Raw genomic sequence first — 72089 nt, forward strand, 5'->3', positions numbered from 1 at the left:
AATTTTTGAATTACTTTTATATATTTAAATACCCTTCGGTTGTTTTCGACGATTCGCGAACAATTATATGTAAATAGATACATATATACTATAACATGAAAAGGTAACAATGTATTAATTGTTTGATACCGTACATTAAACTTATTGGTTTAAATATCTATTTGAATGTATATGATAAGTTGAAATATTTATTATTAAAATTTATTTATAAATAACTTCCAATGTGTATTTAAAAACTGATTTATGTATATTAAAAAGATATATACATATATATAATAAACGATAGTAACATTCGTTTATTGATTCAATTGATATTTAGATAAGTTAACTAAAGCGTTTAAGATGAACCAGTTAAACACTAATTTGTTACAGTGTTTTCAAATTGCCACATTACTCAAAACGCTACAGTGTTTTCGAAAATCACTATTTGCTACAGTGAAATTTGACTTTGCTACAGTAACTTTGCTACAGTAAAACGCTATTATAAAAATGTATTTTAACAAATAGCGAGACGATGATTTATAGAAGTAAATGACCAAAACACTCGAAAGTTTAAGATACACTTTGAGTGATATAATTAAGGGATAATTTAAGGCTATTGATAAGGCTAAAAAGGAACATATATTTCATAGCATTATCCCCCAAGAAAGACAGGATTTTAGTTGTAATTGTTCCATATTCAAGTAATATTCGTTTATATTTAATAAGTGCGAAGACAAAAGGCGAAAACGAAGAATTGAAGACGGAAAGGTCCAAAATGCTCAAATGTACAAGATACAATTAAAAAGGTTCAAATTATTGATGAAGAACGTCTAAAAATGACAAGAGTACAAGTTGCGGAACGCAAAGTACACGATATAAAATAGTACGCAAGGACGTCTGAAAATCCGGAACCGGGACCCGAGTCAAGAAGAAACGCCCGACGCAACGGACCAAAAATATCTAGTCTACTATGCACAAGAATAAAATATAATATATAAATAATTATATTAATTATTTATATATTTATATTTATTTTATATTATGTCGACAAGCTAGGAGCCAAAACAATGTGAGCTGTCCCTGGTCCTCATGCGAGTCGCATGGCCAGAAGGCCATTTCCATGCGAGTCGCATGACTCCAGATTTCAGGCCAGGTTCTATAAATTGCAACATTTTCTGCCGAGTAAAGAAAGAAAAAAAAAACACACACATACATATTACTCCGTATTTATTTTATTTATTATTTATATTATTATTATTATTATTATTATTATTATTATTATTATTATTATTATTATTATTATTATTATTAAGATTATTATTAATCTTATTATTTTTTTTATTATTAGTGTTATTATTTTTGCGATACAAAAATAATAATGTACATCAAATATTACGACGGAGTGCTGTCCAAGTAATTTTCAAAATGAGTTTTCGAGCAAGCTAGAGCTAAGGAAATTATGGGTTATTGCCAAGGAGGTTATGGGTAATGTTCGGGGGTATTTTTTGTGAATCAAACCTCGTGTTTATCATCTCCGATGCGTCTACGTGCTTTTCTGCAATATTGTATATCAATATTAAACAGTGAGTTTCATATGATCCCTTTTTCAAACTATATTTTTGGGCTGAGAATACATGCGCAGTTTTATAAACTGTTTTACTAAATGGATACAAATACTAAAACTGATTTTGTGCGAGTTTCATTGATCCCTTTTTATACATATTTTTGGGCTGAGAATACATGCAAATGCTTTATTAACCGATATACAATATTTATATGCGTGAGTTTCATTGCTCCCTTTTTAATTGCTTTTGCAATCTATATTTTTGGGCTGAGAATACATGCACTTTATTTTAAACGCAATGGATACAAGTACATACTAAATTCTACACCGAGTTTGAACCGAAAATCCCTTAGCTTTGGTAACTAGTAACTGCCAGTTATAAGAACTGGTGGGCGCGAGTAGTAGTATATGGATCCATAGGGCTTGACATCCCCGTCTGTTCCAGGTATAGAAAGAAACTCTAGCCTGAACTATAAAACAGACGTATGCTATTTGAAGTTAGTACACGTTGGATTGCGTGTATTGTACATGTTGGTTGCATGTTAAACGAGGGGTACTTATTATAAACGTTAAAGTTTAGTTACCAGGGTTCTCAACTTTGTAGAACCGATTGATAAACGTTTCGGATGAAACAACTGAAATCTTGTGGTCCACCTTTTATGTAAAACCTATTGATAAACGTTTTGAATAAAACAACTGAACTTTTGTAATCCACATTGATATACGGATTATGTGTAATATTAAAACTATGAACTCACCAACCTTTGTGTTGACACTTGTTAGCATGTTTATTCTCAGGATTCTAGAAGTCTTCCGCTGTTTGCTTATACGTGATACAAGATATGTGCTTGAAGTCATACATGCTATATACAAGAAACTTGCATTCACCAAACCATTACCATGTATCTTATTTTGACTGTATTGTCAACAGATGTATTATTGTAAACCATTTAAATGGTGATTTTCTATACGTAGAAATCATCAGATGTTAAAAACCTGGAATTTATATATTCATTTATGAAATACCTTTTCAAACGAATACAATGTTACAAAATGTATCACATAGAGGTCAAATACCTCGCAATGAAATCAATGAATGACGTGTTCGTCCATATGGATTTGGAGCGATCGTCACAGTTGGTATCAGAGCGTTGGTCTTAGCGAACCAGAATTTGCATTAGTGTGTCTAACCGGTTATTGTTAGGATACATTAGTGAGTCTGGACTTCGACCATGTCTGCATGATAAAAGTTGTTGCTTATAATTTTTTTTGTTAGAAATTACCTGCTTATCATTCCTTGTGTGGAAAATTACATGCTTATCATTTGTAGTCTAGACACACCTTATTGCATGGATTGCATGACTAGTGTATAGACAAAATGAATATCTTAGCGTATCTGTTACTGTTACCTTTACTTGACAGTTTCCGAAAGTTTCTCCGTAATTTGCGGATCCTTTGTACTATATAAAGGTATTCTATGTAATTAGAATATCATCCGATATCCGAAAATCATTTCACATCGAAAATTATTTATCTAACCATGTAAGATGAATTATGCAAGTAATTCGGGTTCTTCGGATTCCGATATGAGTTTCCACCTGAGTTCCGAAAGCAGTTTAACCGGAATGAATCAACCAATCAGTCACCACCAATTCTGGATGAATTGGGGATGGGTTCGTAATCAACTTAATCGATGGAGACAAGAGGAAGGCGATCCTTTCCACCAACCGAATTCACCTCTTGGTGAGGAACCTGAGGCACTTACCGGCGAACCCGTTCGAAACACTATCTTTACCCTAATTTCCAGGATATTTCGCAACGATTATATGATAACTAGAATTTTAAACTTTATTCATCCTCTCGTACCAACCGCCAATCATCCCGGAATAATAGAAGAAGTTAATGAGCTTCGCGCTCGAGTTGTGGCTTTGGAGAATATGATGCACAATTTGCAGGCATCACAGGCAGCACCGGTAGCCCCACCAGAACCAGCAGCACAACCAACAACAGTACCAGTACCACCAACAACAACATCCGCACCATAAACCTTAACCTCATAATCTGTCCCACGAGTATCAACCTCATACGCACCGTAGGCACCGAAGAATACTAATAACCATAAACGATGAAGTATTAATTCATAACTTCATTGGAGAAATATCCTGCGACGATTATGTAATCTTTAATATAGAAGAGATTATTCGTTTCTAGTTCCAACCGAAAATCAAATGAGTTTAATAACTCATTAAATCTATATTACATCTGAAGGAAATATACATACATATATTTTCATAAAGATTGTAATTGAAAATCCTTTTGTACAAACTGTTAATGATGAGAATATTTTAACGGGTAGGTAATACCCTAGAAATATATAAATTCCACATTAATATGTTACACTATACATTCTTCAATTCTGATTCAGCAATCATTAACTATACTGCTCAAACCTATAGATATACGTATCTGTTCATCGCAGAATAACCATTTTCATTCAATTTCATATTCTGATTTCGATAGATCAGAATCCAAGTCAAGATTAAACGAAAAACATCACTCTTAGATTCCTACATCTTTCAAAACCATGCTTCGAAACCCATGCTTTGAATTCAGAACAGTACTAGAACATCATATGATTATATTTTGCGTTCAAACCCATCGAAATTCTTGGAAACACTTCAACTAATGAACAAACGAGAAGACAAACCAACTACACGATATCTACGAGAAGAAAGATTTGTACTTATAATCATATATCTGGAAAGCTCTCGAAACCTAAGTAAAACTTTAACACGTATCTGTGATAAATCCTTCGGCATTATTATTACTGAAAGTAACCTTGCAATTCCTTTTTAAAAGTATCCAGTATTATCACCCATTCAACTAGTCAACGACGACCTTTCAGACTTATAACTTTGGCATATACGTTTTTGTTACTGGGGAACCTTTTATGTTCCACCATATTAGCAGTAAATGTACCAGCGACTCCGTCACTCTGCTATTTGAAACTCTCCGGAAATCACTATATATACATTGAAACCCTATCATGTACTCATCCACATCTTGTAACAATAGTTGCCATTCCAACTATCGGGAATTTGCAATCAGTATTTTGAAATCTTGCAGCACGTCTACGCCAACAGTTATATGTGTACATATAACGTCTACCTCCTCGAATTACATACTTCGAATGTGAAGTTTTTGAAAAACACCCCAAACTATGAAACTAGTTCTCTGAAATTGGAACAATGCTGATGAAGCAGCAAAAACTGTAAACGACCTTAACAGTCAAAAGTTTGATGATAAAGAATAATATGGTGGTAAAGCTGAGAAAAAGAGAAGGTTTGAAACTGGAAAACGGATTGAGCAAAGTATGAAGGAGGGTTGTGGATAAATCACAAAGACTAAACCTGCCTTCAAAGAATACAAATGATTCAGTATCTGCTGAAGTCATTAACGAATACCTTGCTCCTGATACTAAACCCCTACGGACAATATTCTTCATCATCCTTCGATATTAGAAATTCTAAGATATTATCATATCTTTCATTATAAATATCTTCGATATTTCTGAAGATATCTTCATAACTATTATCATCCGAAATTATTTATCTCTTCACGCTATCTGTGTTACATCATAAAAGAAACTATTTTAGTTTCTAATTTCTGAAAATTTTGAAAAATGGATGTTTTTGAAGTAGTGTTGGGAACTGAAGCATGAGTTAGTATAATATAATGACACTTGATCAACGTGATTATATTACAGTAAGTCATGCTGAGTTTCTAATAGAATGTGATAAAGGTTCACAGATCCCACCCTCATAATGAACCATGTTACATAACTCTTTCATTCTATATAATCTCTAAATATATCAAGAAAATATATTTCTTGATGATTCGGTCTTTTCCGGATATTCTGGTAATTTGACAAATCAAGATCGTGCCATTACGATTACCTTCTTAGAACATTAACTATGTTCATTCTGAAATGTATAGCTACGAATTCTGGACCAGTATCCGCTTGACTTAAGGTCGGGAAGAGAAAACGAAAGCATGAAGCTCCGAAATATAATGGAAAATAAAAGCCAGATAAAAACACATAAATTTACAAACCGTGTATATCAATGCGTATAGCAATATAAAGACACGGGAGAATGATAAATACAACTATCCCTAGAGCATAATAGAAATAAACAGATTCTTCTGGTGGGAGCTGGAAAAGAAGGATGAGTGTGGCAAACGTCAATATTAGGTCAAGAACCAGAACTGGATTAAACATTTTCACAATCTTTTGAATGTATTAATTGGGAAAGAAAGTAGGTGTGGTGAAAATAAATGAAACGGAAGAGGTCAATTTATAGCGAAATATCAGACATAGCAATCGAGGTAGATTACGCATTTAATCAAAGGAAATCATAATTTCCTTAATTCCCGAAGAATCAAATCTTATTTAGATAATGAAGATTTTCTATTCCTTAAATTCCGGAAATCAATCGTTACTACATCAAGAGATAAGACGCATCTCTATTCTCCATTTCACTCAATTACGATAACTTCTCTTATAAGCTCTGAGTAATTGGATTGTTTTATCCATATTACTCAACGGTAATAAAATTCTATTTATCAACTCATATTCGTCATGAAAAGATTTTTATTGTTAGCCATGACGACCTCACTCAAATTTCGGGACGAAATTTCTTTAACGGGTAGGTACTGTGATGACCCAGAAATTTCGACTAAATTTAAACTTAATCTTTGTATGATTAACATTTCCGACACGATAAGCAAAGTCTGTAAAACTGAATCTCAAAATTTTTGAATTACTTTTATATATTTAAATACCCTTCGGTTGTTTTCGACGATTCGCGAACAATTATATGTAAATAGATACATATATACTATAACATGAAAAGGTAACAATGTATTAATTGTTTGATACCGTACATTAAACTTATTGGTTTAAATATCTATTTGAATGTATATGATAAGTTGAAATATTTATTATTAAAATTTATTTATAAATAACTTCCAATGTGTATTTAAAAACTGATTTATGTATATTAAAAAGATATATACATATATATAATAAACGATAGTAACATTCGTTTATTGATTCAATTGATATTTAGATAAGTTAACTAAAGCGTTTAAGATGAACCAGTTAAACACTAATTTGTTACAGTGTTTTCAAATTGCCACATTACTCAAAACGCTACAGTGTTTTCGAAAATCACTATTTGCTACAGTGAAATTTGACTTTGCTACAGTAACTTTGCTACAGTAAAACGCTATTATAAAAATGTATTTTAACAAATAGCGAGACGATGATTTATAGAAGTAAATGACCAAAACACTCGAAAGTTTAAGATACACTTTGAGTGATATAATTAAGGGATAATTTAAGGCTATTGATAAGGCTAAAAAGGAACATATATTTCATAGCATTATCCCCCAAGAAAGACAGGATTTTAGTTGTAATTGTTCCATATTCAAGTAATATTCGTTTATATTTAATAAGTGCGAAGACAAAAGGCGAAAACGAAGAATTGAAGACGGAAAGGTCCAAAATGCTCAAATGTACAAGATACAATTAAAAGGTTCAAATTATTGATGAAGAATGTCTACAAATGACAAGAGTACAAGTTACGGAACGCAAAGTACACGATATAAAATAGTACGCAAGGACGTCTGAAAATCCGGAACCGGCACCCGAGTCAAGAAGAAACGCCCGACGCAACGGACCAAAAATATCTAGTCTACTATGCACAAGAATAAAATATAATATATAAATAATTATATTAATTATTTATATATTTATATTTATTTTATATTATGTCGACAAGCTAGGAGCCAAAACAATGTGAGCTGTCCCTGGTCCTCATGCGAGTCGCATGGCCAGAAGGCCATTTCCATGCGAGTCGCATGACTCCAGATTTCAGGCCAGGTTCTATAAATTACAACATTTTCTGCCGAGTAAAGAAAGAAAAAAAAAACACACACATACATATTACTCCGTATTTATTTTATTTATTATTTATATTATTATTATTATTATTATTATTATTATTATTATTAAGATTATTATTAATCTTATTATTTTTTTTATTATTAGTGTTATTATTTTTGCGATACAAAAATAATAATGTACATCAAATATTACGACGGAGTGCTGTCCAAGTAATTTTCAAAATGAGTTTTCGAGCAAGCTAGAGCTAAGGAAATTATGGGTTATTGCCAAGGAGGTTATGGGTAATGTTCGGGGGTATTTTTTGTGAATCAAACCTCGTGTTTATCATCTCCGATGCGTCTACGTGCTTTCCTGCAATATTGTATATCAATATTAAACAGTGAGTTTCATATGATCCCTTTTTCAAACTATATTTTTGGGCTGAGAATACATGCGCAGTTTTATAAACTGTTTTACTAAATGGATACAAATACTAAAACTGATTTTGTGTGAGTTTCATTGATCCCTTTTTATACATATTTTTGGGCTGAGAATACATGCAAATGCTTTATTAACCGATATACAATATTTATATGCGTGAGTTTCATTGCTCCCTTTTTAATTGCTTTTGCAATCTATATTTTTGGGCTGAGAATACATGCACTTTATTTTAAACGCAATGGATACAAGTACATACTAAATTCTACACCGAGTTTGAACCGAAAATCCCTTAGCTTTGGTAACTAGTAACTGCCAGTTATAAGAACTGGTGGGCGCGAGTAGTAGTATATGGATCCATAGGGCTTGACATCCCCGTCTGTTCCAGGTATAGAAAGAAAATCTAGCCTGAACTATAAAACAGATGTATGCTATTTGAAGTTAGTACACGTTGGATTGCGTGTATTGTACATGTTGGTTGCATGTTAAACGAGGGGTACTTATTATAAACGTTAAAGTTTAGTTACCAGGGTTCTCAACTTTGTAGAACCGATTGATAAACGTTTCGGATGAAACAACTGAAATCTTGTGGTCCACCTTTTATGTAAAACCTATTGATAAACGTTTTGAATAAAACAACTGAACTTTTGTAATCCACATTGATATACGGATTATGTGTAATATTAAAACTATGAACTCACCAACCTTTGTGTTGACACTTGTTAGCATGTTTATTCTCAGGATTCTAGAAGTCTTCCGCTGTTTGCTTATACGTGATACAAGATATGTGCTTGGAGTCATACATGCTATATACAAGAAACTTACATTCACCAAACCATTACCATGTATCTTATTTTGACTGTATTGTCAACAGATGTATTATTGTAAACCATTTAAATGGTGATTGTCTATACGTAGAAATCATCAGATGTTAAAAACCTGGAATTTATATATTCATTTATGAAATACCTTTTCAAACGAATACAATGTTACAAAATGTATCACATAGAGGTCAAATACCTCGCAATGAAATCAATGAATGACGTGTTCGTCCATATGGATTTGGAGCGATCGTCACATGCATTCTGGTTTTACTAGGACTACTTCCCATCCTTGGTCTTGTGGAACATAACCGTTATGGCCGTTGATAAGACAACGTGTTGTAACGTCGTCAAAGGGACGAGGGTTACGTAATGTCCAACAGTCCCGTAACAATCTAAAAACCTCATTTCTTACCCCAATTATCGACTCCGTCACTTGTGGGAACGTTTTGTTTAATAGTTGTAGCCCGATGTTCTCGTTCTCACTTTGGTGAGAAGCGAACATTACTAATCCATAAATATAACATGCTTCTTTATGTTGCATGTTAGCCGCTTTTTCTAAATCACGAAGTCCAATATTCGGATATATTGAGTCAAAATAATTTCTTAACCCATTGCGTAAAATAGCATTTGGGTTCCCCGCAATATATGCGTCAAAGTAAACACATCGTAACTTATGGATTTCCTAATGTGATATCCCCCATCTTTCGAACGAAAGCCTTTTATAAACCAAGGCATTCTTGGAACGTTCTTCGAATGTCTTACAAACTGATCTCGCCTTAAATAGTTGTGCCGAAGTATTCTGACCGACTCTAGACAAGATTTCATCAATCATGTCTTCGGGTAGGTCTCTTAAAATATTGGGTTGTCTATCCATTTTGTGTTTTTATACTGTAAAATAGACAAGAGTTAGATTAAAAAAAATACTTATTAATACAAGCAATTTTTACATATATCATAAAGCATAAGCACACTATATTACATATATTACACCACACGAATACAACTATCTTATTCCGACTCGCTCGTTTCTTCTTCTTCGGTTTTGGTTCATTTTGCCAAGTTTCTAGGGATATATGATGTTCCCCTAATACTAGCTATCGTTTTCCACAACGGTTTAGAAAAACCTGGTGGTTTAGAGGTTCCCGGGTCATTGTTACAACTTAAGGACTTCGGGGGTTGACGATACATATAAAGTTCATCGGGGTTGGAATTAGATTTCTCTATTTTTATGCCCTTTCCCTTATTATTTTCTTTTGCCTTTTTAAATTCAGTTGGGGTAATTTCTATAACATCATCGGAATTCTCGTCGGAATCCGATTCATCGGAGAATTGGTAATCCTCCCAATATTTTGCTTCCTTGGCGGAAACACCATTGACCATAATTAACCTTGGTCGGTTGGTTGAGGATTTTCTTTTACTTAACCGTTTTATTATTTCCCCCACCGGTTCTATTTCTTCATCCGGTTTCGATTCTTCTTCCGGTTCCGATTCTTCTTCCGGTTCCGACTCTTCTTCCGGTTCCTCTTCGGGAACTTGTGAATCAGTCCATGAATCATTCCAATTTACATTTTACTCTTCATTATTATTAGGTGAGTCAATGGGACTTGTTCTAGAGGTAGACATCTATCACATAATATCAAACGCGTTAAGAGATTAATATATCACATAATATTCACATGTTAAAAATATATAGTTTCCAACAAAATTTGTTAAACAATCATTTTTCAAGTAAACACGGTCGAAGTCCAGACTCACTAATGCATCCTAACAAACTCGATAAGACACACTAATGCAAAATTCTGGTTCTCTAAGACCAACGCTCGGATACTAACTGAAATGTCCCGTTCTTATTGATTAAAAACGTTCCATATTAATTGATTTCATTGCGAGGTTTTGACCTCTATATGAGACATTTTTCAAAGACTGCATTCATTTTTAAAACAAACCATAACCTTTATTTCATAAATAAAGGTTTAAAAAGCTTTACGTAGATTATCAAATAATGATAATCTAAAATATCCTGTTTACACACGACCATTACATAATGGTTTACAATGCAAATATGTTACATCGAAATCAGTTTCTTGAATGCAGTTTTTACACAATATCATACAAACATGGACTCCAAATCTTGTCCTTATTTTAGTATGCAACAGCGGAAGCTCTTAGTATTCACCTGAGAATAAACATGCTTTAAACGTCAACAAAAATGTTGGTGAGTTATAGGTTTAACCTATATATATCAAATTGTAACAATAGACCACAAGATTTCATATTTCAATACACATCCCATACATAGAGATAAAAATCATTCATATGGTGAACACCTGGTAACCGACATTAACAAGATGCATATATAAGAATATCCCCATCATTCTGGGACACCCTTCGGATATGATATAAATTTCGAAGTACTAAAGCATCCGGTACTTTGGATGGGGTTTGTTAGGTCCAATAGATCTATCTTTAGGATTCGCGTCAATTAGGGTGTCTGTTCCCTAATTCTTAGATTACCAGACTTAATAAAAAGAGGCATATTTGATTTCGATAATTCAACCATAGAATGTAGTTTCACGTACTTGTGTCTATTTTGTAAATCATTTATAAAACCTGCATGTATTCTCATTCCAAAAATATTAGATTTTAAAAGTGGGACTATAACTCACTTTCACAGATTTTTACTTCGTCGGGAAGTAAGACTTGGCCACTGGTTGATTCACGAACCTATAACAATATATACATATATATCAAAGTATGTTCAAAATATATTTACAACACTTTTAATATATTTTGATGTTTTAAGTTTATTAAGTCAGCTGTCCTCGTTAGTAACCTACAACTAGTTGTCCACAGTTAGATGTACTGAAATAAATCGATAAATATTATCTTGAATCAATCCATGACCTAGTGTATACGTATCTCAGTATTGATCACAACTCAAACTATATATATTTTGGAATCAACCTCAACCCTGTATAGCTAACTCCAACATTCACATATAGAGTGTCTATGGTTGTTCCGAAATATATATAGATGTGTCGACATGATTGGTCGAAACATTGTATACGTGTCTATGGTATCTCAAGATTACATAATATACAATACAAGTTGATTAAGTTATGGTTGGAATAGATTTGTTACCAATTTTCACGTAGCTAAAATGAGAAAAATTATCCAATCTTGTTTTACCCATAACTTCTTCATTTTAAATCCGTTTTGAGTGAATCAAATTGCTATAGTTTCATATTAAACACTATTTTATGAATCTAAACAGAAAATGTATAGGTTTATAGTCAGAAAAATAAGTTACAAGTCATTTTTGTAAAGGTAGTCATTTTAGTCGAAAGAACGACGTCTAGATGACCATTTTAGAAAACATACTTCCACTTTGAGTTTAACCATAATTTTTAGATATAGTTTCATAAAAAATCATTTTCCCAGAATAACAACTTTTAAATCAAAGTTTATCATAGTTTTTAATTAACTAACCCAAAACAGCCCGCGGTGTTACTACGACGGCGTAAATCCGGTTTTACGGTGTTTTTCGTGTTTCCAGGTTTTAAATCATTAAGTTAGCATATCATATAGATATAGAACATGTGTTTAGTTGATTTTAAAAGTCAAGTTAGAAGGATTAACTTTTATTTGCGAACAAGTTTAGAATTAACTAAACTATGTTCTAGTGATTACAAGTTTAAACCTTCGAATAAGATAGCTTTATATGTATGAATCGAATGATGTTATGAACATCATTACTACCTCAAGTTCCTTGGATAAACCTACTGGAAATGAGAAAAATAGATCTAGCTTCAAAGGATCCTTGGATGGCTTGAAAGTTCTTGAAGCAGAATCATGACACGAAAACAATTTCAAGTAAGATTTCCACTCGAAATAAGATTGTTATAGTTATAGAAATTGAATTAAAGTTTGAATATGATTATTACCTTGTATTAGAAAGATAACCTACTGTAATTAACAAAGGTTTCTTGATCTTGGATGATTACTTGGAATGAATTTAGAAAACTTGGAAGTAAACTTGCAACCTTGGAAGTATTCTTGATTTTATGAAACTAGAACTTTTGTAATTTATGAAGAACACTTAGAACTTGAAGATAGAACTTGAGAGAGATCAATTAGATGAAGAAAATTGAAGAATGAAAGTGTTTGTAGGTGTTTTTGGTCGTTGGTGTATGGATTAGATATAAAGGATATGTAATTTTGTTTTCATGTAAATAAGTCATGAATGATTACTCATATTTTTGTAATTTTTTGAGATATTTCATGCTAGTTGCCAAATGATGGTTCCCACATGTGTTAGGTGACTCACATGGGCTGCTAAGAGCTGATCATTGGAGTGTATATACCAATAGTACATACATCTAAAAGCTGTGTATTGTACGAGTACGAATACGGGTGCATACGAGTAGAATTGTTGATGAAACTGAACGAGGATGTAATTGTAAGCATTCTTGTTAAGTAGAAGTATTTTGATAAGTGTCTTGAAGTCTTTCAAAAGTGTATGAATACATATTAAAACACTACATATATATACATTTTAACTGAGTCGTTAAGTCATCGTTAGTCGTTACATGTAAATGTTGTTTTGAAACCTTTAGGTTAACGATCTTGTTGAATGTTGTTAACTCATTATTTATTATAACAAATGAGATGTTAAATTGTTATATTATCATGATATTATGATATATAATATATCTTAGTGTGATATATATACAGTTAAATGTCGTTACAACGATAATCGTTACATATATGTCTCGTTTCGAAATCATTAAGTTAGTTGTCTTATTTTTACATATGTATTTCATTGTTAATACACTTAATAATATATTTACTTATCATTTAACATAATTAACCAAGTGTATCAATATCTTAATATGATTCATATGTACCTAGTAAGACGTTGTTATAACGATAATCGTTATATATATCGTTTTCGAGTTTCTTAAATTAATAGTCTCATTTTTATGTATATAACTCATTGTTAAAATACCTAATGAGATACATACTTATAATAAAATCATGTTAACTATATATATAACCATATATATGTCATTGTATAGTTTTTACAAGTTTTAACGTTCGTGAATCACCGGTCAACATGGGTGGTCAATTGTCTATATGAAACCTATTTCAATTAATCAAGTCTTAACAAGTTTGATTGCTTAACATGTTGGAAACATTTAATCATGTAAATATCAATCTCAATTAATATATATAAACATGGAAAAGTTCGGGTCACTACATAAATTACTTCAGTATTAAAATGTTGTGTTGGTTGAATGTTGGTTAATGAACTAAACGACAAACTTAAGTATGATGATTAACCAAAGAATATATTTTGATGATGACACACACATATGCATAAGTGATGACTAACATCTTAACATAAAACATGCAAGGTCACTAATCCATACTTTATCTTGCAAACGACCAAGTCAAACATAGGTTAAAGAATGAAATTAAAAGTTCAGTTAAACACGCGGTCGAGGTACAGTCGAGCACATAGTCAATCGTGAAACCCCAAACTGAATTGCAACGCAGTTTTATGAAAACAAGTTGCACGGTCGCCACCACGGTCAACCGCAGTGTGACCGCAGTTTTCTCTGTTACTGATTTTGACCAAATAAGGTTTGACTAGTTCCCGGCATCTATAATTCATGAAACCTTTCTCAACATGCTTAGAATAGATGCCCTCTCCATACTCAATTGAGTTTTGGTAATAAAAACACCAATTTTGATTAATTACACCTAATGACATCATAATGACAAATTAACCAAGATTAGGCATAACACATAAGTGTTAATCAACAACTTGTGATCTTAATTCTTATCTAGATATCCTTAGTATGATCATCAAGTACCAACACACTTAAGCCAATGTCACCAGAACAATAATTGTTATTAGAAATGACTTAGTGATTAATTAAGGCTAAATGAGGAACAATGCTCTCAAGGTTAACTAGTAATGACTTTTAATCCTAAAATACACTTAGATACATTTAGGATGGTCACCAAGTCCCAACTAGAGATTGCTCTTACCTTGTGAAAGGACCCGTTCATATACATTATAAACGATTCACAATAGTTGATTACATCGCGAGGTATTTGACCTCTATATGATACATTTTACAAACATTGCATTCGTTTTTAAAAGACAAACTTTCTTTACAACGAAAGTTGACGGCACGCACACCATTTCATAATACATCCAACTATAATTGGCTTTATAATAATCTTGATGAACTCAATGACTCGAATGCAACGTCTTTCAAAATATGCCATGAATGACTCCAAGTAATATCCTTAAAATGAGCTAATGCACAGCGGAAGATTTCTTTAATACCTGAGAATAAACATGCTTTAAAGTGTCAACCAAAAGGTTGGTGAGTTCATAGGTATATCATAACAATCATTTCAATATATTAATAGACCACAAGATTTCCGTTTATAAATATATGTACACTCGCAAGTGTATAAAAGTATTCTATAAATTGTAGGCACCCGGTAACAAGCCTTAACGTTCATGTTTTACCCTCTGAAGTACACCAGACCAGGTGTGTTTAAAATAACCTCGAAGTACTAAAGCATCCCATAGTCAGGATGGGGTTTGTCAGGCCCAATAGATCTATCTTTAGGATTCGCGCCTACCGTACATAGACAAGTAGTTTAATGTTACCAAGCTAAGGGTATATTTCTGGTTTAAACCCACGTAGAATTAGTTTTGGTACTTGTGCCTATTTCGTAAAACATTTATAAAAGTTGCGCATGTATTCTCAGTCCCAAAAATATATGTAAAAAGGAAGTAAATGAAACTCACAATACTGTATTTCGTAGTAAAAATACATATAACGTCATTTAATAAGTGCAAGGTTGGCCTCGGATTCACGAACGTATCAATATTGAGATTCAATATTGCAGGAAAGTACGTAGACGCAACGGAGATGATAAACACTAGATTGACCTCACAAGCATACCTATGAACCATACCCATCACCTCCATAGCTATAACCCATAATTTCCTTAGCTTCGACTCATTCAAATAAACTATTTTGAAATCACTCGGACAGCACTCCGTCGTAATATTTTATGTATACTAATAATATCTTGAAATAATACAGAGCAAATATATATATATATATATATATATATATATATATATATATATATATATATATATATATATATATATATATATATATATATATATATATATATATATATATATATATATATATATATATATATATATATATATATATATATATATATATATATATATATATATATATCAATTGAGAGAGTTTAGAGAAATATATTTTCAAGTTTCTATGAAATAATGAAACCTATTGAATTCTATTTATAATAGATTTTTGAATTATAAAAGTGAATTATTAAAGTATGAATTATTAAAGTAAATTATTAAAGTGAATTATTAAAGTATGAATTATTAAAGTATGAATTATTAAAGTGAATTATTAAAGTATGAATTATTAAAGTGAATTATTAAAGTTAAAGTAAAGTAGAAGTAAAGTAAAGGTAAAGTTAAAGTATAGTAAAAGTATAAAAAACTATGTATGTATAATACACGTATAAATATATATAATATTAATTTAAATCGTTATATATATTTAATGAAATAAAATATAAATATCGTTATATTTATTATAATGGTTAAGTAATGAGTTGTCAAAAGTGATTCTAGATATTTATAAAAGTTATATACGTTTTAATAATAAAGTTCTTTTTAAACTGAAAACGTCTTTGTACGTTTGAAAATAGATTAATAGAATATTATGGAAACCAATTCTCCACTAACTTTTGTCTAACTTTCGTAAATGACACTTTTTGTTTTTATTTATAAATAGCTTTACAAATTATTCTGAATACCGTTAAGAGGAATAGATTTTCTCAAATCATAGTGGACCTCTCAACAGAGACTTGTAATTATAATTCAATGTTTCTGATAATTCAATCATTTAATATATATTTTTTTTGTCGAAAATCATATTGAAACAAATACGTTCGTGTAAAGTATTATACGTTTAATACTTTATTAATATTCTCAAGTTATAATATATATATATATACATATACATATCTATTTATATATAACGGTTCGTGAATCGTCGGAATTTGGTCGAAGTTATAATGAATGTATGAACACAGTTTAAAATTCTTGAGATTTAACTTAACAAACTTTGCTTATCGTGTCAGAATAATATAAAGATTAAAGTTTAAATTTGGTCGAAAATTTCTGGGTCGTCACAGTACCTACCCGTTAAAGAAATTTCGTCCCCGAAATTTGATAGAGGTCGTCATGACTAACAATGAGAATGTTATTATAACGATTATAGAGTTTTATCATGTTCAAGAAGAATGGATAAAATAATTCGATTACTCGAAGCGTGTGAGTGAAGTTATCGTAAATGAATGAAATAAGATAATAGTGATTCGTCGTATCTTTTGACGTCATCACGATTGATCTCCGAAAAGAAAATCTTTGTAATCTATATTGGATTTGATTATTCGGCGATTAAGGAAATTATGATCCTCTTCGAATTAATGCGATAATCCATTTTGATTTCTCTGTCGGATATTTCACTATAAATCTACCTCATTTGTTTTCTTACAACTGACACCTTCTCAACTCATATTTTAAAGTATTTGTCAATATGCTTCATCCAGTGCTGATTCTTGATATACTCCTCACTTTCATATCTGTCGCTCTTCTTTTTCATCTGCCTCCGGAAGAATCTATTTACTTTTACTATACTCTTGGCTTTATAGTGTTTTTAGTTCTCCCGTATCTTTATATTGCTATATGCATTGATATATACGGTTTGTGATTTCTGGGTTGTTGTTGGGTTTTATATCTTCCCTTATATTTCAAAGTCCTTGCTTCTTCTATAATCATTGTCATCCACAGTTAATGCTCTCTTCTATTTGCTATGATTTATACTCCCATTTCTAGTTCGGAGCTTTGTCCTTTCGTTTCTTCTTCTTGCGATTAAGCACTGATTGTAATGGTCCAGAATTCGCAGATATAAATTTCGGAATGAACATTGTTAATGTTCTAGGAAGGAAATTGTAATGACACGATCTTGACTTGTCAAATTACCAGAATACCTCAGAAAAGGACGAATCATCAAGAAATATTTTCTTGATATTTCGAGATCAAAGAGAATACAAGAGTCGTGTAACATAGCACATGATGACGTTATGATCTGTGAATCATCATGTTCCATTTAGAAACTCAGCATGAATTACTGTAATATAATCACGTTGATCAAGTGTCATTATATTATACTAACTCATGCTTCAGCTCCCAACACTTCTTCAAGAATATTCCTATTTTAAACTCGAGTGTTTCAGAATTTAGAAACTAAAATAGTTTCTTTTATGATATAATACAGATAGCACGAAGAGGTAAATGATTTCAGATAAGAATAATTATAAAAATATCTTCAGAAGTATGGATGATATTTATAATGAAAGATACGATGATATCTTAGAATGTCTAATATCAGAGGATGATGAAGGATATTGTCCGCAGGGGTTTAGAGTCAGGAGCAAGGTATTTGTTAATGACTTCAGCAAGTACTGAATCATTTGGATTCTTTGAAGGCAGGTTCAGCCTTTGTGATTTGTCCACAGCCTCCTTCATACTTTGCTCAATCCGTTTTCCAGTTCCAAAGCTTCTCTTTTTCTGAGCTTTGCCAATATACTATCCTTTATCATCCAACTTTTTACTGTTAAGGTCGTTTACAGTTTTTGCTGCTTCATCAGCATTTTTCAAAATTTCGAGAACTGGTTCGCAGTTTAGGGTGTTTTTCAGAAATTTCTCATTCAAAGAATGTAAGTCTTCGAGGTAGACATTGTGTGTATATGTAATTGTTGATGTAGACATGCTGCGAGGTTTCAAAATACTGATTGCTGATTCTCAATAATTGGTATGGCAATTCTTGTTATAAGGTACGAATGAGTATATGATAGGGTTTCGATAATTATAATGATTTTTTTTTTTTGGAAAGTCAAAGATCAATGAAGTTGTTGGTAAGTTTATTGCTAATGTGGTGAATATAAACGATTCCCCGGTAACGTTGGCGAAAGGGCAACGTATCTATCGAGGTTATAATAAGACTGTTTTGATTGAGAAGTCGAAGATGACTTGCTGGAGCAGTGACAAAACTGTCTATTTTGAAACAGAATTGAAAAGTTATTTTAGCTAGTAAATGCCAAAGGGTCTAACACGGATACGTGTCGAACTATGAAAGGACCCGTCCTAATCCACCTGGACGAAGTTGTCAACATTTGGTCCCATTGTGATGATCGGCTCCAAGTAATGTCCTTATATTGAGCAAATGCACAGCGGAAGACTTAATTCGTACCTAAGAATAAACATGCTTTAAAGTGTCAACCAAAAGGTTGGTGAGTTCATAGGTTTATCATAACAATCATTTCAATATGTTAATAGACCGCAAGATTTCATAATCATAAACATAATACACTCGCAAGTGTATGTAAAGCATTCTAAGTGGTTGAGCACTTGGTAACCATACTTAACATTTAATCAACATCGCATATTCCCTTTATTATGAAATCTCACTACACCGTACCAAGTGTAGTCACCAAAACGAAGTACTGTGCAACCGTTGAATACTGGTCGTCCAGTCCGGTTGGGGTTGTCAGGCCCGATAGATCTATTAACAGGATTCGCGTTTACAATACCCATGTAAATAGTAGTTACCAAGCTACAGGGAAATATGCTAGTGGTACAACTCAACGTAGAATATATTTTTAAGTACTTGTGTCTATTTTGTAAACATTTATAAAAGCAGCGCATGTATTCTCAGCCCAAAAATATATATTGCAAAAGCAATTAAAAAGGGAGCAAATGAAACTCACGTTTGCCTTGAAGGTATTTAATTCGACTTGGTCTCCGATAGATATCACGAACCTAACCATATATATAATATATCAACATATTTTCTTTTTAAGTAATCGTTACATATATATATATACTTTTAATATTTTCTTAGTCCGTAGTTAGCAGTCCGATATTAGTGGTCCACAATTAGTTGCTTAAATAAAATAAATAAAGACCCCATTATATTCGTATTGATCAAAATTAATCTCGATCCATGGTACCATGTTGTCAAATGACGTGTTGCGTATATAAAGTACCGTGTTGTCAAATGATGTGTTGCGTACAATCATGAGGTCTTATGATTAATCTTCTCGTGTTGTTTACGGGTGATCCTGAAATATATAAAATCAAATCATAAGTAATTATATATAAAATATCATATTAATTAGAAAAGATATGATTAATTTACTTTTTCTCCAAATATTTTCGTAGCTAAACTATCTTCGGATACCCAATCTTGTTTTAGTCGTAGTTTCTTCATTACAACTCCGTTTTTGTTTGTTCAACTTGCCACTTCCTTGGATTGAGTCAAATTTTAAGAATATGAACTGAAAATACCTTAGTTTGTATTCGAAATCATAGGTTATAGGTCAAACTTTGGTGAAACTTATGAAAGTGATCATTTTCCATCATAAAAACAACATTTAATGATCATTTTTCTAAAAATACTTACACTTTGAGTTAAACCATGAAATTTTTATGTGTTAACATATTCGTAAGAAATATCATTTTTCCAGAACATGAACTTCCAATTGAAAGTTCAAGATGGTTTTTAATTATCCAACCCAAAACAGCCCCCGGTTGCACTCCAACGACGTAGATTCATTTTTTAAGATGTTCTTTGTAAAACCAAGTTCTATCTTGTTAGGTTAGCATATCATTATGATATATTAAAGGTCTTGAAGTGTTTTAAAAGTCAAGTTAGAAAGATCTATTTAGTTTGCGAACAAGTTTGAAATCATTCAAACTATGTTCTTGTTGTTAAAATTTTATACCACAAAATAAGATAGCTATATGAATATGAATTGAATAAGATTATGAACAAGGTTACTACCTCAAGTTACTTGGACAAAGTTATTGCAAAAGATTAGAAATAATCTTGGAATCAAAGAGTGGTGGAGTTAGATCAAAAGGTTGGAAGTAAACTTTTTCAAATGGGTGGTTATTTTGATATGTTCTTGAAAGAGTTTTCTTATGGTGTTTAAGGCTTGTAATTGAAGCTAAATGATGGGGAAAATGCTTGGAGATGATTAAGTATGAAGTTAGGAGTATTTTGAGAGAGAAATTAGGGTGTAGGTATGAGAAAATGGAGTGAAGAAATGGTGTTCATTTATAAAAACGTTTTTAGTTTATAAAGAAAGAAAAGGATTCCTAATTTTGTTTTCTTACTAATAATTCATACTACTTGACAAATCCTAGTTACCTCATATCTAGGGCAGTAATAATATTGATTAGGATGTTGATTTGATGTGTATATACCAATAGTAAATACGTATAGAAGCTGGTTATGATACGGGTACATATACCCTAGATATACGTATAGAAATCTTGAGGAAACGGAACGAGAATTCAAATATAGCTATCTTTTGTGAATATACTTATATTGTTTTATGTATTTAAGTCCTTAAAAAGTGATTAAATACATTATATATACGATACATGTATAAGCATTATAGATTATAAGTATATATATCAAAGAATGTTACGTATAGTTATCGTTTTGAAAACTTAAGTTAGTAGTTTCAAAATATACTTATAACTCATTGTCATTAGTACAAAATGAGATGTTAAACCATCCTTAGATCATGTTAAATATATATAAATACATATATATATACAAACGTATAATTACCGTATGTTATATAGTTCGTGATATCATCGGTCATATTGGACGGTCAAACGTTGTGTAAAACTCTTTTCAAAAACACAAGTCTCAACAATTTGAATTGCTTATCATGTTGGTATGGTTTAATTTATGTAAATATTAATCTCATAAGTATAATTTGGTCGGAAAATTCCGGGTCATTACAGTACCTACCCGTTAAAGAAATTTCGTCCCCGAAATTTGATAGAGGTTGTTATGGATAACAATAAGAAGGTTTTCATGACAAATATAAGGTGATAATGGAGTTTTATCATCATTGAGTAATGTAGATAAAACGATTCGATTATGCGAAGAATATAAATGAGACTATCGTAAAAGAGTGAGATGAGTAAAATATATTCGTCTTAACCGATGACGTAGTTATGATTGATTTCCGGGATTTAAGGGATTTAAAGAGAATCTTACGTAATAAGATTTGGTTCTTTAGTGATTAAGGAAATCAGGATCTTCTTTGATTATATGCAATAATCTGTTTCGATTGCTCTACCGGATATTTCACTATAAATTCACCCCTTCGTTTCCTTATTTTCCATGACTCACACCTTCTATTCTTTCTCCCTTGATTCTTACTTTAAAGCATTCATCTATATGCTCCATCCAGCCCTGATTCTTGATATACTCCTAACTTTTATATCTGTCATTCTTCTTTTTCATCTACCACCAGAAGAATCTATTTACTTCTACTATACTCTTGTGTTTATAGTGTTTCTAATTCTCCCATGTCTCTATATTGCTATCTGCATCGATATACATGGTTTGTAATTTTGGGGTTATTATCGGAGTTTATATTCTTCATTATTTTTCGGAGCTTCATGCTTTCGTTTTCTCTTCCCGACTTCGAGTCAAGCGAGTAATGGTCCGGAATTCATAGATATGAAATTCAGAATGAACATAGCTAATGCTCTAAGAATAAAATGGTAATAGAACGATTTTGATTTGTTAAATTACCAGAATACCCTGGAGAAGACCGAGTCATCCAGAAAAATATTCTCTTGATATGTTTAGAGATTAGATAGAATGTAAGAGTCGTGTAAATGGCACATGATGACGGTACTGTGAATCATCATGCTTCATTAGAAACTCAGCATGACTTACTATAATATAATGACGTTGATCAAGTGTCATTATATTATACTAATCCATGCTTCAGTTCCCAAGACTACTTCAAAACATTCATATTTTAAACTCGAAGGTTTCAAAATTTAGAAACTAACACAGTTTCTTTTATGTTGCAGATATTACGGAGAGATAAATGATCTCAAATAAGAATAGTTGTGAAAATATCGCCAGAAATATGGAGGATATTTATAATAGAACATACGAGAATATCTTAGAATTTCTAATATCAATGGATGATGAAGAAGATTTGTCTGTGAAGGTTTAGAATGAGAAATAAGATGTTTGCTAACGATTTCAGCAGGCACAGAATCATTTGGATTCTTTGAAGTCAAACTTATTCTTTGTGATTTGTCCACGGCTTTCTTCATAGTTTCGCATAATCCGCTTTTTGGTACTAAATTTTCTATCGAGCGTTCCTAACACTTCTTTCTTTATCATCAAACTTTTGGCCATTAAGATCATCTACAACATGCTTCTTTGTCAGCATTTTCAAAGTTAACTGATCTGGGTCATCGGTTATCAAACCGAGGTAGTTTCAGGAGAATTGTGTTTTTAGAATGATTAATCGCTGATGGTAATATTGTGGAATATAAAAGGTTCCCCAGTAACAATAAAGAGTACGCATATATATCGCGGTTATAATAAAGTTGTTTCGGATGAAAAGTCAGAGTTGACTTGCTGGAGCTGTGACAAAATTAGCTACTTTGGAAAGGGATTGCAAAACGATCTTCGGTAATAACAATGTCAAAGGAACTAGAACAGATACGTGTCAAACGTTTACTCAGTTTCCGAGGGTTTTTCAGATGCATAACTATATGCATCAATCTTTTCTTCCGTAGATGAAGTGCGGTTGGTTTATCCTCTCGATTGAGGTGTTTTTAAGAATCATGAAAGATTTGAACGCTGATTGTAATCGTCGATGAGGTTTAAGATGAAATTGATGATGTAGCGTGAGGGTACGAAATAGTATTATTTTTACTAGGAAATACTACAAAATATGACACAAGTTTTATTAATTTACGGATTGGGATATACCTAAACCTTGCTACAACACTATAGGCAGTGTACCTAATCGTAGAGTAGTGTAGTTTTTAGTAAGTCCGGTTCGTTCCACAGGGGGCTGGTGATACTTACTATATTTTTAACAACTATATTTATACAAAATATATATAATTATATAAGTAGTAATATATTATAAAAGGGGAGTTTTACCGTTTAATGACCGGTTTGTCGATTCTATATTTTAAGCGCAAAGATAAATGACGATAATTAAAGTGCGTAAAATAATGACAATAAATAAAATGACAGTAAATAAAATTGCGAGTAATAAAATGACAGTAAATAAAGATACGATGAGAAATACAATAAAAGAATTATGCTTATTTAAACTTCCGTAATCATGATGTTTAACGTTTTGATTTTAATTAATTGTTACTCGGGTTAATTGTCCTTTGTCATGGTTTATTTGATACCTATCTGGTTTTTGTCCATAATAGTCCATCGGTCATAAATATAAAGTGCGAGTGTCCTCGTCAAATTACCCTTATACCCGAAGTCAAATATTCCAACTAATTAAGGATTTAAACTGTGACGCAGTTATCACTTCTGTCAACAATTACACCAGTTATTACTGTATGTAATCCACCCCTGTTTTGATTAGATATGAACATTAATTTACCCACTTGATCAGTTTGAATAATCAATTACCCAACCCGAATAATTAATTAAATGATTATAATAGGACAACGTCACTAAATAGGACAACCATAATCATTATTAATTATTAGGTTAATTAATTTGAAGATAGGTTCGACAGACTCCAATGAGTTGTCACTCAATTAGACAATACCCCCCATCTATTAATAGTCAATAGTCCAATTTCCACAAGTGTCGGTCTTTTGCCCAAACCTTAATTATGGTACAAAATTCAATAACCCCGTCTTAATATTTTAGCCTAACATCACGATTACTTCGGCTCAAATAAGCATAATAATAACTTAGTTACGAGACATTAAATTAAAAAGGAAGAACATAGCTTACAGTGATGATTAATCGCGTAGTGTTACACGGACAGAGTTCTGACTTAAATCCTTACAATATTCGCTAACATACCATTATTATTATTATCTAAAATTAAAATTAAAATTATAATATATATAAATATGTTTACAGAAAGATAGAAAGAGAGAATTCGGATAGATCTATAATCGATATTCGTTCTTTTATAGACGAATTTTCACTTATGACCCCTTAACTATGCTCAATTAACAACTTTTTATTATTTAATATTATTCTTATTATGAATTATTTAAATATTATATTTTATTCTTGTGCATAGTTGACTCGTAATTTTTACACCGTTGCGTCGAGCGTTGAGAGTTGACTCATGTCCCGGTTCCGGATTTTCGAACGTCCTTGCGTACTATTTTATATCGTGTACTTTGCGTTTTGTAACTTGTACTCTTGTCATTTTTAGACGTTCCTCATCAATAATTTGAACCTTTTTAATTGTATGTTGTACTTTTGAGCTTTTTGGACCTTTGTGTCTTCAATTCGTCGTTTTCGCCTTTTGTCTTCGCACTTATTTAATATAAACGAATATTACTTGAAAATGGAACAATTGCAACTAAAATCTTGTCTTTCTTGGGGGATAATGCTATGAAATATATGTTCCATTTTAGCCTTATCAATATCCCCACACTTGAGCGTTGCTTGTCCTCAAGCAATATAGTCTTGAAAAACACTTGAATCACTTCTTTATTCTTCACACTTTGTACATCAGTGACTTCAATACGGCGATATGAACAATGATAGTAACAATGTGGTTAAAGGTGGGTGTGTCATCCACAGTTGCCTCGGGTTTAGGTCAACGACACTTGCAATCAAATAGCCGATTTACTTTCGGTTTCCAAAGCAAAGTGCACATTTGAAAGGCGGTTTACAGTCCCACATGACTATAAAAATTTAGATCCTTTAGGAAATAGGATCTTTATGAAAATATTTGATTTTTTGAAAATTCAATCTAGCTTTTACCCTAGAAAAGTTTTCTGATTTGATCCACCATTGGTGTTGCAAAATATATTTATGGATATATATTTTGGCTAAAAACATTTAGGTTCGTGTAATCCACTGTTATCCCGGTATCGGAAAGCACACATCCAGTTTACTTGTTCCGTATATTACCTTTCGGCAAACTACCGTCCGGTTGTAAAGGAAAGCGATGAACAAGAAACTGTTAAGGCAATGTCCCGTGACATGCAGATGATTATGGTCTTTTAACGTGTCGGATGCTAGAACTATCCTTGGTAGGAGCGATAGTAAAGATCATCCTATGATTTTTCGGTCTGGCACAAGGTCCTGTCTCCGACCATGCTATGCAACCACCGTTCTTACGGTTGACACCCGATTTGGTTCAGGTGACCTAATGAATTTCAGGTGAATTCCTAGGATTTTACGTTCAATGGTAATGAACGCATTGAAAATGGATTTTCAGAAAACAAATCGATTTGCAATTTTGATCAAAATATTTTCTCGTTCAAGCTCGAGTTTAGATATCATTGAATTCCATGAGTTTGAATTCTCAATCTTTAAGGTTAATCTCTAGGATTGAGTAATATCAGTCTTAAAAGCTGATTTTTAATCTTTAAGGAGATTATCCTTTCTGGGGATCTGATTCATTAGTCTTATCAAGCTAATTTGCACGGTGCCCCTCATTGTACGAGATAAATCCTTCTCATGGTTAGGATAAATCTGACCACATGGCGACCCTGTTTGATGCTGAGGTCCGTGGATTTCCAGCCGATTTTAGTGATGACTTTTCTAGATTTTTCGTCAACCTACAGCTGGTCTGGACGACAACTTCTTGACCTAAATCAAGAAGCGTGTGTCTTTTTCGGAAGACTTTACTTCCTTCAAATGATGGAATTGATTCATCGTGTAGATCCATCTTTCTTTCAAAAGTATTATAGTAAATCGGGTAAAACTGATTAGTATCATCCAAAACAAAAGTACCTGCAATAATCTTGTACAAAGATATGTGATAGATAGTTTTTAATTGAATAACTTGGTACATTCTCCCCACACTTAGTTTCTTTCTTTGCCTTTTTATTCTCCTTTATTCCATTTTAAATGAATTCAAGCATTTTAGGTTGTTTCTCAATTTATGTTCTTTCCGAGGTAACGATAATTTCGGTATTATCACCTAGTTTTCACCGTTCATAAATATGTATAAACATGATTTTGACTTCATTTAATTGAAAATTTTTCAAATTTTCACAAAATTTGGCAAATAAACCAAGTATAAACCTGAGAGAATTTATAACCCTTCCCCATACTTAAGATCATGCAATGCCCTCATTTGCATGAAATCAGACTATAATTTAAATTCATGAGGGTGATTAGCGTAGAAAAGTGATTAAAAATACCGAGTTTGTAATTACAAAGCTCGTCGAATGATAGATGGCGCCTCATCGTTCATTCCTTCATTTGTTATATCATATTTGTTGTTTTGCGTCTTGTCGTCAAAATTAGTACCTTTTGCTGAACTTTAATGACAGTCTTTGAAAGTGCATTGTTTTACCCTGTTTTGTACATAAGATAAAATACAAACATATATATATATATATATATATATATATATATATATATATATATATATATATATATATATATATATATATATATATATATTTTTGAAGTTTGGTTTATAACCCCACTTTTCAAAAATTTATAAAGTATAATATTTTTGGCATACTTTAAATAAATAAAATTAAAAATAATGATAACAAAATTTGTCGCCCCACCCTCGGGTAAAGTAATTTCGGCTTAATGACCTAGTCTTCAACTCACGACGAATTTTAGAAATCATTTTTTCAACTTAATGAATTAAAGTAAATTTTGTTTTTAAAAACTTAAATTAAAATGCATATTAATTTCATAAAAAAAACCTACAAAACAAAAATTCAGAATGGAGGGAGAAAACTAGTTCTTTAGTGTCTGCTAGCGGAAAAGACCAATCGGATTCCATTCTCGGAACTACACGAGAACAGAACAACTAACTCCAAACAGCATTTTCTTTTTAGAATATTTGAATCTCCTCACACTTAGGTAGCCGTGGTGTCAAAATTGTGATTAACTTCATCGTTAATTTCTTTTGGTCCATAATCAACTTGCATATCCGTGACTTTTTCTTTAAGCCATTGGTCGGATTCCTGTGTAATATCCACAATTTCAACTAGTTTCTCCTTTTCTTTAGGTGATAGATTGGATACTAACCGGTTACATAACTTAAAGTTCCCCTTGGTTTTAGTATCGCGAATCCGTTTAATAAGTTTCTTCATTGAACTATTAATAACGGGATCATTTAATTTCATATCAACAACGGGGTTCTTTGTTATCATGTCATCATTAGGTGTTACTTCATTTTCCCCACACTTAGGCGTTTCATTATTGCTAAGTATTACCGTTGGAGTTGGTAAAACAACATGGTTCTTACCAATCGTTTTTGCTGGTTCAACGGTTTTGGTTGGTGGAGATTTAGTCTTTCGAATCATAAAGGTGATCGATTTGTCACCACTACTAAGTGTCATTCTACCATTTCCTACATCAAATAACGCCTTGGTGGACGCTAAGAATGGTCGACCTAAAATTAGAGGAATGTTTGGGTCCTCTTCTATGTTAATGACAATGAATTCGACTAGAAAGGTTAAATTGCCTACTTGAACGGGTAGGTTGTCAACAATTCCAACTGGGTGTTTAATGGTTTGATCAAAGAGTCGAACACTCATATCCGTTGGACTTAACTTACCTACTCCTAATCTCTTATATAATGAAAGAGGCATAACACTTACACTTGCACCTAAATCTGCTAGTGCATCATACATGACACAATCACTAAGTAGACAAGGAACAATAAATTCACCCGGATCACCTATCCTAGGAGGAGGTTTTGGTGGAACTGTCTTCACCGGGTTTACTTCTACGGCTTTTGTTTCTTGTACTTTCTTATTCTTTTTCTTCTTCTTCTTTCCAGAGGTATCACAATCTTTATTACCTATCACTTGCTCATACTCAACTCCTTTTCTTGGAAACGGGATGGGTGGTTTGTATGGTGCCACCACTGGCTTTACATACTCGGGTGGTGGTGGTGTAACTTCTTCATTGTTACTCTCATCTAAAACCTTCCCATCTTCTGATGCTGGTTTTTCAGAATTTGTTGAAACCATATTAACATTTTCATTCCGAGGATTTACTTCAGTATTACTCGGTAGCTTTCCTTGTTTCCTTTCACTCATCAATCTAACAAGAGTACCTACTTGTTTTTCTAGATTCAAAATAGAAGCTTGTTGAGTTCTAAATGACTGATCAAACCTTTCATTCATTTGAGTTTGAGTTTCAATAAATTGTGTTTGAGATTCAACTAGCTTAAATACCACTTCTTCCAGATTTGACTTTTTTTCTTCGGTTTGTTGTGGTGGTTTATACAAGCCAGGTCTTTGTTGATTGACAGTGTTGTTTTGAGTTGGTTGGTTATTCGGATCTTGTTGGTTATACGAGTTATTGTCGGGTCCTTTTGGATTGTAAAGAATGTTTTGATTTCGATTGAAGTTTGGCCTTGGCGGTTGATAATTATTCTGATAACTATTTTCCAGCCTTTGGTTCATGTAGACAACATTCTCACGTTGTTCCATCGTTTGTTCAATGTGACAGTCTTTCATTAAGTGTGGTCCACCGCATTGCTCACAACTGATTCGTATTGCGTGAATATCTTTATTCATCTTTTCCATTCGTCTCTCGAAAGCATCTATTTTTGCGGAAACGGAATCAAAGTTATGGCTAGAATCGGCTCTAGCCGCTTTAGATGAACGATATATATCTTTCTCTTGGTGCCACTCATGAGAGTGGGAGGCTGTGTTATCAATAATTTTGTAAGCTTCAGTTGCGGTTTTCTTCATAATGGAACCACCAGCTGTTATGTCGATGTCTTTTCGTGTAGCAACGTTGACACCTTGGTAGAATATTTGTACTATTTGATAAGTGTCTAAACCGTGTTGAGGACATCCTCTCAACAACTTTCCAAATCTTGTCCACGCCACATATAGAGTTTCATTTGACTTTTGTGTGAACGTAACAATTTCTCCTTGAAGTCTCACGGCTTTAGATGCCGGAAAGAATCTTTTAAGAAATTTCTCAACTAAAACATCCCATGTGTCAATCGCCCCTTCAGGTAACGATTCTAACCAATCTTTGGCTTCTCCCTTTAAAGTCCAGGGAAACATCATGAGATAGATCTGTTCATCCTCAACTTCTCGGATTTTGAATAGTGTACAGATCCTATTAAACGTACGAAGATGTTCGTTTGGATCTTCCTTCGGCGCACCACTATATTGGCACTGATTAGTTACCATGTGTAGGATTTGTCCTTTGATTTCATAATCTGGTGCATTAATGTCTGGCTTAATAATGGCGTGACCTTGGCCCGTGCGTGTGGCTCTCATTCGGTCTTCCATACTTAGAAGTTCCAGATTTTCCATAATTGAATTTGTTGAATACGAATCACTAGAAGATTCTAATTTAATGGTTTGTGGTTCAGGAGGAATGATTAGTGGTTCTGGATCTTGGAATTGTCCCTGAATATTCTCCGGATTCTCAATTGTGAGGTCGGGTTCAAAAGATGGATTATCGGAAATTTGAGTTGGAGTTCTTGGTCGACTAGATGATGATTCTAAAGAAAAATCAACGGTGACAATATTGGCTAGATGTCTTGATCGAGTTATAGGTAGTGAACGTATGAAAGGTGGTGAACGTTTTACTCGGTGCATTCACTGAATATCCTATTAGTTTTTAAAAGGAAAGAAAAATTATATAAGTTATCCAATTAATAGACTTTTCTGATTTTGCCCACGTTTCGAATAGCCAAAAGATGCAGCAGAGGGGCAGGATTCGTTTGGTCTCAATATAATTGAGTACTGTTTGGCTCCAATAACCCGGTCCACGTACAAATCCAACTATTACTACGAACCAGAAAATTTTGATGTCTATCAATTTAACCACTTAAAATAAATTTTCGTAATTTTAAGAAATTTAGATAAGAAGTAGAATAAAAATCTTATCCTAAAACTAGAATAGCGAGAAATAAGAAAGAAAAAAAAAACGCGTCGAAAAAGGTCGAAAAATAAAAGGTCGAAAAATAGGCGTCGAAAAATAAAAATAAGAAAGTAGCGCGAAAAATGGCGTCGCAAAATTCTAAAGCACATAAATCTTAGTCTAAGGAATAAGCACTTAAGGGATTTTACGGCAAACCTAAAAATTCTAGAAATAAAAATAACTATGGCAAAACTAAACTTAATACTAAAAATTGTAACTAGAGTCTAAAAATCTAAAGGTAATAAAAAAAAATTTTTTTTTTTAAATTTTTTTTTTTTTTTTTAAAAAAACGATTTTTTTCTTAAAAAAAACGATTTTTTTTACACAAAATTTTTTTTTTTTTAAAACGAATTTTTTTTCTAAAAAAAAACATTTTTTTTACAATTTTTTTTTTTAAAAAAAAAAACGATTTTTTTTTTACAAAATAATAAGTTTTTTATAATTATAATTTTTTTTTCAAAACTTTTTTTTTAATTTATTTACTATTCATGAATAGTAAATGAAAATAAATTAATTAATTTACTATTCACATGAAAGCGACATGATAGAAATTATTAATTATAAGTTACATAATATACCCCTGAAGTATTTAATAAATACGACTTTTTAAAATTTACGTATCAAATTTTGATTCTAAAATATTATTATATTATTATATTCTATTTCAATATTATTATATTATTATATTCTATTTCAATATTATTATATTATTATATTTTATTTCAATATTATTATAATTAAAAATATAGCGTTTTAGCGCTCCCCGGCAGCGGTGCCAAAAACTTGATGATGTAGCGTGAGGGTACGAAATAGTATTATTTTTACTAGGAAATACTACAAAATATGACACAAGTTTTATTAATTTACGGATTGGGATATACCTAAACCTTGCTACAACACTATAGGCAGTGTACCTAATCGTAGAGTAGTGTAGTTTTTAGTAAGTCCGGTTCGTTCCACAGGGGGCTGGTGATACTTACTATATTTTTAACAACTATATTTATACAAAATATATATAATTATATAAGTAGTAATATATTATAAAAGGGAAGTTTTACCGTTTAATGACCGGTTTGTCGATTCTATATTTTAAGCGCAAAGATAAATGACGATAATTAAAGTGCGTAAAATAATGACAATAAATAAAATGACAGTAAATAAAATTGCGAGTAATAAAATGACAGTAAATAAAGATACGATGAGAAATACAATAAAAGAATTATGCTTATTTAAACTTCCGTAATCATGATGTTTAACGTTTTGATTTTAATTAATTGTTACTCGGGTTAATTGTCCTTTATCATGGTTTATTTGATACCTATCTGGTTTTTGTCCATAATAGTCCATCGGTCATAAATATAAAGTGCGAGTGTCCTCGTCAAATTACCCTTATACCCGAAGTCAAATATTCCAACTAATTAAGGATTTAAACTGTGACGCAGTTATCACTTCTGTCAACAATTACACCAGTTATCACTGTATGTAATCTACCCCTGTTTTGATTAGATATGAACATTAATTTACCCACTTGATCAGTTTGAATAATCAATTACCCAACCCGAATAATTAATTAAATGATTATAATAGGACAACGTCACTAAATAGGACAACCATAATCATTATTAATTATTAGGTTAATTAATTTGAAGATAGGTTCGACAGACTCCAATGAGTTGTCACTCAATTAGACAATACCCCCCATCTATTAATAGTCAATAGTCCAATTTCCACAAGTGTCGGTCTTTTGCCCAAACCTTAATTATGGTACAAAATTCAATAACCCCGTCTTAATATTTTAGCCCAACATCACGATTACTTCGGCTCAAATAAGCATAATAATAACTTAGTTACGAGACATTAAATTAAAAAGGAAGAACATAGCTTACAGTGATGATTAATCGCGTAGTGTTACACGGACAGAGTTCTGACTTAAATCCTTACAATATTCGCTAACATACCATTATTATTATTATCTAAAATTAAAATTAAAATTATAATATATATAAATATGTTTACAGAAAGATAGAAAGAGAGAATTCGGATAGATCTATAATCGATATTCGTTCTTTTATAGACGAATTTTCACTTATGACCCCTTAACTATGCTCAATTAACAACTTTTTATTATTTAATATTATTCTTATTATGAATTATTTAAATATTATATTTTATTCTTGTGCATAGTTGACTCGTAATTTTTACACCGTTGCGTCGAGCGTTGAGAGTTGACTCATGTCCCGGTTCCGGATTTTCGAACGTCCTTGCGTACTATTTTATATCGTGTACTTTGCGTTTTGTAACTTGTACTCTTGTCATTTTTAGACGTTCCTCATCAATAATTTGAACCTTTTTAATTGTATGTTGTACTTTTGAGCTTTTTGGACCTTTGTGTCTTCAATTCGTCGTTTTCGCCTTTTGTCTTCGCACTTATTTAATATAAACGAATATTACTTGAAAATGGAACAATTGCAACTAAAATCTTATCTTTCTTGGGGGATAATGCTATGAAATATATGTTCCTTTTTAGCCTTATCAGAAATCAAGTAGCAATCTTGAAGAAATGTTTAGTTTCATATGTTATAATCAATATTTTAATTCATTTTAATTGTCCAATGTCATTAGTCCATAGTCGATAGTCCACAGTAACAGTCCAATAATTCATATATAATATACGAATTAATTAATACGTGTCGTGACCCGTATACATCTCAGACTCGATCACAACTCAAACTATATATATTATTGTAGAATCAACCTCAACCCTGTATAGAGAACTCGATCATTACTGCATATAGAGTGTCTATGGTGATTCCAAATAATATATATAGATGCGTCGATATGATATGTCAAAACATTGTATACGTGTCCCGATATTTAAAGTGCGTAAAATAATTACAGAAATTAAATGACGATAAATAAAAGTGCGATAATTAAATTGCGATAAATAAACTGCGATAAATAAAATGTAATCAGTTAGCTAGGAACAGTTAGCTGGAACAGTTAGCGTGGATTCTTAACAAAATTTTTCATAGTTAATTTGTTTGTTTCTAACAGATTTTATTTTTTCATATGTTTTCTTCATATGCCACTTGTTGGATTCTGGGAAGTCAAAATCCAAATATGAAATTGAATGAAAATAGTTATTCTGCGGTGAACGGATACGTATATCGGTGGTTGTAAGTAGGATAGTAAATGACTGTTGAATCAGCTTCGACGAATGTACAATGTAACTTATTAAGATGAAATCTAATTATTCCTCGGGTATTACCTACCCGTTAAAAAAAAATTTCACCATTAATATTTTGTACAAAAGAACTTTTAATTACAATCTTTATGAAAACATATATATATATATATATATATATTTTTTTTTTTTTTTCTTCAGATGAAATCATGAATTTAATGAGTTAATATGATATTAATCTCATTTGCTTTTCGGTTTGAGCTAGAATAAGAAATCTCTAAAACTTTTTGAAACCACATATTCTTCGCAGAATATCAATGAAGTTATGGATCAATACTTCATCGTTCATTATTGTTGGTACTCCTTGGTATCTATGGTGCGTTGATAGTGCTATAAATGAACATATATTTAGTATCAATATCCTTCCGATATGACAAGTTTTCAGTTGCAATTGTTCCATTTTCAAGTAATATTCGTTTATATTAAATAAGTGCGAAGACAAAAGGCGAAAACGACGAATTGAAGACGGAAAGGTCCAAAATGCTCAAATGTACAAGATACAATTAAAAAGGTTCAATTTATTGATGAAGAACGTCTAAAAATGACAAGAGTACAAGTTGCGGAACGCAAAGTACACGATATTAAATTGTACGAAAAGACGATCGAAAATCCGGAACCGGGACCTGAGCCAAGAAGAAACGCCCGACGCAATGGACCAAAAATTACGAGTCTGCTATACACAAGAATATAATATAATATATAAATAATTATATTAATTATTTATATTTTATATTTTATATTTATATTATATATCTATGTCGACATGTAAACTTCCAAAATTTGAGCTGGAATCCAAGGCCATGCAAGTTGCATGGCAAATGCACTAAAACTCATGCAACTTGCATGGAGAGAAAAAGGTGGTCAGGTCTCTATAAAAGCCAGTGTTTTGGACGAGTTTTAAAACACACAAAAATAAACATATACATATAATACTCCGTTGTAATAAATAAATAAATATATATATATATATATATATATATATATATATATATATATATATATATATATATATATATATATATATATATATATATATATATATAGCATAGATTAGATGTATATTAGATTAGATTGGGTAATGTAAAAGTTATTTTTACGGGTTTTAAAGTCGGAGCTCTGTCCGTGTAACACTACGCGATAAATAATCAATGTAAGCTATGTTCTTCTTTTTAAATTAATGTCTCGTACTTAAGTTATTATTATGCTTATTTAAGACGAAGTAATCATGATGTTGGGCTAAAAATATTAAAATTGGGTAATTGGGCTTTGTATCATAATTGGGGTTTGGACAAAAGAACGACACTTGTGGAAATTATACTATGAGCTATTAATGGGCTTTATATTTGTTTAACTAAATGATAGTTTGTTAATGTTAATATAAAGATTTACAATTGGGCGTCCCTATAAATTACCATATACACTCGATCGGACACGATGGGCGGGATATTTATATGTACGAATAATCGTTCATTTAACCGGACACGGGAATGGATTAATAGCCACTAGAATAATTAAAACAGGGGTGAAATTACATTCAAGGGTAATTGGTGTAATTGTTAACAAAGTAGTAAAACCTTGGTTTACACGCAGTCGATAACCTGGTGTATTCATTAAACAAAGTATTAAAACCTTGTTACAATTCGAATCCCCAATTAGTTGGAATATTTAACTTCGGGTATAATAATAATTTGACGAGGGCACTCGCATTTTATATTTATGACTGATGGACTGTTATGGACAAAAACCAGACGGACATATTAAATAATCCAGGACAAAGGACAATTAACCCATGGGAATAAAACTAAAATCAACACGTCAAACATCATGATTACGGAAGTTTAAATAAGCATAATTCTTTTATTGTATTTCTCATCGTATCTTTATTTACTGTCATTTTATTACTCGCAATTTTATTTACTGTCATTTTATTTATTGTCATTATTTTACGCACTTTAATTATCGTCATTTATCTTTGCGCTTAAAATATAGAATCGACAAACCGGTCATTAAACGGTAAAACCCCCCTTTTATAATAATATTACTACTTATATAATTATATATATTTTGTATAAATATAGTTATTAAAAATATAGTAAGTATCACCAGCTCCCTGTGGAACGAACCGGACTTACTAAAAACTACACTACTCTACGATTAGGTACACTGCCTATAGTGTTGTAGCAAGGTTTAGGTATATCCCATCCGTAAATTAATAAAACTTGTGTCATATTTTGTAGTATTTCCTAGTAAAATATAAGCTATTTTATATACACCTCGCTTCACATCAAGTTTTTGGCGCCGCTGCCGGGGACTCGGCGAAACACTATATTTTTAATTTATATTTGAAAAAAAAAAAAAAAAAAAAAAAAAAAAAAAAAAAAAAAAAAATTCTGTAAAAAAAAAAAAAAAAAAAAAAACGTAAAAAAAAAAAAAAAAAAATTCTGTAAAAAAAAAAACGTTTTTTTTTAAGAAAAAAAAAATTCGTTTTTTTAAAAAAAAAAAAAAAAAAAAAAAAAAAATTATTTATTTTTAAGATTTTGTCTATAAAAAAATTATTTTAAGTTTTATTACCTTTAGTTTTTTTTAGACTATAGTCGCAACTTTTAGTATTAAGTTTATTTTTGCCGTAGTTATTTTTATTTTTAGATTTTTAGGCTTTGCCGTAAAATCCCTTAAGTGCTTATTCCTTAGACTAAGTATTAGGTGCTTTAGAATTTTGCGACGCCATTTTTCGTGCTATTTTCTTATTTTTATTTTTCGACGCCTATTTTTCTACCTTTTTATTTTTTCGACACTTTTCGACGCGCAATCTATTTCTTTCTTATTTCTCGACGCTTTAGTTTTCTAGGACTTAGAAATTTTCTCTACTTCTTATCTAATTCTCAAACGGAAAGAAAAATTATTTAAGTGGTTAAATTAATGGACGTTGACATTTTTCTGGTTCGTAGTAATAATTGGATTTGTTAGTGGCTAGTTGTGGGCTTCCGATTTAAAGGGTCCTGGCTACCTGCTGCATCTTTTGGCTATTCGAAACGTGGGCAAAAATCAGAAAAGTCTATTAATTGGACAACTTAGATAAGTTTTTCTATTTTTTTTATAACTAATAGGATAATTCGTGAATGCACCACATTGTAGCTAAAATTTGGCCATCGCAATAAAATGGAAAATTTTGAAAACAGGGCCTTGGAAACTCTTTTTAAACTCCAAAATCAATTAAATCAATACCCTCAAACGAGTGTTGATAACAATTCATTCGGTCAATCTTGGATCGAGAACGACGAAACAATAACTGGTTGTAAAATCTGTGGAGATTATCACTCAACATGGGAATGTTACTATTACGTTCCTATGGAAAATTACGCACCCACGGAACCTGAATGGAACGATTATGAAGAACGCAATTCAAACTGGGATTATTCCCAAGAATATATCCAAACTCAACAACTAGAAGACGAGGAAAATTACGTGTCCGAAAATTCTTTAGACAATATGAAAATCAAACTCGAAGAACTTGATGCTCAAAAGGAACAAATGAGAGAGTTTGTAAACCGGCAAGCTGAAACTCTATCAGATTACACACCTGTTGATCTGAGGAGTCGTGTGCAAGAAAATCTCAAATCATCGAATTTTGATGAATTCGGGAGCTCCGAAATCACCAACTATCCCGATGATACTTTTTATTCAGTCTTACCAAATTCACAACATATCGACACATTAGCCTCTATCGACGAAATAATCAATCCATCAATGGAGGATGAAGAAGAAGAAAGGGTGACAAATTGGTACTCTTGGGAAAACGATAACGTTGAAAATTTTACCCCCGAGGCCAAACCGAACTTTACCATCCCACAACTTTCCAACCCAATATTCTCAATAGACGAGTCATCTACTGAAGATGAACTACGAGCTGTAATAGATAATGACACCTCGGATTTCACCCAATTGGGTAATAGAGGTGAAAACTTTAATCCCGAGAATAAACGGAAGGACACTTTTGGAATTGACCACCCTATAGATATAAGTATGACGGTGTATATCGATCCATTTGACCAAGAACCAGAAAAGAGACATATCCATTTACTAAAAGCTACAATTAAAAAAGAATTAAGTAGTGGCGATTGGGTGGTTCTAAACTTTAAAACCGTTGATATATTATATACCACTCGAGATGTAAATAACTGGCTCACTATTTTAATTCGTGGAACTTATTCCACCGATTTCACATGTCGTCAGCTAAGTGTGGGGAAGTCTAACCCCACTTAACGTTAAAATAGGGGTTCGGGTTAGTGCATAACTCGTTAATAACCATGCATGATAAGTTAGGGTAAAATATGTATTTTCAAAAAAAAAAATTAGCAAACAGTTCAGAAAAGCAACCATTTTTGAAGAAAAACATGTGTGATAATACAAGAAGGAATGAACGATGAGGCGCGCCATCTATCATTCATCGAGCTTTGTAAGTACAAACTAGGTATTCTTAATCACTTTTCTACACTAATCACCCTCATGAATTTATAATTAGAGTCTAATTTCATGCAAATGAGGGCATTGCATGATCTCAAGTGTGGGGAAGGGTTATAAATTCTCTCGGGTTTACACTTGGTTTATTTGCCAAATTTTGTGAAAATTTGAAAAATTTTCAACTAAATAAATTTAAAATCATGTTTATACATATTTATGAACGATGAAAACTAGGTGTTAATACCGAAATTATCGTTACCTAGAAAAGGACATAAATTGAGAAACAACCCAAAACGCTTGAATTCATTTAAAATGGAATAAAGGAAAATAACAAGGCAAAGAAAGAAACAAAGTGTGGGGAGAATATACCAAGTTATTAAAAACTATCTATCATATGTTTCTGTAAAGTTATTGCAGGTGTTTTTGTTTTGGACTAAATTAACTGTTTTACCCGATTTATTAAAGAAAGATGGATCTACACGATGAATCAATTCCATCATTAAAAGGAAGTAAAGTCTTCCGAAAAAGACACGCGCTTCTTGATTTAGGTCAAGAAGTTGTCGTCCAGACCAGCTGTAGGTTGACGAAAAATCTAGAAAAGTCATCACTAAAATCAGCATGAAATCCACGGACCTCAGCATCAAACAGGGTCGCCAAGTGGTCAGATTTATCCTAACCATGAGAAGGATTTATCTCGTACAATGGGGGGGCACCGTGCAAATTAGCTTGATAAGACTAATGAATCAGATCCCCAGAAAGGATAATCTCCTTAAAGATTAAAAATCAGCTTTTAAGACTGATATTACTCAATCCTTGAGATTGACCTTAAAGATTGAGAATTCAAACTCATGGAATTCAATGATATCTAAACTCGAGCTTGAACGAGAAAATATTTTGATCAAAATTATAAACCGATTTGTTTTCTGAAAAACCCATTTTCAATGCGTTCATTACCATTGAACGTAAAATCCTAGGAATTCACCTGGAATTCATTAGGTCACCTGAACCAAATCGGGTGTCAACCGTAAGAACGGTGGTTGCATAGCATGGTCAGAGACAGGACCTTGTGCCAGACCGAAAAATCATAGGATGATCTTTACTATTGCTCCTACCAAGGATAGTTCTAGCATCCGACACGTTTTTAGACCATGAACAAATGCATGTCATTAGACATTGCCTTAACAGTTTCTTGTTCATCGCTTTCCTTTACAACCGGACGGTAGTTTACCGAAAGGTAATATACGGAACAAGTAAACTGGATGTGTGCTTTCCGATACCAGGATAGCAGTGGATTACACGAACCTAAAAGTTTTAAGCCAAAATATTGATCCACAAATATATTTTGCAACACCAAAGAATGGATTAAATCAGAAAACTTGTCTAGGATAAAATCTAGCTTGAATTTTCAATAGATCAAATGTTTTCATAAAGATCCAATTTCCTTAAGGATCTACATTTTTATAGTCATGTGGGACTGTAAACCGCCTTTTAAATGTGCACTTTGCTTTAGAAACCGAAAGTAAATCGGCTATTTGATTGCAAGTGTCGTTGACCTAAACCCGAGGCAACTGTGGATGACACACCCACCTTTAACCATGGTTCTATCGTTACTATCATTGTTTATACCGCCATATCAAAATCACTGATGTATAAAATGTGAAGAATAAAGAAGTGATTCGTATGTTTTTATTTCAAGACTGTATTGCTTGAGGACAAGCAACGTTCAAGTGTGGGGATATTTGATAGTGCTATAAATGAACATATATTTAGTATCAATATCCTTCCGATATGACAAGTTTTCAGTTGCAATTGTTCCATTTTCAAGTAATATTCGTTTATATTAAATAAGTGCGAAGACAAAAGGCGAAAACGACGAATTGAAGACGGAAAGGTCCAAAATGCTCAAATGTACAAGATACAATTAAAAAGGTTCAATTTATTGATGAAGAACGTCTAAAAATGACAAGAGTACAAGTTGCGGAACGCAAAGTACACGATATTAAATTGTACGAAAAGACGATCGAAAATCCGGAACCGGGACCTGAGCCAAGAAGAAACGCCCGACGCAATGGACCAAAAATTACGAGTCTGCTATACACAAGAATATAATATAATATATAAATAATTATATTAATTATTTATATTTTATATTTTATATTTATATTATATATCTATGTCGACATGTAAACTTCCAAAATTTGAGCTGGAATCCAAGGCCATGCAAGTTGCATGGCAAATGCACTAAAACTCATGCAACTTGCATGGAGAGAAAAAGGTGGTCAGGTCTCTATAAAAGCCAGTGTTTTGGACGAGTTTTAAAACACACAAAAATAAACATATACATATAATACTCCGTTGTAATAAATAAATAAATATATATATATATATATATATATATATATATATATATATATATATATAGCATAGATTAGATGTATATTAGATTAGATTGGGTAATGTAAAAGTTATTTTTACGGGTTTTAAAGTCGGAGCTCTGTCCGTGTAACACTACGCGATAAATAATCAATGTAAGCTATGTTCTTCTTTTTAAATTAATGTCTCGTACTTAAGTTATTATTATGCTTATTTAAGACGAAGTAATCATGATGTTGGGCTAAAAATATTAAAATTGGGTAATTGGGCTTTGTATCATAATTGGGGTTTGGACAAAAGAACGACACTTGTGGAAATTATACTATGAGCTATTAATGGGCTTTATATTTGTTTAACTAAATGATAGTTTGTTAATGTTAATATAAAGATTTACAATTGGGCGTCCCTATAAATTACCATATACACTCGATCGGACACGATGGGCGGGATATTTATATGTACGAATAATCGTTCATTTAACCGGACACGGGAATGGATTAATAGCCACTAGAATAATTAAAACAGGGGTGAAATTACATTCAAGGGTAATTGGTGTAATTGTTAACAAAGTAGTAAAACCTTGGTTTACACGCAGTCGATAACCTGGTGTATTCATTAAACAAAGTATTAAAACCTTGTTACAATTCGAATCCCCAATTAGTTGGAATATTTAACTTCGGGTATAATAATAATTTGACGAGGGCACTCGCATTTTATATTTATGACTGATGGACTGTTATGGACAAAAACCAGACGGACATATTAAATAATCCAGGACAAAGGACAATTAACCCATGGGAATAAAACTAAAATCAACACGTCAAACATCATGATTACGGAAGTTTAAATAAGCATAATTCTTTTATTGTATTTCTCATCGTATCTTTATTTACTGTCATTTTATTACTCGCAATTTTATTTACTGTCATTTTATTTATTGTCATTATTTTACGCACTTTAATTATCGTCATTTATCTTTGCGCTTAAAATATAGAATCGACAAACCGGTCATTAAACGGTAAAACCCCCCTTTTATAATAATATTACTACTTATATAATTATATATATTTTGTATAAATATAGTTATTAAAAATATAGTAAGTATCACCAGCTCCCTGTGGAACGAACCGGACTTACTAAAAACTACACTACTCTACGATTAGGTACACTGCCTATAGTGTTGTAGCAAGGTTTAGGTATATCCCATCCGTAAATTAATAAAACTTGTGTCATATTTTGTAGTATTTCCTAGTAAAATATAAGCTATTTTATATACACCTCGCTTCACATCATGCGTACGATGTTGATGTTTGTGGGACAGATTATGATGTCGAGAAGTGTGATGCGGATGTTGTTTGTTAGTGGTGATGATGGTATTGTTGATGTTATTGATGGTGGTGCTGATTATGCTACTGGTGCTGTTGCTGGTGTTTGCAACCTTCGCACCATGTTCTCCAAAGTCGTCACGCGAGCGAGAAGTTCGTTAACTTCTGCTAGTACACCGGGATGATTGGCGGTTGGAGTGAGCGAATGAACAAGATTTGTAATATGGGATAGTATATAATCGTGACGAGATACTCTAGAAATGAGAGAGAAAATGGTGTTTCGAATAGGTTCGCCGGTAAGTGCTTCAGGTTCATCGCCAAGAGGGCAATTTGGTGGATGGAATGGATCACCTTCTTCTTGTCTCCATTGATTTAGTATATTACGAACCCATCCCCAATTCATCCAGAATAGATGATGGGAAATTGGTTGATCCATTCCGGTGACGCTGCTTTCGGAGCCCGAATGGAAATCCATATCGGCATAACTGTCGAAATCTGAAGAATTCGAACTAGATGCGGAATCCATCTTGTATAACGGGGAAAATGAATTTTTGGTATAGAATAGATTATAGGAGTTAGATTTGGTACTCTTCAATACATAATTTACATATGTATATATAATACCAAAATCCCGTAAATTACGGAGAATCTTTGAAAAGATATCAGTCAAAGTTCGCAATAACAAATATGCTAAGATAAGAATTCGTCTATACACTATCAATGCAGTAAATGCAGTAAAATGTGTCTAGACTTATGAATGATAAGCAGGTAATTTCCTAAGAATGATAAGCAGATGATTTTCGACTAGAAATGATAAGCAAAACTTTTGACATGTAGACACGGTCGAAGTCCAGACTCATTAATGCATCCTAACAACTACTAGTTAGACATACTAATGCAAGACCTGGTTCGCTACGACCACCGCTCTGATACCAACTGAAAGGACCCGTCCTAATCCACCTGGACGAAGTCGTCAACATTTGGTCCCATTGTGATGATCGGCTCCAAGTAATGTCCTTATATTGAGCAAATGCACAGCGGAAGACTTAATTCGTACCTAAGAATAAACATGCTTTAAAGTGTCAACCAAAAGGTTGGTGAGTTCATAGGTTTATCATAACAATCATTTCAATATGTTAATAGACCGCAAGATTTCATAATCATAAACATAATACACTCGCAAGTGTATGTAAAGCATTCTAAGTGGTTGAGCACTTGGTAACCATACTTAACATTTAATCAACATCGCATATTCCCTTTATTATGAAATCTCACTACACCGTACCAAGTGTAGTCACCAAAACGAAGTACTGTGCAACCGTTGAATACTGGTCGTCCAGTCCGGTTGGGGTTGTCAGGCCCGATAGATCTATTAACAGGATTCGCGTTTACAATACCCATGTAAATAGTAGTTACCAAGCAACAGAAAAATATGCCAGTGGTACAACTCAACGTAGAATATATTTTTAAGTACTTGTGTCTATTTTGTAAACATTTATAAAAGCAGCGCATGTATTCTCAGACCAAAAATATATATTGCAAAAGCAATTAAAAAGGGAGCAAATGAAACTCACTTTTGCCTTAAAGGTATTTAATTCGACTTGGTCTCCGATAGATATCACGAACCTAACCATATATATAATATATCAACATATTTTCTTTTTAAGTAATCGTTACATATATATATATATACTTTTAATATTTTCTTAGTCTGTAGTTAGCAGTCCGATATTAGTGGTCCACAATTAGTTGCTTAAATAAAATAAATAAAGACCCCATCGTATTCGTATTGATCAGAATTAATCTCGATCCATGGTACCATGTTGTCAAATGATGTGTTGCGTACATAAAGTACCGTGTTGTCAAATGACGTGTTGCGTACAATCATGAGGTCTTATGATTAATCTTCTCGTGTTGTTTACGGGTGGTCCTGAAATATATAAAATCAAATCATAAGTAATTATATATAAAATATCATATTAATTAGAAAAGATATGATTAATTTACTTTTTCTCCAAATATTTTCGTAGCTAAACTATCTTCGGATACCCAATCTTGTTTTAGTCGTAGTTTCTTCATTACAACTCCGTTTTTGTTTGTTCAACTTGCCACTTCCTTGGATCGAGTCAAATTTTAAGAACATGAACTGAAAATACCTTAGTTTGTATTCGAAATCATAGGTTATAGGTCAAACTTTGGTGAAACTTATGAAAGTGATCATTTTCCATCATAAAAACAACATTTAATGATCATTTTTCTAAAAATACTTACATTTTGAGTTAAACCATGAAATTTTTATGTGTTAACATATTCGTAAGAAATATCATTTTTCCAGAACATGAACTTCCAATTGAAAGTTCAAGATGGTTTTTAATTATCCAACCCAAAACAGCCCCCGGTTGCACTCCGACGACGTAGATTCATTTTTTTAAGATGTTCTTTGTAAAACCAAGTTATATCTTGTTAGGTTAGCATATCATTATGATATATTAAAGGTCTTGAAGTGTTTTAAAAGTCAAGTTAGAAAGATCTATTTAGTTTGCGAACAAGTTTGAAATCATTCAAACTATGTTCTTGTTGTTAAAATTTTATACCACAAAATAAGATAGCTATATGAATATGAATTGAATAAGATTATGAACAAGGTTACTACCTCAAGTTACTTGGACAAAGTTATTGCAAAAGATTAGAAATAATCTTGGAATCAAAGAGTGGTGGAGTTAGATCAAAAGGTTGGAAGTAAACTTCTTCAAATGGGTGGTTATTTTGATATGTTCTTGAAAGAGTTTTCTTATGGTGTTTAAGGCTTGTAATTGAAGCTAAATGATGGGGAAAATGCTTGGAGATGATTAAGTATGAAGTTAGGAGTATTTTGAGAGAGAAATGAGGGTGTAGGTATGAGAAAATGGAGTGAAGAAATGGTGTTCATTTATAAAAACGTTTTTAGTTTATAAAGAAAGAAAAGGATTCCTAATTTTGTTTTCTTACTAATAATTCATACTACTTGACAAATCCTAGTTACCTCATATCTAGGGCAGTAATAATGTTGATTAGGATGTTGATTTGATGTGTATATACCAATAGTAAATACGTATAGAAGCTGGTTATGATACGGGTACATATACCCTAGATATACGTAAAGAAATCTTGAGAAAACGGAACGAAAATTCAAATATAGCTATCTTTTGTGAATATACTTATATTGTTTTATGTATTTAAGTCCTTAAAAAGTGATTAAATACATTATATATACGATACATGTATAAGCATTATAGATTATAAGTATATATATCAAAGAATGTTACGTATAGTTATCGTTTTGAAAACTTAAGTTAGTAGTTTCAAAATATACTTATAACTCATTGTCATTAGTACAAAATGAGATGTTAAACCATCCTTAGATCATGTTAAATATATATAAATACATATATATACACAAACGTATAATTACCGTATGTTATATAGTTCGTGATATCATCAGTCATATTGGACGGTCAAACGTTGTGTAAAACTCTTTTCAAAAACACAAGTCTCAACAATTTGAATTGCTTATCATGTTGGTATAGTTTAATTTATGTAAATATTAATCTCATAAGTATAATTTGGTCGGAAAATTCCGGGTCATTACAAACTATGACTTGGGTTTTGAGAGTTTTTCAGGTGTATAACTGTGGGTAACATGTGGTTGGATCACCATCTCGATTGTTCCTTAGTTGAAGTGTCTTCAGGAATTTCGAAGGGTTTGAGCACATATTGTAATCGTTAATACATATGATGTTCTAACACAGTTTTGAAGTCAAAGTATAGCTTTGAAAGATATAGGAATCTAAGAGTGATGATACTGGTTATATTTTAAATTGAATTATGCGATTTCAAAATCAGAATATGTAATTGAATTTGAATGAGTATGATTGTTTTGATTTATATGAAAGAATGGATATTGTTGTGAAAGTAGGGAGTATAGTTGATGATTGCTGAATCAGTTTCGAAAAATGTAATATATTAATTGTGAATTTATATATCTCTCGGGTATTACCTACCCGTTAAAAAAAATTTCACAATTAATATTTTGTACAAAAGAAGTTTATTACAGTCTTTATGAAAATATATGTGTATATTTTCTTTAGATGTAATATAGATTTAATGAGTTAATATTAAATTAAACTCATTTGTTTTATGGTTGGAACTAGAATTGAGTAATCCCTAAAACTTTATAAATTGCATAAGTATTTCTTCAATAATATTGAAATTATGAATCATTACTTTGTTATTTGTTGGTTTTCATGAAATTCTTGTGAACTTCGCAAGGTACGAATGATGTTATTTGAAAAGTTTCGAGTACATCGATGATGAAAGTGTAAAATCAAACATATATTCGAATAATACACTTGATTTATTATGAATTGGATTTTTTTATTGAATTGAGACAGAGATTGTAATTAACGATGGTTAAGTTACGGACGAAGGACGTACATCATTGCATATTTGTAATATGAATTAACTGAGTAGTTAAGATTCACACATAATAGCTTAGTACGGGAAGATTTATTATGGTTTAAAAATTTATACATATAAAATATACATATAAATCTTTCGATTGGAAATGAGTTAATACTTCATAACTCGTTGATACAATATATTTGTTGTTGATTCGTAATGATGTCCACAATGATTCTTGAACTGACAGAGTTTGTGATGTTACAGGTGCTGTTGATTCTGACGATACTGACGGCACTGACTGTGTTGATGATGCTACGGTCCTGTTGATGCTGTTGGTAAAACAATTCTAGCTTGTAAATGGTACACCATTTTCGATCAAAGTTTCTACTCTACCATCTCCGTTCACTCATCCGATTTACGGTCAGAATTAAATAATCTCTAAGATTTTGGAGATTACATAACTGCCGCAGAGATATCTCTTCAATGAAGTTTATGAATTAATACTTCATCGTTTGTTGTTGTTGATATTCCTGGATATTTACAGGGCGTATGACGTTGATGTTTGAGATACATATTGTGATGTTGCGGTGTGGGATGTGGATGTTGTTTTTGGTGGTGGTGATGGTACTGTTTGGTGTTGCTGATGGTGGTACTGTTTATGCTGCTGGTGCTGCTGCTGGTGTTTGTAACCTTTGCACCATATTCTCCAAAGCCACTACCCGAGCGCGAAGCTCGTTGACTTCTTCTATTACACCGGGGTGATTGTCGGTTCGGACGAGCGGATAAATAAAATCTAGAATTTGGTGTAGTATGTAATCGTGATGAGATACTCTAGAAATAAGAGAGAAAATGGTGTTTCGGATAGGTTCGCCGGTAAGTGCTTCAGGTTCTTCGCCAAGAGGGCAATGTGGTGGATGGAAGGGATCACCTTCTTCTTGTCTCCAATGATTAAGGAGGCTACGAACCCATCCCCAATTCATCCAGAATAGATTATGACTAATTGGTTGATCCATTCCGGTCACACTGCTTTCGAAACTTGAGTGGGATTCCATTTCGGAATCCGAGGGACTTGAACTAATGATGAATTTCATTTCGTACGAATGAATAAAGAATTTTTCGATATGAAATGATTTTCCAGCTATCGGGTGGTATTCTAATTATATAGAGCAAAAGGTTTCGTATATTACGGAGGAATTTACGGAATATGTCAGGCAAAGTTTACAGTAACAGATACGCTAAGATATGAATTAGCAGATACGCTAAGATATGAATTTTGTCTATACACTATTCATGCAATCAATGCAATAAGATGTGTCTAGACTAAGAATGATAAGTAGGTAATTTTCGACAAGAATGATGAGCAAAACTTTTGAAATGCAGACACGGTCGAAGTCCAGACTCACTAATGCATCCTAACGACTATCAGTTAGACACACTAATGCAGACCTGGTTCGCTAAGACCACCGCTCTGATACCAACTGAAAGTTGGGGATGCATCCCACTCAGTGCCTTCAGCTAACCGCCTGTGACCACTGAGCGTACCTCAGACACTGATTTTACGGCCCGCCTCTCGGCAACAGCCAACCCTAATAGGGACCGCGAGGAGTAAGAGCCAATGCTTCGTCACAGGTAACACTATGAGAACCCCCTCTACGATTAACCCGCTAATAAACGGCATTAAACCAGCTCTGATACCAACTGAAAGGACCCGTTCATATACATTATAAACGATTCACAATAGTTGATTACATCGCGAGGTATTTGACCTCTATATGATACATTTTACAAACATTGCATTCGTTTTTAAAAGACAAACTTTCTTTACAACGAAAGTTGACGGCACGCACACCATTTCATAATACATCCAACTATAATTGGCTTTATAATAATCTTGATGAACTCAATGACTCGAATGCAACGTCTTTCAAAATATGCCATGAATGACTCCAAGTAATATCCTTAAAATGAGCTAATGCACAGCAGAAGATTTCTTTAATACCTGAGAATAAACATGCTTTAAAGTGTCAACCAAAAGGTTGGTGAGTTCATAGGTATATCATAACAATCATTTCAATATATTAATAGACCACAAGATTTCCGTTTATAAATATATGTACACTCGCAAGTGTATAAAAGTATTCTATAAGTTGTAGGCACCCGGTAACAAGCCTTAACGTTCATGTTTTACCCTCTGAAGTACACCAGATCAGGTGTGTTTAAAATAACCTCGAAGTACTAAAGCATCCCATAGTCAGGATGGGGTTTGTCAGGCCCAATAGATCTATCTTTAGGATTCGCGCCTACCGTACATAGACAAGTAGTTTAATGTTACCAAGCTAAGGGTATATTTCTGGTTTAAACCCACGTAGAATTAGTTTTGGTACTTGTGCCTATTTCGTAAAACATTTATAAAAGTTGCGCATGTATTCTCAGTCCCAAAAATATATGTAAAAAGGGAGTAAATGAAACTCACAATACTGTATTTCGTAGTAAAAATACATATAACGTCATTTAATAAGTGCAAGGTTGGCCTCGGATTCACGAACGTATCAATATTGAGATTCAATATTGCAGGAAATTACGTAGACGCAACGGAGATGATAAACACTAGATTGACCTCACAAGCATACCTATGAACCATACCCATCACCTCCATAGCTATAACCCATAATTTCCTTAGCTTCGACTCATTCAAATAAACTATTTTGAAATCACTCGGACAGCACTCCGTCGTAATATTTTATGTATACTAATAATATCTTGAAATAATACAGAGCAAATATATATATATATATATATATATATATATATATATATATATATATATATATATATATATATATATATATATATATATATATATATATATATATATCAATTGAGAGAGTTTAGAGAAATATATTTTCAAGTTTCTATGAAATAATGAAACCTATTGAATTCTATTTATAATAGATTTTTGAATTATAAAAGTGAATTATTAAAGTATGAATTATTAAAGTAATTATTAAAGTGAATTATTAAAGTATGAATTATTAAAGTATGAATTATTAAAGTGAATTATTAAAGTATGAATTATTAAAGTGAATTATTAAAGTTAAAGTAAAGTAGAAGTAAAGTAAAGGTAAAGTTAAAGTATAGTAAAAGTATAAAAAACTATGTATGTATAATACACGTATAAATATATATAATATTAATTTAAATCGTTATATATATTTAATGAAATAAAATATAAATATCGTTATATTTATTATACTGGTTAAGTAATGAGTTGTCAAAAGTGATTCTAGATATTTATAAAAGTTATATACGTTTTAATAATAAAGTTCTTTTTAAACTGAAAACGTCTTTGTACGTTTGAAAATAGATTAATAGAATATTATGGAAACCAATTCTCCACTAACTTTTGTCTAACTTTCGTAAATGACACTTTTTGTTTTTATTTATAAATAGCTTTACAAATTATTTTGAATACCGTTAAGAGGAATAGATTTTCTCAAATCATAGTGGACCTCTCAACAGAGACTTGTAATCATAATTCAATGTTTCTGATAATTCAATCATTTAATATATTTTTTTTCGTCGAAAATCATATTGAAACAAATACGTTCGTGTAAAGTATTATACGTTTAATACTTTATTAATATTCTCAAGTTATAATATATATATATATATACATATACATATCTATTTATATATAACATTTCGTGAATCGTCGGAATTTGGTCGAAGTTATAATGAATGTATGAACACAGTTTAAAATTCTTGAGATTTAACTTAACAAACTTTGCTTATCGTGTCAGAATAATATAAAGATTAAAGTTTAAATTTGGTCGAAAATTTCCGGGTCGTCACACCTTGTGCATATGTTGGACATTAATGTGTGCTTACACATTAATCATGCAATATGTTATATTGCAAGTAAGCTTGCTAAAAGCTTAAAATACAAGTTGTGCAAATATCTATATGATTGATCTTATAGTAACTATCTCTTCCTATGTGTGAGTATTACTTGCTACTTGTCAATATGCTTAATACTCATAAATTTGTCAACTTGATTAATATGTTTGCTATGAGCTTGCTAGTTAGAATTCAAGTAACTAACATAATCCAATAGATTAAGTGTAAAATGGTTCACAATGAAATTATAGTCAATTGTCTATTTGATCTAGTCTAAGTAACTAAGTGTGATTGCTTGTTCAAGTATGACTTAACTTTGATGTCTTTACATACTTCATGATTATCTTATAAATACATCATTCAATTAATCTCTAACTAAACCCAAATGGAACAAGACTTGTGATTAATTGAAACTAGGAAGTTAATGACATAGTGACTAGTCTTTAGAATTGAACCAAAGGCATTAATGTGACTAACTAAGTCTTGATCAAACTGAGATTTCCCAAAATATCAATCAAGACACTTCTCCAAGAATGTTGGGTTTGCCAATTTTGGAATGTTAAGTCACTTTCAAACAATAAGATCAAATCTCACACACTTAATGCATATAGTACTTGTATATGATGTTTGGTTTCTTTTGCAGGTGCTAGAAGGAGTAAAGGTGCCAAAATGTGGTGTTCAAATTTGAGTCAAACGGCTATACAACGGATACTAAATTTGGACTGGAGCACGCACGGTCGAACCACGGTCGACCCTGATGGCAACCGTGTGTCAACGACTACTTTTTGAATCCCACTATAAACGGCAAACATTCAGGAGCATTTGAAGCTGACCCTCTTGCATATTTCAAAGGCTTATTTCCAGAGATCACAAGGGCTCTAATTACTACTCAAATGTGATCAAGCAAGAGAAGATTCTACGATCTTAGAGATATAGAATTTGGTTGTTGTAAAGTTACTAATCAAAATCATTAATCTTGTGAGTTTACTTAGTGTAATATATGTCCTAGTATTGTCTTAGGATCATCATTGCAAAGTGTATAAGTCTTGTAACTTCAATTAGTAGAAGCATAGGCTAGTTTAGTGATCTACTTCCTTAAAGGGACTTAGGATGTTGATTAATCTTATTTGGAGATTAATACTTGTCCACGGTGAAGACAAGTTGATATAGGTTGGAGTTGATCTTTCAAAGGGATAGAAAGATTAGGTTTGTTATCTACCAAAGAAGTTGAAGACTTGTAAATCGGATCTCCAACGGGTTTGGAGAAAAGTGCTTAGTGAAGCAATAAATCCCGATTAGTGTAATCATGGAGTGGATTAAGGTGGATTAGTTAACATCCATCCGAACCACTATAAATCCTTGTGTCTATGTTCTTTACATTACTTTATTTATTATTTTGAACATATACACTACACACATCAAGTTTGAGTTGAATTGGTTGATCAAAGTTAACCGAATTTAGTAATCAATCGAAAAAGTGTTAAAAATGTATTAAGTAACTATTCACCCCCCTCTAGTTACTTACAATTGGTATTAGAGCGGTTGCTCAAATCATTGCTCTATAAACGATTGCGAAAGCGTCAAAATTTGTTTTGTGCAAAAAATTGAGTCAACGATTCTCTGATCAACTCAAACTATAGGATACTTGGAAGAATTGGTGAAAGAAGCACCAATCTTTGATAAGATGAATATTGATGTGTGGAAATTAAGATTTGAGTCTTATCTCAAATCCAAGGATTACTACTTGTGGAGAATAATCAAAGTAGGAGACTTTGTACCACAAGCTAGTTCAAGACTAGTGAAGTCAACATTTCAAAACAATGATGTTTTGAAACAATTTGACACAATTTCACTACTTCATGGAATTCTTTCTAGTGATGAAAGATTAAAGATAATTTCATGTAAAAGTGCAAAAGAATGTTGGGATTCACTATGTTCTCAAGAAGATTTAAACTCTAGGAGTTTAAAGGGTAAAGGAATAGGGAATGATTTGGAAAAGGTTGGTGATTCTCAAGCAAATGGTTTGAATGGAAATGAAGAATTTTGCCTCATGAGTTCTTGGAATGATTTGGATCACGATGGTCAAAGTGAAGAAAAGGTTGAATCTCCTTTCAAAGAAGATGATGTCTCAAGCATAGATTGCAATGAGGTACATGTATTCTATCCTTCTAATTATGAAGAATTGTTAGATGATTACAAGACTATTAAATTTGTGTATGATAGTAGTCGTGACACAGTAAAACTTTTAGAGAAAGAATTACACAATGTTAGACAACTTAACAAAACCATAATTGATGAAAACAACGCTTTGAAAAGAAAATTTAAAAGTATGATTGTGATTCATCAAGAGGTAAATGTGAAATGAATATATGTCACGACTCTAGTAAACACAAATCTTGTAATCAAAGTCCATTGTCTATTATTAGGAAAATTGAGAATATGGGAAAAATGGACCAAGCTGTAAAGACCCGTCCTAATCCATCCGGACGAAGTCCATATCGATTATAAATGATTCACAACAATTGGTTACATCGCGAGGTACTTGATGTCTATATGATACATTTTACAAACATTGCATTCATTTTTGAAAAGACAATCTTTCATTACATCGAAAGTTGACGACATGCATACCATTTTATAATATATCTAACTATAATTGACTTAATAATAATCTTGATGAACTCGACGACTCGAATGCAACGTCTTTTGAAATATGTCATGTATGACTCCAAGTAATGTCGCTAAAATGAGCAAATGCACAGCGGAAGATTTCTTTCGTACCTGAGAATAAACATGCTTTAAAGTGTTAACCAAAAGGTTGGTGAGTTCATTAGTTTAACTTAAATAATCATTTCAAAATTTTAATAGACCACAAGATTTCATATTTCCATTTCTCATAAACATACGTCCCATGCATAGAGACAAAAATATCATTCCTATGGATTGAACACCTGGTAACCGACATTCACAATATGCATATAAGAATATCCCCATCATTCCGGGATCCTCCTTCGGACATGATATAAAGTTTGAAGTACTAAAGCATCTGGTACTTTGGATGGGGCTTGTTGGACCCGATAGATCTATCTTTAGGGTTCGCGTCAATTAGGCTGTCTGTTCACTAATTCTTAGATTACCAGACTAAAAAGGGGCATATTCGGTTTAATAATCCAGCCATAGAATGTAGTTTTAAGTACTTGTGTCTATTTCGTAAAACAGTTATAAAAGCAGCGCATGTATTCTGAGTCCCAAAAATATATATTGCGAAAGCATTTAAAAAGGGATTAATGAAACTCACAGTACTGTATTTTGTAGTAAAAATACATATGACGACATTGAACAATGCAGGGTTGGCCTCGGATTCACGAACCTATATCATTTATATATTTATTAACACATATAATTGTAATCGAACAAATTGATACATTCCATCTTAATTTATATATTAATATTAATATATATTATTTTAATTGTTATATATTTATATATATATACTTTTTATACATGTTTTATATAAGTATTTATTTGATAAAATAATGTTAATATTAATAATAATAATAATAATAATCATGTTTATGATAAAAATAATAATGATAATAATATTATTAATGATAAGTAAAAAATAATAGTTTTAATAAAAATGATAATTATTAATAATTAAAATGATAGTTTTAAAATGATAATTTTAATAGTCATGATAGTAATAATATTTATATTCATAATGATAATAATGTTAATGGTAATAATAATACTTATCTTAATAATAATAATGACATGATAATATTAATCATAATAATAATAATAATAATAACAATAAAACTACCTTAGAGCAACAAGTTCCCAAAAACAAATGCCACAGCCTGGGTTCGAACCCGTGACCTCTTGTTAATCAAACACACACTCAACCACTCTACCATTCGGTTGTTTTTGAGTTAAACCCATACTTAATTAATTTAACCTATTGTTCCGTCATCTTCATCTACCATTCATTATAATCATCATCACCGATCCATCTATTATTCCTATACATCATCATCATCTTTGCTTACACTATCCATCATCATTGCTCAAAACCACTTATATATCATTATCGTGATCAAAACATAACCATATTCATCATTATTCTCGTTACTCTAATGCAGCGTATTATTATGGTAATGTTTTAATACCTCAACCGAAATATAATAGAAACAGAACTCAGATTGCAACAACATAAATCGGGTGGGGTTTCTTTATTGAACTAATACATGTTTTAAATAGATTTAACGATGGGTTTGTGGGTGCTGTTGTTCGACTAGGAATTCCAACGACGATTGCATCATTATCTTATTATCCTCCTACATCTCGATCATCAATTTAATTTTTCTTACGTCCATAACTATTATTAATATAGTTTGAAACAAGTGATTGAGCTGCTAACGAACCAGGAAATAAACTAATGGGTTTTGCAGCTATGGCCCAAGTTACCATAAAAAGATTTACGGCCCACTAAATAATCTTAATATTAATTCGGCCCAAGCAAAAATACTAGCCCAACATATTAAGTAATACCATCTCATAAGCCCAACAGGATTACAAGGCTGAGTCACGGCCAAGTTTAAAGGAATACTTCGGTGTCCAGATAACCCCAAACATGAGTCGACAAAAAATATCAGGAATTATTCAAAATTGGAAGTGGGGCTTAGGGTTTGTCGGCCATTAGAAAAAAAAAACGAAAGGAAGGAATAAAGAATAGGAGTGAATGTGTACACCTCTTTCACTGTTTCCTTTATCATTATGTTGAGCTTATATAACGTATTCCTCTTCCTGCTACAAAACTTTTATCATCTTCATAATCTTATGATTATCATAGTATAGTGTTAACACAGGAAATAGGTACGTTGTGTAGTGACCCGAACTTTTCCATGTTTATATATATTAATTGAGATTGATGTTTACATGATTAAATGTTTCCAACATGTTAAGCAATCAAACTTGTTAAGACTTGATTAATTGAAATAGGTTTCATATAGACAATTGACCACCCAAGTTGACCGGTGATTCACGAACGTTAAAACTTGTAAAAAAACTATATGATGACATATATATGGTTATATATATAGTTAACATGATATTATTATAAGTAAACATATCATTAATTATATTAACAATGAACTACATATGTAAAAACAAGACTACTAACTTAATGATTTTGAAACGAGACATATATGTAACGTTTATCGTTGTAACGACATTTAATGTATATATATCATATTAAGAGATATTCGTACATCATAATATCATGATAATATAATAATTTAAAATCTCTTTTGATATTATAAACATTGGGTTAACAACATTTAACAAGATCGTTAACCTAAAGGTTTCAAAACAACACTTACATGTAACGACTAACGATGACTTAACGACTCAGTTAAAATGTATATACATGTAGTGTTTTAATATGTATTTATACACTTTTGAAAGACTTCAATATACTTATCAAAATACTTCTACTTAACAAAAATGCTTACAATTACATTCTCGTTCAGTTTCATCAACAATTCTACTCGTATGCACCCGTATTCGTACTCGTACAATACACAGCTTTTAGATGTATGTACTATTGGTATATACACTCCAATGATCAGCTCTTAGCAGCCCATGTGAGTCACCTAACACATGTGGGAACCATCATTTGGCAACTAGCATGAAATATCTCATAAGATTACAAAAATATGAGTAATCATTCATGACTTATTTACATGAAAACAAAATTACATATCCTTTATATCTAATCCATACACCAACGACCAAAAACACCTACAAACACTTTCATTCTTCAATTTTCTTCATCTAATTGAACTATCTCAAGTTCTATCTTCAAGTTCTAAGTGTTCTTCATAAATTCCAAAAGGTATAGTTTCATAAAATCAAGAATACTTTCAAGTTTGCTAGCTCACTTCCAATCTTGTAAGGTGATCATCCAACCTCAAGAAATCTTTGTTTCTTACAGTAGGTTATCATTCTAATACAAGGTAATAATCATATTCAAACTTTGGTAAAATTTCTATAACTATAACAATCTTATTTCAAGTGATGATCTTACTTGAACTTGTTTTCGTGTCATGATTTTGCTTCAAGAACTTTGAGCCATCCAAGGATCCATTGAAGCTAGATCCATTTTTCTCTTTTCCAGTAGGTTCATCCAAGGAACTTAAGGTAGTAATGATGTTCATAACATCATTCGATTCATACATATAAAGCTATCTTATTCGAAGGTTTAAACTTGTAATCACTAGAACATAGTTTAGTTAATTCTAAACTGGTTCGCAAACAAAAGTTAATCCTTCTAACTTGATTTTTAAAATCAACTAAACACATGTTCTATATCTATATGATATGCTAACTTAATGATTTAAAACCTGGAAACACGAAAAACACCGTAAAACCGGATTTACGCCGTCGTAGTAACACCGCGGGCTGTTTTGGGTTAGTTAATTAAAAACTATGATAAACTTTGATTTAAAAGTTGTTATTCTGAGAAAATGATTTTTATTATGAACATGAAACTATATCCAAAAATTATGGTTAAACTCAAAGTGGAAGTATGTTTTCTAAAATGGTCATCTAGACGTCGTTCTTTCGACTGAAATGACTACCTTTACAAAAACGACTTGTAACTTATTTTTCCGACTAGAAACCTATACTTTGTTTGTTTAGATTCATAAAATAGAGTTCAATATGAAACCATAGCAATTTGATTCACTCAAAACGGATTTAAATTGAAGAAGTTATGGGTAAAACAAGATTGGATAATTTTTCTCATTTTAGCTACGTGAAAATTGGTAACAAATCTATTCTAACCATAACTTAATCAACTTGTATTATATATTATGTAATCTTGAGATACCATAGACACGTATACAATGTTTCGACCTATCATGTCGACACATCTATATATATTCCGGAACAACCATAGACACTCTATATGTGAATGTTGGAGTTAGCTATACAGGGTTGAGGTTGATTCCAAAATATATATAGTTTGAGTTGTGATCAATACTGAGATACGTATACACTGGGTCGTGGATTGATTCAAGATAATATTTATCGATTTATTTCTGTACATCTAACTGTGGACAACTAGTTGTAGGTTACTAACGAGGACAGCTGACTTAATAAACTTAAAACATCAAAATATATTAAAAGTGTTGTAAATATATTTTGAACATACTTTGATATATATGTATATATTGTTATAGGTTCGTGAATCAACCAGTGGCCAAGTCTTACTTCCCGACGAAGTAAAAATCTGTGAAAGTGAGTTATAGTCCCACTTTTAAAATCTAATATTTTTGGGATGAGAATACATGCAGGTTTTATAAATGTTTTACAAAATAGACACAAGTACGTGAAACTACATTCTATGGTTGAATTATCTAAATCGAATATGCTCCTTTTTATTAAGTCTGGTAATCTAAGAATTAGGGAACAGACACCCTAATTGACGCGAATCCTAAAGATAGATCTATTGGGCCTAACAAACCCCATCCAAAGTACCGGATGCTTTAGTACTTCGAAATTTATATCATATCCGAAGGGTGTCCCGGAATGATGGGGATATTCTTATATATGCATCTTGTTATTGTCGGTTACCAGGTGTTCACCATATGAATGATTTTTATCTCTATGTATGGGATGTGTATTGAAATATGAAATCTTGTGGTCTATTGTTACGATTTGATATATATAGGTTAAACCTATAACTCACCAACATTTTTGTTGACGTTTTAAGCATGTTTATTCTCAGGTGAATATTAAGAGCTTCCGCTGTTGCATACTTAAATAAGGACAAGATTTGGAGTCCATGCTTGTATGATATTGTGTAAAAACTGCATTCAAGAAACTTATTTTGTTGTAACATATTTGTATTGTAAACCATTATGTAATGGTCGTGTGTAAACAGGATATTTTAGATTATCATTATTTGATAATCTACGTAAAGCTTTTTAAACCTTTATTGATGAAATAAAGGTTATGGTTTGTTTAAAAATGAATGCAGTCTTTGAAAAACGTCTCATATAGAGGTCAAAACCTCGCAACGAAATCAATTAATATGGAACGTTTTTAATCAATAAGAACGGGACATTTCAGTTGGTATCCGAGCGTTGGTCTTAGAGAACCAGAAAATTTGCATTAGTGTGTCTTATCGAGTTTGTTAGGATGCATTAGTGAGTCTGGACTTCGACCGTGTTTTCTTTAAAAATGATTGCTTAACATTTTTGTTGGAAACTATATATTTTTAACATATGAATATTATGTGATATATTAATCTCTTAACGTGTTTGATATTATGTGATAGATGTCTACCTCTAGAACAAGTCCCATTGACTCACCTAATAATAATGAAGAGTCAAATGTAAATTGGAATGATTTGTGGACTGATTCACAAGTTCCCGAAGAGGAACCGGAAGAAGAGTCGGAACCGGAAGAAGAATCGGAACCGGAAGAAGAATCGGAACCGGATGAAGAAATAGAAACGGTGGGGGAAATAATAAAACGGTTAAGTAAAAGAAAATCCTCAACCAACCGACCAAAGTTAATTATGGTCAATGGTGTTTCCGCCAAGGAAGCAAAATATTGGGAGGATTACCAATTCTCCGATGAATCGGATTTCGACGAGAATTCCGATGATGTTATAGAAATTACCCCAACTGAATTTAAAAAGGAAAAAGAAAATAATAAGGGAAAGGGCATAAAAATAGAGAAATCTAATTCCAACCCCGATGAACTTTATATGTATCGTCAACCCCCGAAGTCCTTAAGTTGTAACAATGACCCGGGAACCTCTAAACCACCAGGTTTTTCTAAACCAATGTGGACAACGACGGCTCGTATTAGGGGAACATCATATATCCCTAGAAACTTGGCAAAACGAACCAAAACCGAAGAAGAAGAAACGAGCGAGTCGGAATAAGATAGTTGTATTCGTGTGGTGTAATATATGGAATATAGTGTTCTTATGCTTTATGATATATGTAAAAATTGCTTGTATTAATAAGTATTTTTTTTTATGAATCTAACTCTTGTCTATTTTACAGTTTAAAAACACAAAATGGATAGACAACCCAATATTTTAAGAGACCTACCCGGAGACATGATTGATGAAATCTTGTCTAGAGCCGGCCAGAATTCTTCGGCACAACTATTTAAGGCGAGATCAGTTTGTAAGACATTCGAAGAACGTTCCAAGAATGTCTTGGTTTATAAGAGACTTTCGTTTGAAAGATGGGGGATATCACATTGGGAAACCCATAAGTTACGATGTGTTTACTTTGACGCATATATTGCGGGGAACCCAAATGCTATTTTACGCAACGGGTTAAGAAATTATTTTGACTCAATATATCCGAATATTGGACTTCGTGATTTAGAAAAAGCGGCTAACATGCAACATAAAGAAGCATGTTATGCTTACGGATTAGTAATGTTCGCTTCTCACCAAAGTGAGAACAAGAACATCGGGCTACAACTATTAAACAAAACGTTTCCACAAGTGACGGAGTCGGTAATTGGGGTAAGAAATGAGGTTTTTAGATTATTACGGGACTGTTGGACATTACGTAACCCTCGTCCCTTTGATGACGTTACAACACGCTGTCTTATCAACGGCCATAACGGTTATGTTGCACAAGACCAAGGATGGGAAGTAGTCCTAGTAAAACCAGAATGCATGACTTGTTTCTGGACGTATGAATTACGTGTCTTTATTGCCTTTGCCGAACGACTTGTGTACTAGCTAGAATTGTCTTCACAACTATCTTGTATCAAAGTTATTGTGTGCTATATTTCATGCTTTATGTAAAATAAGCGGTATTGTAAGTTTGTAAAATATTGTATAAAAGTTTGAACGCGAAATATTATTACAATCAGTTTTTCATATAGAATTGTAGTAGTTGAATTGTATATTAGCTACTAAGTATGAACTTAACGGGTAGGTACTACCCGAATTTAAACTTATAAAACGCTAATATGAAGAAAAAGCTTTTATAAATGAGTTCATATTATGCTACGAAATACTATTAACTACTCTTAATATTCTGTATGATTAACTTGTTCCATTTAACTATTTTGAAGGAAATGGCACCGACTACTCGACACACCGTGAATATGAATGAAGAGGAATTCCGTACTTTTCTAGCTTCAAACATAGCCGCAGTACAGGCTGCGCTACATACCAACAATAACCTTGGATCTAGCAGTACAGGAAATCGTGTAGGATGCACCTACAAAGAATTCACTGCCTGCAAACCTTTGGAATTTGATGGAACCGAAGGACCGATCGGATTGAAACGGTGGACCGAGAAGGTTGAATCGGTGTTTGCCATAAGTAAGTGTACTGAAGAGGACAAAGTGAAGTACGCTACGCATACCTTCACAGGTTCTGCGTTAACATGGTGGAATACCTATCTAGAGCAAGTGGGACAAGATGATGCGTACGCACTACCGTGGTCAGCATTCAAGCACTTGATGAACGAGAAGTACCGTCCCAGAACCGAGGTCAATAAGCTCAAGACAGAACTTAGAGGGTTACGAACCCAAGGATTTAATATTACCACGTACGAAAGACGATTCACAGAATTGTGCCTATTGTGTCCAGGAGCATTCGAAGATGAGGAAGAGAAGATCGACGCGTTTGTGAAAGGATTACCGGAAAGAATCCAAGAAGATATAAGTTCACACGAGCCCGCCTCCATACAACAGGCATGTAGAATGGCTCACAAACTAGTGAACCAGATTGAAGAAAGAATTAAAGAACAGACTGCTGAAGAGGCCAATGTGAAGCAAGTCAAAAGAAAGTGGGAGGAAAACGGTGATAAGAATCACCAATACAACAACAACAACAATTACAACAATAATCGCAACAATTATCCCAACAATCGCAACATCAATCGCAACTACAACAAACGGCCCAACAACAACAACAACAACAACAACAGCAACTACAACAATCATCCCAACAACAATAATAACCGCAACAACAACAACAATCAGAAGCAACTATGCCAAAGGTGTGAAAAGAATCACTCGGGGTTCTGCACCAAATTTTGCAACAAGTGTAAAAGAAATGGTCATAGCGCGGCGAAGTGTGAGGTCTACGGACCAGGGGTTAATAGAACGAAAGGAACAAATGGTGTCGGAACGAGTAATGGCGGAGCAAGTAGTGTCGGAGCAAGTTATGCCAATGTAGTTTGTTATAAATGTGGAAAACCAGGCCACATTATTAGAAATTGCCCGAACCAGGAGAACACGAATGGACAAGGCCGTGGAAGAGTTTTCAATATTAATGCGGTAGAGGCACAGGAAGACCCGGAGCTTGTTACGGGTACGTTTCTTATTGACAATAAATCTGCTTACGTTTTATTTGATTCAGGTGCGGATAGAAGCTATATGAGTAGAGATTTTTGTGCTAAATTAAGTTGTCCATTGACGCCTTTGGATAGTAAATTTTTACTCGAATTAGCAAATGGTAAATTAATTTCAGCAGATAATATATGTCGGAATCGAGAAATTAAACTGGTTAGCGAAACATTTAAGATTGATTTGATACCAGTAGAGTTAGGGAGTTTTGATGTGATAATCGGTATGGACTGGTTGAAAGAAGTGAAAGCGGAGATCGTTTGTTACAAAAATGCAATTCGCATTATACGAGAAAAAGGAAAACCCTTAATGGTGTACGGAGAAAAGGGCAACACGAAGCTACATCTTATTAGTAATTTGAAGGCACAAAAACTAATAAGAAAAGGTTGCTATGCTGTTCTAGCACACGTCGAGAAAGTACAAACTGAAGAAAAGAGCATCAATGATGTTCCCATTGCAAAAGAATTTCCCGATGTATTTCCGAAAGAATTACCGGGATTACCCCCACATCGATCCGTTGAATTTCAAATAGATCTTGTACCAGGAGCTGCACCAATAGCTCGTGCTCCTTACAGACTCGCACCCAGCGAGATGAAAGAGCTGCAAAGCCAATTACAAGAACTTTTAGAGCGTGGTTTCATTCGACCAAGCACATCACCGTGGGGAGCTCCTGTTTTGTTTGTCAAGAAGAAAGATGGTACATTCAGGTTGTGTATCGACTACCGAGAGTTGAACAAACTTACCATCAAGAACCGCTACCCACTACCGAGAATCGACGACTTATTTGATCAACTACAAGGCTCGTCTGTTTATTCAAAGATTGACTTACGTTTCGGGTATCATCAAATGCGGGTGAAAGAAGATGATATTCCAAAGACTGCTTTCAGAACACGTTACGGTCATTACGAGTTTATGGTCATGCCGTTTGGTTTAACTAATGCACCAGCTGTGTTCATGGACCTTATGAACCGAGTGTGTGGACCATACCTTGACAAGTTTGTCATTGTTTTCATTGATGACATACTTATTTACTCAAAGAATGACCAAGAACACGGTGAACATTTGAGAAAGGTGTTAGAAGTATTGAGGAAGGAAGAATTGTACGCTAAGTTTTCAAAGTGTGCATTTTGGTTGGAAGAAGTTCAATTCCTCGGTCACATAGTGAACAAAGAAGGTATTAAGGTGGATCCGGCAAAGATAGAAACTGTTGAAAAGTGGGAAACCCCGAAAACTCCGAAACACATACGCCAGTTTTTAGGACTAGCTGGTTACTACAGAAGGTTCATCCAAGACTTTTCCAGAATAGCAAAACCCTTGACTGCATTAACGCATAAAGGGAAGAAATTTGAATGGAATGATGAACAAGAGAAAGCGTTTCAGTTATTGAAGAAAAAGCTAACTACGGCACCTATATTGTCATTGCCTGAAGGGAATGATGATTTTGTGATTTATTGTGACGCATCAAAGCAAGGTCTCGGTTGTGTATTAATGCAACGAACGAAGGTGATTGCTTATGCGTCTAGACAATTGAAGATTCACGAACAAAATTATACGACGCATGATTTGGAATTAGGCGCGGTTGTTTTTGCATTAAAGACTTGGAGGCACTACTTATATGGGGTCAAAAGTATTATATATACCGACCACAAAAGTCTTCAACACATATTTAATCAGAAACAACTGAATATGAGGCAGCGTAGGTGGATTGAATTATTGAATGATTACGATTTTGAGATTCGTTACCACCCGGGGAAGGCAAATGTGGTAGCCGATGCCTTGAGCAGGAAGGATAGAGAACCCATTCGAGTAAAATCTATGAATATAATGATTCATAATAACATTACTACTCAAATAAAGGAGGCGCAACAAGGAGTTTTAAAAGAGGGAAATTTAAAGGATGAAATACCCAAAGGATCGGAGAAGCATCTTAATATTCGGGAAGACAGAATCCGGTATAGGGCTGAAAGGATTTGGGTACCAAAATTTGGAGATATGAGAGAAATGGTACTTAGAGAAGCTCATAAAACCAGATACTCAATACATCCTGGAACGGGGAAGATGTACAAGGATCTCAAGAAACATTTTTGGTGGCCGGGTATGAAAGCCGATGTTGCTAAATACGTAGGAGAATGTTTGACGTGTTCTAAGGTCAAAGCTGAGCATCAGAAACCATCAGGTCTACTTCAACAACCCGAAATCCCGGAATGGAAATGGGAAAACATTACCATGGATTTCATCACTAAATTGCCAAGGACTGCAAGTGGTTTTGATACTATTTGGGTAATAGTTGATCGTCTCACCAAATCAGCACACTTCCTACCAATAAGAGAAGATGACAAGATGTAGAAGTTAGCACGACTGTATTTGAAGGAAGTCGTCTCTAGACATGGAATACCAATCTCTATTATCTCTGATAGGGATGGCAGATTTATTTCAAGATTCTGGCAGACATTACAGCAAGCATTAGGAACTCGTCTAGACATGAGTACTGCCTATCATCCACAAACTGATGGGCAGAGCGAAAGGACGATACAAACGCTTGAAGACATGCTACGAGCATGTGTTATTGATTTCGGAAACAGTTGGGATCGACATCTACCGTTAGCAGAATTTTCCTACAACAACAGCTACCATTCAAGCATTGAGATGGCGCCGTTTGAAGCACTTTATGGTAGAAAGTGCAGGTCTCCGATTTGTTGGAGTGAGGTGGGGGATAGACAGATTACGGGTCCGGAGATTATACAAGAAACTACCGAGAAGATCATCCAAATTCAACAACGGTTGAAAACCGCCCAAAGTCGACAAAAGAGCTACGCTGACATTAAAAGAAAAGATATAGAATTTGAAATTGGAGAGATGGTCATGCTTAAAGTTTCACCTTGGAAAGGCGTTGTTCGATTTGGTAAACGAGGGAAATTAAATCCAAGGTATATTGGACCATTCAAGATTATTGATCGTGTCGGACCAGTAGCTTACCGACTTGAGTTACCTCAACAACTCGCGGCTGTACATAACACTTTCCACGTCTCGAATTTGAAGAAATGTTTTGCTAAAGAAGATCTCACTATTCCGTTAGATGAAATCCAAATCAACGAAAAACTCCAATTCATCGAAGAACCCGTCGAAATAATGGATCGTGAGGTTAAAAGACTTAAGCAAAACAAGATACCAATTGTTAAGGTTCGATGGAATGCTCGTAGAGGACCCGAGTTCACCTGGGAGCGTGAAGATCAGATGAAGAAGAAATACCCGCATCTATTTCCAGAAGATTCGTCAACACCTTCAACAGCTTAAAATTTCGGGACGAAATTTATTTAACGGGTAGGTACTGTAGTGACCCGAACTTTTCCATGTTTATATATATTAATTGAGATTGATGTTTACATGATTAAATGTTTCCAACATGTTAAGCAATCAAACTTGTTAAGACTTGATTAATTGAAATAGGTTTCATATAGACAATTGACCACCCAAGTTGACCGGTGATTCACGAACGTTAAAACTTGTAAAAAAACTATATGATGACATATATATGGTTATATATATAGTTAACATGATATTATGATAAGTAAACATATCATTAATTATATTAACAATGAACTACATATGTAAAAACAAGACTACTAACTTAATGATTTTGAAACGAGACATATATGTAACGTTTATCGTTGTAACGACATTTAATGTATATATATCATATTAAGAGATATTCGTACATCATAATATCATGATAATATAATAATTTAAAATCTCTTTTGATATTATAAACATTGGGTTAACAACATTTAACAAGATCGTTAACCTAAAGGTTTCAAAACAACACTTACATGTAACGACTAACGATGACTTAACGACTCAGTTAAAATGTATATACATGTAGTGTTTTAATATGTATTTATACACTTTTGAAAGACTTCAATATACTTATCAAAATACTTCTACTTAACAAAAATGCTTACAATTACATTCTCGTTCAGTTTCATCAACAATTCTACTCGTATGCACCCGTATTCGTACTCGTACAATACACAGCTTTTAGATGTACGTACTATTGGTATATACACTCCAATGATCAGCTCTTAGCAGCCCATGTGAGTCACCTAACACATGTGGGAACCATCATTTGGCAACTAGCATGAAATATCTCATAAGATTACAAAAATATGAGTAATCATTCATGACTTATTTACATGAAAACAAAATTACATATCCTTTATATCTAATCCATACACCAACGACCAAAAACACCTACAAACACTTTCATTCTTCAATTTTCTTCATCTAATTGAACTCTCTCAAGTTCTATCTTCAAGTTCTAAGTGTTCTTCATAAATTCCAAAAGTTCTAGTTTCATAAAATCAAGAATACTTTCAAGTTTGCTAGCTCACTTCCAATCTTGTAAGGTGATCATCCAACCTCAAGAAATCTTTGTTTCTTACAGTAGGTTATCATTCTGATACAAGGTAATAATCATATTCAAACTTTGGTTCAATTTCTATAACTATAACAATCTTATTTCAAGTGATTATCTTACTTGAACTTGTTTTCGTGTCATGATTTTGCTTCAAGAACTTTGAGCCATCCAAGGATCCATTGAAGCTAGATCCATTTTTCTCTTTTCCAGTAGGTTCATCCAAGGAACTTAAGGTAGTAATGATGTTCATAACATCATTCGATTCATACATATAAAGCTATCTTATTCGAAGGTTTAAACTTGTAATCACTAGAACATAGTTTAGTTAATTCTAAACTGGTTCGCAAACAAAAGTTAATCCTTCTAACTTGATTTTTAAAATCAACTAAACACATGTTCTATATCTATATGATATGCTAACTTAATGATTTAAAACCTGGAAACACGAAAAACACCGTAAAACCGGATTTACGCCGTCGTAGTAACACCGCGGGCTGTTTTGGGTTAGTTAATTAAAAACTATGATAAACTTTGATTTAAAAGTTGTTATTCTGAGAAAATGATTTTTATTATGAACATGAAACTATATCCAAAAATTATGGTTAAACTCAAAGTGGAAGTATGTTTTCTAAAATGGTCATCTAGACGTCGTTCTTTCGACTGAAATGACTACCTTTACAAAAACGACTTGTAACTTATTTTTCCGACTAGAAACCTATACTTTGTTTGTTTAGATTCATAAAATAGAGTTCAATATGAAACCATAGCAATTTGATTCACTCAAAACGGATTTAAATTGAAGAAGTTATGGGTAAAACAAGATTGGATAATTTTTCTCATTTTAGCTACGTGAAAATTGGTAACAAATCTATTCTAACCATAACTTAATCAACTTGTATTATATATTATGTAATCTTGAGATACCATAGACACGTATACAATGTTTCGACCTATCATGTCGACACATCTATATATATTCCGGAACAACCATAGACACTCTATATGTGAATGTTGGAGTTAGCTATACAGGGTTGAGGTTGATTCCAAAATATATATAGTTTGAGTTGTGATCAATACTGAGATACGTATACACTGGGTCGTGGATTGATTCAAGATAATATTTATCGATTTATTTCTGTACATCTAACTGTGGACAACTAGTTTTAGGTTACTAACGAGGACAGCTGACTTAATAAACTTAAAACATCAAAATATATTAAAAGTGTTGTAAATATATTTTGAACATACTTTGATATATATGTATATATTGTTATAGGTTCGTGAATCAACCAGTGGCCAAGTCTTACTTCCCGACGAAGTAAAAATCTGTGAAAGTGAGTTATAGTCCCACTTTTAAAATCTAATATTTTTGGGATGAGAATACATGCAGGTTTTATAAATGTTTTACAAAATAGACACAAGTACGTGAAACTACATTCTATGGTTGAATTATCTAAATCGAATATGCCCCTTTTTATTAAGTCTGGTAATCTAAGAATTAGGGAACAGACACCCTAATTGACGCGAATCCTAAAGATAGATCTATTGGGCCTAACAAACCCCATCCAAAGTACCGGATGCTTTAGTACTTCGAAATTTATATCATATCCGAAGGGTGTCCCGGAATGATGGGGATATTCTTATATATGCATCTTGTTATTGTCGGTTACCAGGTGTTCACCATATGAATGATTTTTATCTCTATGTATGGGATGTGTATTGAAATATGAAATCTTGTGGTCTATTGTTACGATTTGATATATATAGGTTAAACCTATAACTCACCAACATTTTTGTTGACGTTTTAAGCATGTTTATTCTCAGGTGAATATTAAGAGCTTCCGCTGTCGCATACTTAAATAAGGACAAGATTTGGAGTCCATGCTTGTATGATATTGTGTAAAAACTGCATTCAAGAAACTTATTTTGTTGTAACATATTTGTATTGTAAACCATTATGTAATGGTCGTGTGTAAACAGGATATTTTAGATTATCATTATTTGATAATCTACGTAAAGCTTTTTAAACCTTTATTGATGAAATAAAGGTTATGGTTTGTTTAAAAATGAATGCAGTCTTTGAAAAACGTCTCATATAGAGGTCAAAACCTCGCAACGAAATCAATTAATATGGAACGTTTTTAATCAATAAGAACGGGACATTTCACGTTGCAGGCGTACGAGCAGTAGTAGAAATCATGATGATGGTGGCTGTGTTGGTCGTCGGATACGAACTTGAAGACAGTGAATAGGTACGTGAACAAAATAGAAATAAATATAGCATAGTAGCGGTTTATATGTGGTGGTGTTTCATCGTATATGCAAAGATGATCTAAGGTTGATTACGTCCTACAACAGAATTCGAAACAATCTAGTTCGAGCAGCAGTTTGTTTAGGATGATTGTGTGGTTGTTTTGGTTATCGATGGGGTTGGATGTATAGTGATTATAATTGTGATTGAAGAAGAAGAACACGAGTAATGGAACAAAACAATCGGTTATTGATGGTCGATGGTTGTAACTCATACGACAAAAATATATAAGGGTGAAGTGGTTCGATGGTGGTTGATATGGTGTTAATAGAAGAATGCAGTATTGATTGATTACTCGATCATTTTATTGCCAAAAGAAAAAAAAATGTCTACAGGCTTCAATCTAAAACAGTAGAAGATTGGAATAAAAAAAAATCAAAGCTTGAAATTGATATGTAACATATTTGGATTCTTCCTGCCCTTGGATTCATTTTATAAAAGTCTAGAGATAATAACAAAATTGATGACAGTATGGAAGATATGCAAAACCGATTCTGATTCTAATATATACATATATGATTTTTTTTATTCAAAAGATATATTAATAATTACTAATTATAATTATATTAATAAAATTATAAATACTACTAATAATAATAATAATAAAAGTAATATCACTAATTTTATTAACAATAATAACAATAACTAACAATGATACTATTAAGATACTAATAATCATATTAGTGTTAATTAATAAGTTTAATAATAAGAATTATAACAATAATATTATCTATTTTACTAATAATAATATTAATATTATTAATGATAATAATAATAATAATAATAATAATAATAATAATAATAATAATAATAATAATAATAATAATAATAATAATAATAATAATAATAATAATAATAATTCTTACATATCAAATTTCATATTTATGTATTATATATATTATATAATAACAATAATAACACTCATGTTAATATTTATATTTACACATTTTATATACATATTACATTTATATATATATGTATATATATATATATATATATATATATTTATTTACAATAATTTGTTCGTGAATCGTCGGTAATGGTCAAAGGTTAAATATATTCATATAAACAGTTCGAGAACTATTGAGACTCTACAATACAGACTTTGCTTATCATGTTGAAATCATATAAAGATTAGGTTTAAATTTGGTCGGAAATATCCGGGTCGTCACAGTACCTACCCGTTAAAGAAATTTCGTCCCGAAATTTGAGTGAGGTGGTCATGGCTAAAAATAAAAATGTTTTCATAACGGATATGAGTGGATAAATAGAGTTTTTCTCATTAGTTAGTAATATGGATGAAACAATTCGATTATTCGAAGAGCACGAATGAAGCTATCATAAAAGAGTGAAATGAGAAATAAAGATTCATCTTGACTTTTGATGTAGTCACTATTTGTGACGACCCGTCCTAATCCATCTGGACGAAGTCCATATCGATTATAAGCGATTCACAACAGTTGATTACATCGCGAGGTACTTGACCTCTATATGATACCTTTTACAAACATTGCATTCGTTTTTGAAAAGACAATCTTTTATTACAACGAAAGTTGACGTCATGCATACCATTTCATAATATATCTAACTATAATTAACTTAATAATAATCTTGATGAACTCAACGACTCGAATGCAACGTCTTTTGAAATATGCCATTAATGACTCCAAGTAATATCCCTAAAATGAGCAAATGCACAGCGGAAGATTTCTTTCGTACCTGAGAATAAACATGCTTTCAAGTGTCAACCAAAAGGTTGGTGAGTTCATTAGTTTAACATAAATAATCATTTCCATCATTTTAATAGACCACAAGATTTTCATTTCTCATAAATATACGTCCCATACATAGAGACAAAATAATCATTCATATGGATTGAACACCTGGTAACCGACCTTAACAAGATGCATGTAAGAATATCCCCATCATTCTGGGATCCTCCATCGGACATGATATAAATTTCGAAGTACTAAAGCATCCGGTACTTTGGATGGGGCTTGTTGGGCCCGATAGATCTATCTTTAGAGTTCGCGTCAATTAGGGTGTCTGTTCCCTAATTCTTAGATTACCAGACTTAATAAAAAGGGGCATATTCGATTTCGATCATTCAACCATATAATGTAGTTTCGATTACTTGTGTCTATTTCGTAAAATATTTATAAAAATTGCGCATGTATTCTCAGCCCAAAAATATAAAAGGTAAAAAGGTAAATGAAACTCACGCATATAAATATTGTAAAACAGTTTATAAAGTATTTGCATGTATTCTCAGTCCCAAAAATGTAAAGAGTAAAAGGGAATCAAATGAAACTCACGCATATAAATATTGTAAAACAGTTAATAAAGTATTTGCATGTATTCTCAGTCCCAAAAATGTAAAGAGTAAAAGGGAATCAAATGAAACTCACCATACTGTATTTTGTAGTAAAAATACATATAATGACATTGAACAAGTATAAGGTTGGCCTCGAATTCACGAACCTATATCAGTTTTATATATATTAAAACACATAATAACAATTAACAAGTTTATATATTAGTATACTTCTTATATTAAGAATTTGTATGTTATATTAATAAATAAATTAATTATATCTATTGTATGTATTTTAGATGTTTAGTAGTTATATAACAGATTCTTATTAAAGTATTTTAATTAGGATATAATATAAGTTATTTATTATATATTTTATATATTAAAGCTTGAAAATATTAAATAATGTACTAGAACTCATATTTATATAGATTATTTGTAACTTAATTATAATAACATTTTATTAAACAAAATAATATCTAATATTAATATAGATGTAAAATATATAAATGTCATTTATTTATTAAAATAATATTTATAATACTAAAATAGTGATAATAATAATAATAATAATAATGATAATAATAATAATAATAATGTTAATACTAATAATATTTATCTTAATCTTAATAATAATGATAATATATAATATTAATAATACTACCTTAAGAGTAGATAATAAGTGGATGGTTGCAGCTTCAAAAAAATATGTCGCAGCCCAGATTCGAGCTCCCGACCTCCTGGAAAACAACCCATCCCCTAAACCATTTGAGCTGACTTGCATTTCTGATATTATACCCATTCCAAATATAATTAACCCGTTCTTATTCGTCCTCTTAATAAGCCCAAGAAGCAAGTAATAAGCCCAATTGAATTTGGGTCTAATAAATGGTACGTGAGTGTGGGGTGTTTGTAGCAGAAACAGAACACAAAAGCATCACCATAATCATAACATCATCATCGACTAACATCCTCATCAACTCGTAATATCATCATCATCATTCTTACCTCTAATCGTAATATCATGTATCATTATCATAATTATACTTCATATCCTA

The sequence above is a fragment of the Rutidosis leptorrhynchoides genome, chromosome 3, assembly GCF_046630445.1.
Source record: "Rutidosis leptorrhynchoides isolate AG116_Rl617_1_P2 chromosome 3, CSIRO_AGI_Rlap_v1, whole genome shotgun sequence".
Lineage (NCBI taxonomy): Eukaryota > Viridiplantae > Streptophyta > Magnoliopsida > Asterales > Asteraceae > Rutidosis > Rutidosis leptorrhynchoides.